Source organism: Lycium ferocissimum, chromosome 10, assembly GCF_029784015.1.
Source record: "Lycium ferocissimum isolate CSIRO_LF1 chromosome 10, AGI_CSIRO_Lferr_CH_V1, whole genome shotgun sequence".
NCBI lineage: Eukaryota > Viridiplantae > Streptophyta > Magnoliopsida > Solanales > Solanaceae > Lycium > Lycium ferocissimum.
In genome coordinates, this window is record NC_081351.1 from 30172401 (window position 1) to 30244489 (window position 72089).

At 32.8% G+C, this 72089-nt stretch overlaps 5 protein-coding genes and 3 long non-coding RNA genes across 13 annotated transcripts; 2 read left to right on the plus strand and 6 right to left on the minus strand.

Moving 5' to 3' along the window:
* Positions 1-554: 554 nt before the first annotated feature.
* Positions 555-4358, plus strand: LOC132033306 (uncharacterized). 5 transcript variants are annotated; one of them, XR_009408698.1, is made up of 6 exons: positions 570-620; positions 903-1036; positions 2392-2451; positions 2779-2903; positions 3689-3837; positions 3957-4358. It is a non-coding gene; the product is annotated as an uncharacterized LOC132033306 (long non-coding RNA). The 5 variants fall into 5 exon arrangements; XR_009408700.1 differs by lacking the exon at positions 570-620 and adding an exon at positions 661-775; XR_009408701.1 differs by lacking the exon at positions 903-1036 and having other exon boundaries at positions 555-620.
* Positions 4359-4831: 473 nt separating this feature from the next.
* LOC132033308 (cytochrome P450 CYP82D47-like) lies at positions 4832-7191 on the minus strand. Its single transcript, XM_059423253.1, has 2 exons — positions 6135-7191; positions 4832-5547 (listed from the first exon to the last, which is right to left on the minus strand). The coding sequence occupies exons 1-2, from the start codon at positions 7119-7121 to the stop codon at positions 4924-4926; spliced, it is 1611 nt and encodes a 536-aa protein (XP_059279236.1). The 5' UTR covers positions 7122-7191; the 3' UTR covers positions 4832-4923.
* A 9622-nt stretch (positions 7192-16813) lies between these two features.
* LOC132033307 (cytochrome P450 CYP82D47-like) lies at positions 16814-19371 on the minus strand. Its single transcript, XM_059423252.1, has 2 exons — positions 18317-19371; positions 16814-17725 (listed from the first exon to the last, which is right to left on the minus strand). The coding sequence occupies exons 1-2, from the start codon at positions 19271-19273 to the stop codon at positions 17102-17104; spliced, it is 1581 nt and encodes a 526-aa protein (XP_059279235.1). The 5' UTR covers positions 19274-19371; the 3' UTR covers positions 16814-17101.
* A 22747-nt stretch (positions 19372-42118) lies between these two features.
* LOC132035439 (uncharacterized) lies at positions 42119-42802 on the plus strand. Its single transcript, XM_059425718.1, has 2 exons — positions 42119-42389; positions 42486-42802. Exons 1-2 carry the CDS (start codon positions 42119-42121, stop codon positions 42800-42802), a joined length of 588 nt encoding a protein of 195 aa, XP_059281701.1.
* Positions 42803-53795: 10993 nt separating this feature from the next.
* On the minus strand, positions 53796-56736 carry LOC132033309 (cytochrome P450 CYP82D47-like). Its single transcript, XM_059423254.1, has 3 exons — positions 56097-56736; positions 55243-55562; positions 53796-54490 (listed from the first exon to the last, which is right to left on the minus strand). The coding sequence occupies exons 1-3, from the start codon at positions 56716-56718 to the stop codon at positions 53867-53869; spliced, it is 1566 nt and encodes a 521-aa protein (XP_059279237.1). The 5' UTR covers positions 56719-56736; the 3' UTR covers positions 53796-53866.
* A 1245-nt stretch (positions 56737-57981) lies between these two features.
* LOC132033311 (uncharacterized) lies at positions 57982-58692 on the minus strand. Its single transcript, XR_009408703.1, has 2 exons — positions 58481-58692; positions 57982-58201 (listed from the first exon to the last, which is right to left on the minus strand). It is a non-coding gene; the product is annotated as an uncharacterized LOC132033311 (long non-coding RNA).
* Positions 58693-61243: 2551 nt separating this feature from the next.
* Positions 61244-65425, minus strand: LOC132033312 (probable transcription factor KAN4). Of its 2 annotated transcripts, none has more exons than XM_059423257.1 (6): positions 64494-65425; positions 64317-64393; positions 63933-63969; positions 63631-63787; positions 61728-61818; positions 61244-61613 (listed from the first exon to the last, which is right to left on the minus strand). In XM_059423257.1, the coding sequence occupies exons 1-6, from the start codon at positions 64954-64956 to the stop codon at positions 61476-61478; spliced, it is 963 nt and encodes a 320-aa protein (XP_059279240.1). In that variant the 5' UTR covers positions 64957-65425; the 3' UTR covers positions 61244-61475. The 2 variants fall into 2 exon arrangements, with proteins under 2 accessions (XP_059279240.1, XP_059279241.1); XM_059423258.1 differs by having other exon boundaries at positions 61728-61815; positions 64494-65421.
* Positions 65426-69716: 4291 nt separating this feature from the next.
* LOC132035307 (uncharacterized) lies at positions 69717-70603 on the minus strand. The gene is made up of 2 exons (XR_009409214.1): positions 70073-70603; positions 69717-69930 (listed from the first exon to the last, which is right to left on the minus strand). It is a non-coding gene; the product is annotated as an uncharacterized LOC132035307 (long non-coding RNA).
* Between the last annotated feature and the right edge of the window lie 1486 nt (positions 70604-72089).

Below are 72089 nucleotides of genomic sequence, written 5' to 3' on the forward strand. Positions count from 1 at the left end.
TTCTAAATAGGGAGCTTGGTTTCTCGTTTGTAACATCAAGAAAAGATAATAATATAATCTCTCTCTCCTCTCTACAAAGTTATTAATTTGCTTCTCTTATTTATTTCCAATTATATATAGTTTTATAACAATTAGTTATTTTTCAAAAGTTAAAAAAAATTAATTTTTCTCCAATTTCCTTGATCAAACATAAATCGTTGTTATAAAGTACATTTTGAATTAATTAATCAAATACGACTTACTATTCTCTAAAATTATTTTTTCCAGAAATAGTTCTTATAAGAAAAAGTTTTACAAGTAAGCCAAATTTAAAAGTTGTATTTCTTTCCCAAAATTAAATAAAGTAACACATAATTCAGATACTACGACGAATATTAGAAGTGAACAAGAGTGCGTACGAACAGTGCAACTATTTATTGTACATGAAGTAGTATTGTTTGTCCCCAATTTTGTCGTATTTCATTAATGAACACGTGGATTCCACTTTTTCTATTAGTAAACCACGTGTAACCATATCTTACAACACTATTTGGGCCTTATATCAATAGTCTCTGTATGTCTCTCTATCCCTACTCCTTACTCTGTGCAATTTGCTCCCCTGGCCGCCATCTCTCTGTTTGGTGAGTTTTTCAAAAGAAAGAAAGAAAGAAAAGGATGTTATTTGCATGGAGCGACATGATTTTTTTGATTTTTTTAATCTTTGAGTCCTGTTGTCACAACAATGTTGCAGAGAGAGAGTGCTTGCGACACGAGACATCTTTAATTCTCATACAAGGTTAGGATGCTAAAATTTGTTGTGTCTATACACACATTCAAGTGCATATAGAACGTTCTATTTTAAGAAAAATTATGTTGTAGACATAAGACATGTATTATAAATGTGTATGTTGCAAAATTTGCAGGGTCTGAACTATGAAAAAAATCATAAACAAAGATGTATATGCCAAGCCGCAAAGTTCAACAGAAGATAGCTTACGCTTGGCCTTGATTAAACTATTTGTGAAAGGAGAGAAGGAAAACATAAGATGCTTTGAAGGTAGAAAAGCTTTAGTTAGATCTTTCCTCTACCTCTTGGTATATAGAATGTAAATAATATGGATCAAATGCTAGGTTCATTCTACCATTCCCAAATGTCGATTATCTTTCAGCTATTTCCACAAATTTGAAATGGTACATGTGCCTAATTTTAGACTTATTAGTGTATATTCAATTTACATGCCCTTTTTCCCTAAATGCACCACATAATTGTATTTGTAGAGAGATTCATTCATTTTCTTTCCTTTGAAAGGAGGCGGTCAATCAAAAAGAGATGTTAATTAATCAAAGGTCCAACTGATCACCACGCCTATATTGTAGATATCTTTTTTTCCGCCTCAGCAAATCGTTTTTTTTTTCCACAAGGAATCATGATGTCTTTCTACGGAATTGCGGGTGTCTTTAGAATTTCAAAAATTGAAAAAAAAATAAAGTCATCAACGAAAAGAGAGGGATTCGAACCCTCGGTACGATTAACTCGTCCAACGGATTAGCAATCCGCCGTGCTAAAGAGAGTGGAGGTTCGAGTCCTCTTCAAGGCATAATATTGAGAATGCTCATTGAATGGTTCTGTTCTCCTCTTCTTAGCTTATGGTCTAATTTTCAGGTATTTGTTTGTAGGTCCTTTCTCTTCGATCTAACTTTAAGAGGGATTTTCTATTTGATCTAATCTAAAATTTTGGAGTTAAGAAAGTAAAGACGCGAAAAAGGAGAGGCTCTTGGAGCTCTTTACCAGAATTAATGGTGAATCTTTTGCTAAGAGTTTGAAAAACAAATTTCTGGCTAAATATTGTTATTTTTCTTTCCCTCAGTCTATCAGGTAATTCGATCCATAGCAGATTTGACCACTAAATGATTATGTATGTTCAAGTAAATTCAATCTATTCCCAATAGGGATAAAGGATAGAGGTTGGGGTGCATGGTGTGAGATTTAGAGTGTTACTGCTCTCTATTCTTTGAATTTTCTGTTGGACTCTTCAATTATCAAGTGCCTCGTCCTCTCTATAATGGGGTCCCGTATTTTTATTTTTCAAAGGTTATCTTTTCTTATCTTGGAGAATTGCTGATTTACTTACCTGTATCACTCTCTCTCTCTCCATATATATTCCTTATGAATCAATTCATTTTTCCTAAAATGAAATTGTGTGATTTTTAATATGAAAATCGACGTTTATGCCCTTCTCCACTTGTGCATCTTCCGAAAGATGTAATATTTTTATTTCTTCTTAGTTTTTCAATTGCATGTCTGTTACTAAATTTTTTGTTTCTATAATTTTCCTTGTCGAGATTTTAGGTGCACTTTTCTATTACTGATATTTTTGTTCCTCTGTTTTGTTTCATCTTTTTTTATTTCAGTTTTTGCTGTGTCGTGATAGTCCATTCATGTGCCTGTTCTGTTCAACATTTCGGAGTCTGGTGAGTATTGCTCTTCTATTGGCATCACAACACACTTTATTATGAATAGATCCAAGTAACGAGGTGTTGTATATTATACAGTAAACCTCATCTATATGACTTCGAAATCTATGAATCGAGAGTATATACACTTACGTTATCATATCTCTTCTAGCTTTATTTTTATCTAGCTAAACCTTTTTATTTTCTTAAAAATATTTCTTTCTCTGTTTGTTATTGATGACTACCGTTATAATCTAAATGCTGAAAAAGGGTGTTCCTGATTGCAAGTTTATTCATTTCCAAATTAAGGAGGACTCTTTCTTATTTTCTGAGCTCCTCTTGTAGATTTCAGGTTTATCTTTCTTTCGGTTGGGGATGTGAAGTTGGCAGAATATGCTTTTCTGGAGTTTGTTTAGAATTAGTACGTTGTCATATTCAGATCTCAACTCAGGAAGACCTCCTATAATGTGGTAAGGGTCCTACCTATTGAATGAACTTTGCACACTTCTCATTTTAGGAACTTTCTATTAGTGGATTTTAAGTGTTAAGTATTTATCGAGGTGAAAATTTCAAGATGAAAAAGATCAATTCTATTCTTTGAAGGGATGAAGTAGGTGTGAAAAAGAAAAGGAATAGTTTGAAGACAGGGGTTGTAATATTCCTACCTTGGAGAAGTTTGATTGGAAATGTTTACCCCTCTATTGTTATTTCTGCATTGTACACGCTGCAGTAAAATATGATGCTTTTGTGGATGCTCGATGTAGAGGAAAAAGAATAGCAAACGCTATCCTCTGAGCAGTATTGATCAATGTGGACTGCACACTGTAGTTATGTGCTTTCTATTTTACCAGACTGTCTTCTGCAATGTTTTCATTATCATTTTCTGCAAGTAATACATCTACTTAGCCAACTATATCTTTATATAACATACTCAAATACATCATGTTTTGTTCTCTGTTATTTTACATTCAACGTTGTCCATAATTGATATTCAACTTTGTATCTGCTTTGTCAAAGTTGTAAAAAATAAGCAAAATATGTGGTTGACTGTTTTAGCTGTTCATATGCCATAACTCTTAGATTGAGCCTTATAATTTCCAAAAAATCCACCCTATGTTGCACCTTACGTACCAAGACCATTTCATTGAAATGACTTCTCATATGCTCCTCTTAGAGCTGTGTTAACAAGCAGGTGCGACTTGGAAGTTCAATGTGTAATTATTTTGGACATCTAATTAACAAAACTTAATCACAGGCGTACGCCCGAAATGAGGAGGCTGTATCTCAAAGTCGATCCTCATTGTTTGGATGGCAGACGCATATATAAATATATATCTCATTTTGCAGAGGTGATCAAATTGAAGAGTGAACATATTGGTGGAGCTTTTCCTAAAAATAATAGATGTAAGCTTTCCCCCAACAATTTCATGGCTATTATCTTTGTTCATTCCTTTTTTGTTAGATTTGTCTGATATTCGGTTTGAACTGTGCTGATGTGCAACTCACAACGAGTATTTATGAAGTATGTGCTGGAAGAAAACCACAATCAAAGAGTTGAAATCCTAGATTTGTACCTTGGGGTAAAGACTGCTCAGGCTCTTCTGGAGTTCCAAGAGCAACGAACAAAGGAGCCATAAGCAAAAACGGGTTGACGGGATTCAGAAGCTTCACTATCGAGGCAGTTCATTTGAAGACACTGACTACTCCATGAGAATGATGAAATTAAAGAGAGCTTTTGACTAGCTTCTTAATCTCTTATTTTCCAAATATGAGGTGATTCGGTATAGTAGACAGTTTTCTTGGTTAATAGCATAACCAATATCTTGCTAGCTTTTTCATACTGTGTTTTTAAATATATAGTGGTTTGACCTTGTTGACAATTCCAATAGGTACTAATGTGATGCTTCTGAACCGTGTTTTGACTACTTCATTGTCTAGCAATCTAAATTCAAATTGTGAGGTGGCTTGGGGAAGTTCAGTGCTTATTAGTTAACAATGTGTTCAAGCCTTATATTGTGAGATAATTGTTGATGTTTTAATATTCATCAAAATTGTTGTAACTGAAATCCAAATCAAATGTGAAATTACTGCAGCGTAGATCAGTTATATGAGTCTTTATAGCTTCCACTTCTTTATAGTTGAGTTGCATCTAAAGTGATGTAGTTACGACAGAGAGAAAGCGACAACAAAAACTCAAGGAAATTTCTTGAGAAGGTAATAAACCATGCATATATACATATATCCCTTCAAGCTGAACGATCCAAAAGTAGTAACTACAGTTGGGAGAGTACTGTAGGCTAATGTCACAGTTACAACCTGAAATTTCCAATGTAGGACTCTAAAAATAATGTCATCTTCAAGATGATGTCAAGAGTTACTTCTACAATCACATTTCAAATGTGGTAATTTTGTTGTTTCTTTATTATTTCACTTCAATAGTACAAACTATAGTTTACAATCGCGGCATCAGGTAAAACCTTCAGACGCATTTTATTCATAAAGATTGGGAGCCAAGCGGGGAGCAAGGAGAACTTCGAGCGGAGTAGCTTTGAGGACTGTCAATCCAAAGCTCTCACTCATATCAATTGGTTCATCCGAAGGCCTCTTCATGTCAAACCCCTGCAGCAACACGGCTGTTACAAAGGGCACAACTTGAAGGGCCAAGGAAATTCCGGGACACATTCTTCTTCCACTACCAAATGGTATCAACTCAAAGTGACTGCCCCTTACATCGACATCCTTGTGTGTCGTCAAGAACCTCTCTGGCTTGAACTCGTGAGGATTTGGCCATATATTAGGATCGTGATGAAACTTCCATATGTTCACTAATAAGCGAGTACCTTTTGGTATATCGTAGCCACTGATAGTACAATCCTCCATCGACTCATGTGGTACAGAGAGTGGTGCAGCTGGATATAAACGTAATGCTTCTTTGACAATCGCTTGAAGATAGACCAAGTTCTTGATATCCGATTCTTGTACCCATTTGTTCTTTCCAACGTGAGTGTCTAGCTCATCTTGGGCCTTTTTTAGTACTTCATAGTTGTTTAGGAGTAAAGACAAAGTCCATGTTAGAGTTACGATCGTGGTGTCAGTACCTGCTGATAGCAGAGCCTACCAAGCCAAATTCAACAAATGCAGCAATTAGCTCCACATAATCAATTGATAATTAATTGATGAAAAACAATTTAGATTATTATATGCTAGCGATGAAAACAATAAGTAAACCCTATTGATATAAGGAAAAATGATCAAAATATGCCCCTGTATTATTCAAAACTGCTTAATCTTGTCCGCACTCAGCCTTCTAAACAAATATTACATTTCGTTAGGAAAAAGTCTCATTCTTGAATCGATCCTTAACAGAGCTCCAAAATAGGGTAAATTTAAGATATAGTTGAAAGTTGTAACATAAATTTAGACTTTTTTTGTCCAAAGAATGTGGACACTTTGGAGTGCACTTATTTCATGCTTGAGATCTGCTAATGGCTAGATAGCCAGGAGGGGCAATTTCATGACGGTAAGGGTAATAGACCAAAATTATAACGTTGGGCAACTTCGAACGTTTTCCCTTGATATAATTCAATTGATCGTGACATTTTTCCTTAATTCTTAGTCAATTCATATAGTTATTGATTTATAAACCAAAAACAGAACAACTTTGGAGTAAATAGTTTGAAGAAGGTAACGACGAAACGTACCATACAAGTAGCTTTGATAGCAGTATCAGCATCAAATCCATGCATAGCTCTATTTTCACAAATGGACAACATGACATCCATGAAATCTTCTTCTTCACCTGATTTAATCCCATCAGTTTCCCTCTTCCTTTTATGCTCTGCTAACCATTTTTCAACAACAAAGTCTATTTCTTTAGCAACCTCCTTCATTGCCTTCTCATGTCCTCCTATATCCAGCCGCCTTAAATAAGGTAAAAAATCAGCCAAAACAAAAGCCCCCATCAGTTCAAAAAACCTTCTAATTGCTTTGTGAGTTCTATTTATTCCTCCTTCTTCATTACCCTTAAATCCTTTTCCAAATAACATTTTCCCTAAACTGTTCGTTATTAAATCTCCAAACCATTCCTTCATCTCCATCTTCACAACACCATTTAAATTACTACTGCTCTTATTCTTCATCCAGTAATTATACGACTCTTTAATAGCTGATTTTACTTCAAATTCCCTGATATGTTTGAGCATTTCGATTCGCCTTGTGGAAAACAACTCAATTGTGGCTATCTTTCTTGTTTCTCGCCAGTAAGGCCCGTAAGGAGCAAGTCCAAACATGGCATCTTTGTAGCCTATGATCTCTGAAGCCATGGATTTGGGCCTGCTTGCAAGGGCCAAATCATTTGTAGTAAAGCATTCTTTAGCTAATTTGGGATCGCTCACAACTACAACCTGATGAACTCCAAGCTTCATTCCAAAAATGGGACCGTATTTTTCTGCCATGCGGCCCAAGATTTTGTGAGGCAGTTGATCGGATTCGGATCCACTGAGAAGGGGGAGATGGCCGATAATTGGCCATGCTCCGGCTGCTTCAGGTACCCTCTTCTTCTGTCCATTGTTACTTTTGGTTGAGAAAATTCGTTTGTGAAGAAAGAAGAGAAAAATAATGGAGGTAGCTAGTGTAATGGCAATCAAAAAGAAATCCATGGTTAATAACATATCGGTGGGCTGTGTCATCTGCTCTAATGTTTTTTTTTTTTTAAAATAATAGGAGAGAAGCTTATATATAGAGATGGATAATAAGTGATACTCTATCAGTCTCAATTTATGTGGCATTGTTTGAATTAGTACAAAGTTTAAAAAAGAATGAAAGATTTTAAAATTTATATAGCTTAATATAAATTTTAAATATTTATGTGGTTATAAATTATATTTATATGCCTATAAAAGGATAACATTTTTTTTTAGAATGAATTAAAAAGATAAAGGCGCCACATAAATTAGACGCAGGGAGTAGGTGATAGGCTCGACCAGCCCAAAAAAACTTCTTGTACTGGTATTCGTCTTTTATTTGTACACTTACCAATAGTCAGTGTTTTCAACCATATCACAGTGTCTTTCAAGATTATAATGGACTACTAATTACTGCTATTACTTAAATTATTCGATCATCAATGAAAGTCCAATGGTGGTTGTATTTAATATACCATGTTATCGTCACCAACTCCACCATCGTATTGATACTTATCATATCCTAGATTAAAAGCGTTGAAAATTTAATCTTTTATTGCGTAGGGAAAAGATGTATTGATCATTTCCATGTCTAGTGGGGTCGGTCTAGCCACTTGCTAGGATACACCTCTCAATACGGAAATATAATATCCAATTTAACGGAGCACCAAATTTGCATTGGGAATAGAAACAGCGATGGCATGTGGAGGTTGACAGGGTAAGATAACAAAAACAAATGCCAAAGGGGGTATGACTTGGTAAACTTATGTAGGCGTAGTTAGGACATGAAGTTGGTGATATGTGAAAAGAAAAATTTGTAGTATTTGAAAAGTTAAAAAGAAAAATTGAGCTTGTGTTTGAATATATTTTCTACTTGAAAAAACATTGGATTTTGTGATAAAAAGTGATGAAAACTAAGTTTTCAAACTTTAAAAAAAGGCAAATGGCGGTTTTAGTCCCTGAGTTATTGTCTAATTATGATTTTAGCCTTTGTGTTAATGCACTAAGCATATTTAATCTTTAATTAAATAAAGTGTCCAATTTTAATCCCTAGACCTAACTTGAAATTAACACCGTTAACTTTAGTTACTTTTTTTAACCAAAAAAGAAGAGAGAAAATGGATTAAGGGTGCAGAGATGAAATAGAAAGGGAAAGCAGCACTAATAGAACTAATTTAGCCCGAAGAAGCTGAAATTCACGCCTAACCTAGCACTATCATAAGTCTTGCGTCATTTGTTTAAATAGAGCAGAGATGTATGTATACATTTACAGTCTAGGAGAGCAACTTGTTCTAATTTCAAAAGCAGAAAGTGCATGTGTACGTACAAATTGTTGTGAAATTCCTTAGTTTTAAAAGGATAGAGAAATGAAGTCACGCAAATGGCAACACCATTGTCCATACGCAAACAGCTAATTATACTATAGGTAATAATGAAGAGGTTATCTGGGAAGGGGGTAAAGGGAAGGGAGAGGGGAGACAACAAAAAGAGATGGAAGCTTGCAAACACTCGTATACCTTTTTTTTGTACCAAGTACAAAAGTTGTTCCGGCAGAATGATCGAAGTGGTTAAGAAAAGTAGTTAAAGTTAACAGTGTTAATTTCAAGTTAGGTCTAGGAATTAAAATTGCACACTTTATTTAATTAAAGGTTAAATGTGGTTAGTGCATTAACACAAGGACTAAAATCATAATTAGACAATAACTCAGGGACTAAAATCGCCATTTGGCCCTAAAAAAAAAAAAACTCAACTCCAAGTTAAAATAAAAAACTGACTACAAACAAAATCGAACAGCGGAATATTTACTGCGACACTAGTTTTACTTTATCATCCCAACTTTACTTAACCTTTCCAAACAAAATTCTTTAAGTTTGTTGTCGTTTTCTCTCTGGCCTAACTACAATGCTTCAAGAATTTTACGAACAAAACATTGATTATTTGATACATCATAATTAGAGGCGGATTCAGGATTTGAACACAACGGGAGCACCATTATCTTTAGTACACCAATTACTAGATACAAAGTTAGGCGTGCGACCATAAAAAAACTTATTGATTACAATAGCAAAGTACAAACTTCAATATTATCAAATATATTTATTTGGTACTACTATAAAAAAAACTACATAATCAACTCATACTTGAACTTGACACGTTTTCATTTGAAAAATAAAAATAAACCTAACTTTTCAAGACCTTAAGTTGATTGTACAAAATCCCAAATTTAAAATTATGATAAGATTTTAGGGCTCAAATTAAATCTATATAATTTTTAATTAAATTAAATCTATAAAGTTATGTATTCCTCAATCCCTAGTAATTAAATATTATTATATACTTATACAATAAATAATTTATATTAATCACTAAAAAAGAAGGGAAAGCTTTATTGTAAGAGAAGTTCGATCGTTAGCTCGAATTTCATTGGGAGAAATTAATGAATATCGACAATAGATTCGATTATGGGTGACGTTCCGAACCTAGTGATTTGTGAGAAACTTGATAATGGAAGAAGGGTTTGAGAATTGATAGAGCCAACGGAGTTTCTTTTTGCTTATTACGTTGAGAAAAGATGAGTGGGAAGTGGGAAAAGATCTTTTGGAATTTGGGGCTTTTGGTGGGAGGGATTTAATGGAAAAGTAAAATGGGAGGGAGACTAAATAATAAAAAGATTAAAAAGAAAATTAAAAATCTGCGTTAAGCGTAGGTTTGTACAATGTGATTCGCACAAATTTAAAAAAATAATTAAAATTGTAGGAGCCGAGATTTGAACTTGGGTCACAACTAGTGAGCATCAACGCAGAGGCAATCCTACCAACTGAACTACTTTAGCAATTATGTTTGAAGGGTCCTCTTAAAATATATGATAATTTTTCAATATATATATATATATAGGGTTTTTTTAAAAGTTACGGGAGGCACGTATCCCCCACCCTTCAAGGTGGGTCCGCCCCTGATCATAATCAATGTAATTTCACGTGGACTGATTAATAAATCTTGCTATATTTCCCATCATATATAAACATACCCTTGTTCCTAATTAGTAATTAGTCTTCTAATTAAGCATTCTTCCTCTTAGTTACAAATAATGGATTTCTCTCTGCCATTACTTGTAGGGGTGGGCATGATATGGTAGATACCGATCATCATATCGAAATCAAAAAAATTTATACCACGGTTTCGGTATTATGGTATTTGGTATGGTGGTATGCATTTTTAAAAAGTTTGGTATTCGGTACGGTATTCAGTATTCATAAAGAAAATACGGAAATACTGAATACCGTACCGAAGTATATAATTACATATATAATTCATATATCTTAGAATTATAATACCAACAAATATATAAACTAGTATTATTAGAAAACTAATTGTTTAAATATTGGAACTTTGACTATTCTATCTTGATTTAAATGTCTTTTTTGTGTAATTGATTTACAAAAGGGATAGCTTGTACTTTCTTTTGAATATTTTTACATGTGTAAGGTGTTTAGTACATAATAATTGAAACGTTTCTTAAGTTGCGGAAGTCCTAATTCTCCACGATATGAGTATATGTAAGTCGAAGTCGGACAAACTATGGTATCGATTTACCGTACCATAAAATACCGAAACCGACCTTTAAAATGCCGAACCATACCGAATTAATTTGGTACGGTATAGTATTTTTGGAAATCGAAAATCGAAATTACCGTACCGAAGTTTTAAATACCGTACCATGTCCACCCTAATTACTTGTGCTATACATTTACTTTTTCTCTGCTTCAATCATTTACATGCTTTTAAGGATTTTCAGTAACTAAAATGACAACGCTAACAACAGAACACCCCTCTAAAGTTGTCCGGTCGTGCCTCTAATAGGCCATCTTCGCCTTTTCAGTGGTTCTGGGCTGCCTCACAGAACATTTGGGCTCATAGCAGACAAACATGGGCCATTATCATTTTTTTTTGCGCGGATTATCTCTCATTTGGGGTGGTCTTTAATTTTTGGCCTTCAAATTGGTGGTCTTTAAGTTTTGTTCTTCGCCTAATACCCCGAGGTTGTGGGTCCGAATCCCAGCTCAGTGAAAAAAAATTGCTTGCTAATCCAAACTCTACCTTGCGATTTTTTTAAATTTTTTTTAACTTGCTAAGGTGGTCAACCCGAAACCAAGCGATCATAATGGGCAAAAAAAAAGAAAACCACCAATTTGAGGGGCAAAAATTAAAGACCATCCCCAGCGAAGGGCCATCCTGCAAATTGCCCGGTTATTATCACACTAAAATTTGGAGCCCATCAAGTGAATGATTGGAAGATAACCCAAGATTGCTTAACCACCAACGACAAGGCCTTGCCGAGCCGACCTAAAGCGCTTGTAATAGAACTCCTGGGCTATAACTATGCCCTTTTTGGGCTAGGCCCATATGGACCATATTGGCGAGAAATGACTCGTAATCGCGCGGTTTGTCTTTCAAACGGATTGGTATTTAATTTTTGCCCTTCAAAATCGAACTTATACCTACGCTTTATATCAGCTTCCTGGCGTGGGCAGATAACTTGTAGACATTATGATGCGTAACTTATGTCCCTCTAGACATAAGTTGGACTTTGAAGGGAAAAATTTAAAGATCAGCCCATTTGAAGGACAAAAATTACAGACCATCACAAAATAGGGACAAAAGTGCAAATGACCCGAGAAATGAAAAAGATAGTGGTACTCGAATTACTCTCCAATAATCATGTATAAATGCTTTGACACATTCGAGAATTCCAAGTGAAAACATTCATCAAACAACGTATAATGAAATGTGGTTGAAGGAAAAGATGAATGATTCTTCAAATATCGTCGAAATAGAAATGAGATATTTCGAGAACTTGATCATGACCATTATCATAATGAAAGGGGTAGTTTTTTTCATCCAAAAAGAAAGGCATAGGTATCAATGGATCCGGCTCCTCTCCATTTTCTCCAAATTCTTACTTGGATAAGAGACGTGTCATAGTTAACAAATAATGGTTAAGATTTAATTAACCAAACTAAGGTTTTGATCATAGTTAGAATAATAAATACACCGAAGATTTCCTTATGAATTTATGAACTTTCCGATAGTTCCTCCTTTTTTCTAGATTTTTGAACTTCAGATTAGTAATTTTGCATTTTGAGTTAATTTAATTGCTAATTTAATTTGATGTGTTCCTCTTTTTCTTTGATGAACGGTACTTTTTTTCTTTTTCTTTTTTAAAATTGACAAGATTCCACTAAAATTTAACATTAGACAGATAATTTTTATTTCTAATATTATTTTTTATTCTTTTAATTTTTTATATCGTACATTAATTTAATTGGGTCTTACTGTATTGACTCCCACGAAGCATTAGGTTGTTCAAAAGAAAAAGTCTATTTAAGAAAAAGAAGAAAAGGAAATGGAAAAGAGAGAAAATCATTAAATGTATATATGGATGAGATTTTCTGTAACTATAATTATGGGATTGCCAAAAGATTTGGAAGTAAATATATGGTATATTTATTATTCTGACTATGATTAAAACCTTATTTTGGTTATAATTAAACCTCACCCATTATTCGTTAACTATGACACAAGTCTCTCATCCAAGTAAAAACTGGGGAAATTGAGGATGCTTCTGATACTGGCCGATACCAACTATATTTGATCTTTTAAAAGCGTGCAAGAATAAAGAGAGAGAAAAACAAAGAGATATAAAAGAAAGAACATAACTCAACTAAACACGGAGCAAGATATTTTTTGAATCAAATCGCATTTCGTGAACATTATTGATCGATCAAAATTTTCATACGTGTTTTTTTTTTTTAAAAAAAAACAAGATGTCGAACTTCCCAGAACCATTGAATTATTCAATTTTCTTATTTGAAAAATTGACTAGACGACGAAAAAAAGAACTAGCCATTAGGGGTGCGCATAGTTTGGATAAACCCGAAATTCGAACATTTTGGACTTATATTTTTAAGTTTTTATATTCTGGATTGGATTTTGGATTTAATTTTTAAGATTTTTGGATTTTAAATCGGATTTCGGAATTGGAACTTCGAATTTTTGAATATCCGAAAGCCGAATTTCTTATACTTTATGTTTAGCCTACCCTACTATACATTAGATATTAACGCATTAGCTATATGTCAAATCTAATAAGTCAAATATGCCCTACTCATTACACATCAACTCATATATCCAAAAATATTACTAAGTTGGATTTATTAATTTTAAAGATGACGACATTTTAGATTTCCTTTTTGTTTCATTATCAGTATATTCTATGTATGGGATAATCTTACTGAATTGGACTTGTTAATTCATAGGACCAGTGCTTCTGTTGCATCCTTGGTAATGATTTTATTGCTTGTATGAATGCTTTCTCTATATGATTCTGATAGCAACGAGGAACTATATGTTCCGGCAATTTGGTATAAATATTTTATTTGGTTGTTCAATTTGTACGAAGAAAAAGAAGAAGCAATTCAACTCATAGGCCGAACCAAAAATCTAAATTATCCAAACCGATTTCTCCGAAAATAGAACTTAAAAAATCCGATCCAATCCGAACGTATTTGGATCGGAGTCGGATTACATTTTACGAAATCCAAAAATCGAAATTATAATCCGATGAGCAGGCCTCATAGACATGCCATTGAAAATGAACTGAATTGGTCCCCCAATGAAAGACAACCAGAAATAGAAAGAAAAAGGTTTCCACGTGCACCAATATATTCCACTAACTAGTGTCCTTTGCCCGTGCTAAGCCCGGTCCCAACCCAACGTTAATAAATTCAATTTGTAGATATTTTTTAAATTTTTTCTGTTGTTACTTCTTTATTTTGTAACATTAATTTGACACTTTCGAAAGACTTCTAAAATATTAAAATACAAAATGTATTTGAAAGTTAAAGGAAAGCTTTTTTCTTAGTTTATATATTAGATTGTTTAAAAAAATCAAACAATTGAAAGTTCATCTGAATTCTATTTTATTTGAATTTTTGAGATTAAAGTCTCTGATAATCCAAATTGAGTCTTTCATATGTTAAGTTAATTTCATATGTTTTTATTGAATTGAACCCATACAGGCTAACTTATTTTTTAACAAAAGATATTATAATACTCAATTAATGCGAAAATATTATTGTATGATGAAATCACTAAAGTTAATTTATAAATAAATGAAAATAACTAAAAACCTTGATATTACGAGATATTTTTGTAGATGTTCTTTCACATTAAATCACAAAAAAATACTGAAAAAACAATAAAATTAAATTGTTCTTACTTTGAGCTTCCTTTTTCCTTCCAAAAGACGCCAGTTAAAAATAACATTTTTTTTCCTTTTTCTTAATTTAAGGAACCATTTATGAAATCCACATTGTAATAACTTTTTCATATTCAATTTAACTATTTTGTCCTAAATTATTTTTAAAAAAAATTAACCAGTATTTTGAAAAATATTTTAATATTAGAAAAAGTAAAAATTTACTTTTTATAATTGTCTTGTATTATTACTGTTTGGAGATCAAATTTGAGAACGATCCAACTGCTAATAAATCAGAAACGTCGTTTCAAGCGACAACCGTAGCTAGTAAAATTTTCGACAAAACGCACTTCTCTCTCACCTAATTTGATCCTATATATAGTGGGCTTTAGGGCAAAGTGGGCTAGGTCCAAAGATGTTTTATTTATCCACATAGGAAAGGAAAAAGCCCAAAACCCAATAGATTACACTTGTGGTAGGGGATTGACGGGGTCTAGGAAATTTGATATTTTTGGATTTGTGGTTAGGATTTTCTGATTGGATTGATTTTTTAAACTTTTCAGAGTTTGGATTGGACTACGAGTTTAGTATTAACCATGGGATATCTATCTATCTATCTATATTTATACTAGTTTTAGCCTACGTGCGTTGCACGCGTCAATAAATTAATTAGAGTCTAGATTAGAATAATAGTTTTATCCAGTTTTGCGAGATATACCCCATCTATGTTTTAGATGGGTAGAGTTTCTTAGATAAAGTATCTAAAAGAATTGGATTCCATCTCCTCGTCAATAAATTAATTTTTTTATACAAAAAGAACAAATTATTTAAAATTGCAAAGATGTTAAAATAAATGCAACAACTCGTCTAATAATAATATTGAGCTTTTCAAATACATCAAATTATCAATTGTGGTTAACAAATTATTATCGTCATTCAAAAGGCTCTAACTTTGGTTTATATTTGAGACCGTCACTTCTCTCACAACCGAAAAAAGTGCTCTTTTTTCCTTTAAAAAAAACACATATTCTTATGAGCTAATTAAATGTGACACCAAATACACCTTCATCCTCTAAATTCGTCTTTCCCCGCTATAACATGAAGGATGTCATTTTGAGTTCGATTGAAAAAATTATTTGAATAAAAGTAATTTTATAAATTATTTAGATAAACTAAAATTATATGAAGCGGTAGAGACTATATTAAAAGAGAAACTAAAACTTTTTATACCTTCAATCTAGAAAGTAAAATAAATAAAAAAAGAAAAAGGCTCTAAACTAGCGGTCAATAGCTGTTATACCATTTTAAAATTGAATTAGTACTTAAAATAGATTATAAATGATTTATTCCTTCTCTATAGTATTAAGTAATTGTTTATGAAATATTGCCGACACTTTACTCACAAGCGAATATACAATTGTGGAAGAAGCGGGGAAATAGCATAGCTAATGATGATCGCCTGAACATCTACGTGCTATTATTAACGTGCGAGGCACGTTCATAGAGAGTGGTACTGTTAAATATGTGTTTAGATACTACAGAACAATTTTTTATTTAGATCTAATAAAGATTAAAATAGATCATATACTCGTCTATGTGTCTGTTTACTTATATGTAAGTCACATTCTATTTTGAACGTGTAGAATGATCCTCTATTTCAGGGACCAGCTCAAAATCTTTTCAACTCCTTTCCTTATCTGAAACTGCTGCCCAAATTGGTAACTGCTGCCCATTTAAATCTGGTCAAATTAACTGTTCTTGATGGTAGAACAATATAAAAAGGGAAGCACCGATTTTGGTCCCTAAGCACAGAAAATACCTCCTTAAAATAAACTACACCATCTAGTGAGAATTCTGAGTGCTTAGAAGGCTCACCGGAGTTGGAGAAAACCGACGACGATTCTGCAACAATGGCTGGAGGTACGACACTCTAATTTTTCCGCTGCGCTATTGCTCTGTAATGTCTTACATTATATAGTAGATGATTTAGTGTATAGAGTTTTATCTTATGCACAGAAGATTAAATTATCGGTTCTTATAAGAATAAAATTTATGTTCACGTACAATTGAAGATGAAACTGGATAACTATCGATATGATTGTCGCACAAAATTAAATATAATTTTTTTTTTATTATGAGAACCGTATTGTTCTAACTTCTTGTGCTAGTAAATTTTTGTATGTACAAAACAAGACTGAGTAGAGATGTAAAAGCGTTTTTATTTAGACAAAACATAATGGTAGATTTCACCATCCACGTCAAGAGGGAAACTAAAGTCATTAAGCTATTGAAATATGTGATTCTTAGCATGCATCTAGAGCTCGGATGAAGTTTCATTGATTTTGATATATCAACTCATTAAATGTTTTGTACTTAGAAATATTAAAGTGATGTAGTTACGACAGAGAGAAAGTGACAACAAAGATGTCGACAAAAACTTAAGAAATTTCTTGAGAAGGTAACAAACCATGCATATACATATCCCTTCAACCTGAACGATCCAAAAGTAGTAACTAAAGTTGGGAGAGTACTGTAGGCTAATGTCACTGTTACAACCTGAAATTTGCAATGTAGGACTCTAAAAATAATGTCATCTCCAAGATGATGTCAAGAGTTACTTCTTCAATCACATTTCAGATGTGAGAATTTTGACGTTTCTTTATTATTTCACTTCAATATTACAAACTAGTTTACAATCGTGACATGAGGTAAAACCTTCAGACGCATTTCATTCATAAAGATTAGGAGCCAAGCGGGGAGAAAGGTGAACTTCGAGCGGAGTAGTTTTGAGGACTGTCAATCCAAAGCTCTCACTCATATCAATTGGTTCATCCGAAGGCCTCTTCATGTCAAACCCCTGCAGCAACATGGCTATTACAAAGGGCACAACTTGAAGGGCCAAGGAAATTCCGGGGCACATTCTTCTTCCACTACCAAATGGTATCAACTCAAAGTGACTGCCCCTTACATCGACATCCTTGTGTGTCGTCAAGAACCTCTCTGGCTTGAACTCATGAGGATTTAACCATATATTAGGATTGAGATGAAACTTCCATATGTTCACTAATAAGCGAGTGCCTTTTGGTATATCGTAGCCACTGATAGTACAATCATCCATCGACTCATGTGGTACAGAGAGTGGTGCAGCTGGATATAAACGTAATGCTTCTTTGACAATCGCTTGAAGATAGACTAAGTTCTTGATATCCGATTCTTGGACCCATCTGTTCTTCCCAACGTGAGTGTCTAGCTCATCTTGGGCGTTTTTTAGTGCTTCATAGTTGTTTAGGAGTAAAGACAAAGTCCATGTTAGAGTTACGATCGTGGTGTCAGTACCTGCCGCTAGCAGACCCTACCAAGCCAAATTCAACAAATTCAGCAATTAGCTCCACACAATCAATTGATAATTAATTGATGAAAAACAATTTAGATTATTATACGCTAGCGATGAAAACAATAAGTAAACCCTATTGATATAAGGAAAAATGATCAAAATATGATATGCCCCTGTATTATTCAAAACTGCTTAATCTTGTCCGCAGTCAGCCTTCTAAACAAATATTACATGTCGTTAGGAAAAAGTCTCATTCTTGAATCGATCTTTAACAGAACTCCAAAATAGGGTAAATTTAAGATATAGTTGAAAGTTTTAACGTAAATTTAGACTTTTTTTTGTCCAAAGAATGTGGACACTTGGGAGTCCACTTATTTCATGCTTGAGATCTACTAATGGCTAGATAGACAGGAGGGGCAATTTTATGACGGTAAGGGTGTAAATAGACCAAAATTATAACGTTGGGCAAAATATTTTCCCTTGATATGATTCAATTGATCGTGACATATTTCCTTAATTCTTAGTGAAGTCATATAGTTGTTGATTTATAAACCAAAAACAGAACAACTTTGGAGTAAATAGTTTGAAGAAGGTAACGACGAAACGTACCATACAAGTAGCTTTCATAGCAGTATCAGCTTCAAATCCATGCATATCTCTATTTTCACAAATGGACAACATGACATCCATGAAATCTTCTTCTTCACCTGATTTAATCCCATCAGTTTCCCTCTTCCTTTTATGCTCTGCTAACCATTCTTCAACAACAAAGTCAATTTCTTTAGCAACCTCCTTCATTGCCTTCTCATGTCCTCCTATATCCAGTCGCCTTAAATAAGGCAAAAAATCAGCCACAACAAAAGCCCCCAACAGTTCAAAAAATCTTCTAATTGCTTTGTGAGTTGTATTTATTCCTCCTTCTTCATTACCCTTAAATCCTTTTCCAAATAACATTTTCCCTAAACTGTTCGTTATTAAATCTCCAAACCATTCCTTCAACTCCATCTTCACAACACCATTTAAATTACTACTACTCTTATTCTTCATCCAGTAATTATACGTCTCTTTAATAGCTGATTTTACTTCAAATTCCCTGATATGTTTGAGCATTTCGATTCGCCTTGTGGAAAACAACTCAATTGTGGCTATCTTTCTTGTTTCTCGCCAGTAAGGCCCGTAAGGAGCAAGTCCAAACATGGCATCTTTGTAGCCTATGATCTCTGAAGCCATGGATTTGGGCCTGCTTGCAAGGGCCAAATCATTTGTAGTAAAGCATTCTTTAGCTAATTTGGGATCGCTCACAACTACAACATGATGAACTCCAAGCTTCATTCCAAAAATGGGACCGTATTTTTCTGCCATGCGGCCCAAGATTTTGTGAGGCAGTTGATCGGATTCGGATCCACTGAGAAGGGGGAGATGGCCGATAATTGGCCATGCTCCGGCTGCTTCAGGTACCCTCTTCTTCTGTCCATTGTTACTTTTGGTTGAGAAAATTTGTTTGTGAAGAAAGAAGAGAAAAATAATGGAGGTAGCTAGTGTAATGGCAATGTAAAAGAAATCCATGGTTAATAATATATCAGTAGGCTATGTCATCTGCTCTAATGTTTTATTTTGAGAAGTAACAGTGGATAAGCTTATATATAGATATGGATAATAAGTGATACTACCTCTGTCTCAATTTATGTTACATTGTTTGACTTAGCACAAAGTTTAAGAAAGAAGGAAACACTTTGAAAGTTATAGTTTAAAACAAATTTTAGATTTTTTGTGCGGTTATAAATGATATTTGTGTACCTATAGAAAGGTAAATTTTTTTAGGATGAATTAAAAAGAGAAAAGCGCCACATAAATTACACGAGGGAGTAGCTGATAGGCTCGACCAGCCCAAAAATACTTTTTGTACTAGTATTCGTCTTTTATTTGTACACTTAACATTAATAGTCAGTGTTTTCAACCATATCACAGTGTCTTTCAAGATTATAATGGACTACTAATTACTGCTATTACTTAAAATATTCGATTATCAATGAAAGTCCAATGACGGTTTGTATTTAATATACCATGTTATCGTCACCAACTCCACCATCGTATTGATGCTTATCATATCCTAGACTAGAATAAAAGCGTTAAAATTTTGATCTTTTATTGCGTGGAAAAGATGTATTGATCATTTTCCATTTCTGGGACTAGTAGGGTCGGTCTAGCCACTTGCTAGGATACACCTCTTCAACACGGAAATATAATATTTTTATATTTTTTTTTGGAAAAATTATCCCGGCTATTATTTTTATTTGAAAAAAAAAATTCGGTCCAATTTAACGAAGGACCAAATTTGCATTGGGAATAAACGAAGGCATTGAATCAACTAAGTTTTCTCGGCCCTTTTCCGTATCCACAGCGATGGCATAGAAACAGCGATGTTGACAGGTAACAAAAACAAATGCCAAAGTGTACAAGACTTGGTAAACTTATGTAGGCGTCTTTGCTGTCGTTTTCTCTCTAGCCTAACCACAATGCTTCAAAAAATTTACGTACAAAACATTGATTAGTTGATACATCATAATCAATGTAATTTCACGTGGACTGATTAATGAATCTTGCTATATTTCCCATCATGTATAAACATACCCTTGATCCTAATTAGTAATTAAGCATTCTTCCTCTCAGTTGCAAATAATGGATTTCTCTCTTGCCATTATTTGTGCTATTAAATTTAGCTTTTAAGGATTTTCAGTAACAAAAAGGATGAGAAGAAAAAAAAAAAAAAAAAAAAGTAACAAAAAAGATCACGTTAATAGCAGGACACCCCCCTAAAGTTGCTGGGTCGTGCCTCGAACTGGCCGTCTTAGCCTTTTCAGTAGCTCTGGGCTGCCTCACAAAGCATTTGGGCTCATGGCAGACAAATATGGGTCAATCTTCACACTAAAATTTTGAGCCCATCAAGTTGTAGTGGTGAATGATCGGAAGATAGCCTAAGGTTGCTTAACCACCAACGACAAGGCCTTGCCGAGCCGACCTAAAGCGCTTCTAGTAGAGCTCCTGGGCTATAACTACGCCCTTTTTGGGCTAGGCCCATATGGACCATATTGGCGAGAAATGACTCGTAATCGCGCGGTTTGTCCTTCAAATGGATTGGTATTTAATTTTTTTCCTTCAAAATCAAACTTATACCTAGTGGGACATCAGTTCCTTAAGGGTGCTGGCATAACTTGTAGATATTATGATGCGTAACTTATGTCCCTTTAGACATAAGTTCGACTTTGAAGGTCAAAATTTAAAGGACGAAAATTAAAGACCATCACAAAATAGGGACAAAACTGCAAATGACCCGAGAAATGAAAAAGATAGTGGTACTCGAATTACTCTCCAATAATCATGTATAAATGCTTCGACACATTCGAGAATTCCAAGTGAAAGTATTCATCAAACAAACGTATAATGAAATGTGGTTGAAGGAAAAGATGAATGATTCTTCAAATATCGTCGAATTAGAAATGAGATAGTACTGGTTAGAGAACTTGATCATGACCATTATCATAATGAAACGCGTATTTTTTTTTTCCCCATCTTTTTCATCCAAAAAGAAAGGCATAGGTTGATATCGGATCCGGCTCCTCTCCATTTTCTCCAAATTCTTACTTGGATGAGAGACGTGTCAAAGTTAACAAATAATGGTTGAGATTTAATTAACCAAACTAAGGTTTTAATTATAGTTAGAATAATAAATATACCAAAGATTTCCTTATGAATTTCCGAACTTTCCGATAGTTCCTCCTTTTTCTAGATTTTCCAACTTCTGATTAGTAATTTTGTATTTTGAGTTAATTTACTTGCTAATTTAATTTGATGTGTTCCTCTTTTTCTTTGATGAACGGTACTTCTTTTCTTTTTCTTTTTTAACAATTGACAAGATTCCACAGAAATTTAACATTAGACAGATAATTTTTATTTTATAATATTATTTTTTATACTTTTAATTTTTGATATCGTACATTATTTAATTGGCTCTTACTGTATTTACTCCGACGAAGCATTAGGCTGTTCAAAAGAAAAAGTCTATTTAAGAAAAAGAAGAAGAGGAACTCGTAACAAAATTAGAGAAGAGGGAAAGTCATTAAATGTATATATGGATGAGATTTTCTGAAACTATAAGTCTATAATTATGGGATTGCCAAAAGATTTGGAAGTAAATATATGGTATATTTATTATTCTAACTATGATTAAAATCTTAGTTTGGTTAATTAAACCTCAACCATTATTTGTTAAAGATGACACGTCTCTCATCCAAGTAAAAACTTGGGGAAAATGGAGAGAAGAAAAATGGGGAGGAGTCGGATCCGGTTGATACCAACTATATTTGATCTTTTAACAAGCGTGCAGTAACAGTAGGAAATAAAAAAACGAAGAGATATAAAAGAAAGAACGTAATGAAACGAAACACGGAGCAAGATATTTTTTGAATCAAATCGCATTTCGTGAACATTATTGATCGATCAAAATTTTCACACGTGTTTTAAAAAAAAAAAAAAAACAAGATTTCGAACTTCCTACAACAATTGAATTATTCAATTTTCTTATTTGAAAAACAGGCTAGATGATGAAAAAAATGAACTAGCCATTAGGGGTGTGCATAGTTTGAATAAACCCGAAATCTGAACATTTTGGACTTATATTTTTAAGTTTTCATATTCTGGACTGGATTTCGGATTTACACATCAACTCATATATCCAAAAATATTACTAAGTTCAATATGTTTGGATTTGTTAATTTAAAGATGACGACATTTTAGATTTCCTTTTTGTTTCATTATCAGTATATTCTATGTATGGGATAATCTTACTGAATTGGACTTGTCAATTCACTGAATTGGACTTGTTAATTCATAGGACCAGTGCTTCTGTTGCATGCTTGGTAATGATTTTATTGCTTATAATGCTTCCTCTATATGAATCTGATAGCAACGAGGCAATATATGTTAAGGCAATTTGGTATGAATATTTTATTTGGTTGTTTATTTTGTAAGAAGAAAAAGAAGAAGCAATTCAACTCATAGGCCGAACCGATAATCTGAATTACCCAAACCCATTCTCCGAAACCCAAACTTAAAAAATATAATCCAATCCGAACGTATTTGGATCGGATTCGAATTACATTTTGCGAAATCCGAAAACCGTAATTATAATCCGAGATGTCCTAAACTCAATCCGATCCATCCGATGAACAGGCATACTAGCCATGCCATTGAAAATGAATTGAACTGGACCCCCAATGAAAGACATCCAGAAATAGAAAGAAAAAGGTTTCCACATGCACCAATATATTCCACTAACTAGTGTCATTAGGCCCGTGCTAAGCCCGGGTCCAACGCAACGTTAATAAATTCAATTTGTAGATATTTTTTAAATTTTTTCTGCTGTTGCTTCTTTGTTTTGTAACATTAATTTGAAAAGTCGCTAATAATTCAAATTGAGCTTTTCATATGTTAAGTTAATTTCATTTGTTTTTATTGAATTGAACCCATACAGGCTAACTTATTTTTTTAGATATTATAATACTCAATTAATGCGAAAATATTGTTGTATGATTAAATCAATAAAGTTAACTTATAAATAAATGAAAATAACTAAAAGCCTTGATATTACGAGATATTTTTGTAGATGTTCATTCACATTAAATCACAAAAAAGATACTGAAAAATCAATAAAATTAAATTGTTCTTACTTTGAGCTTTCTTTTTCCTTCCATAAGACACCTGTTAGAAAATAACATTTTTTTTTTTTTTTAGCTTTTTCTTAATTTAATGAACCATTTATGAAATGCACTCTTGTGCTATAAAAATAAGACCTAAGTTGATCCTATATATAGTGGGCTTTAGGGAAAAGTGGGCTAGATCCAAAAAGTGTTTTATTTATCCACATAGGAAGGAAAAAAAACCCAAAAATCCAGCAGATTCCACTTGTGGTAGGGGATTGGCGGGGTCTAGGGAATCTGATATGTTTGGATTTGTGGTTAGGATTTTCTGATTGTATTGATTTTTTAAACTTTTCAGAGTTTGGATTGGACTACGGATTTAGTATTAACCATGGGATATATATCTATCTATTTATATATATACTAGTTTTAGCGTACGTGCATTGCGCGTGTCAATAAATTAATTTTTTTTATACAACAAGAACAAAATATTTAAAATAGCAACGACGTTAAAATAAATGCAACAAGAACAAATTATGTAAAATGTAAGCGCTAATGATAGTAACATTTAGAAACAAATTTAAACATTGTAGATATTTTCAAAGAAAAAGGCATAATCCGCTAACCTAAATAACCTTGAATATAAAATAAGTTTATCAATGGTTGTAGAGGACTTCATCTACTGTATGGTTACACATTCCATATAGCAATCAAGACAACTGACTGTTCGATGCCTTCTACGCCCCAATTAGTAGAACCAGATGCCAATAGTTTATCGTATTTTCTAATTTCCCCTTGCTGAAGTTTTCTGCTACCTTATGCGCCTAAGCAACTACAAAAACAAAAACAACACATAGTCGGAGAAAGGGTGTGTCTCAGTTACTACTTTGGATGGAAAAACATGCTTGCAGAGCATCATCTACCGATAAAATATAGTTATTTAAATTGATAAATTAATGAAATTAAATTACCTTTAAACAGATTGTTTGATCATATTTTTTGCGTGCGATAACCATTAGAGCCTGTGCCCAAAAAAAAAAAAAAAAAAAAAAAAAAAAAAAGATCAACTTCTTGGATAAGAAAAGTAAACTTTAAGAGAAGAAACAGAATTCGTTGTCACTAAGAACACAGAGATTTTGGGTAGTGTCCGTGATCAGACTTCCATGGACATATAGGTTTTTGAGTGAGATCAAATAAGAGAACAGAAAAATTATATACACTATTAGGTTTAATATGCATGTAACATGTTTCAAGAAGGAACTAAAATTCCCTATTTATTGACTGAAAAGGACAAATATTCCTGTAAATAAGGTAAGAATTTATACAAGGTAAATTTGAATCGATTTTAAAGTTCTAAATTTTAGGACTTAGTATATAGTTCAAATAAGAGAAAATTTAATAAATAAATTTTATTTATTTTAAAATCCTAAATATTAGGAAATAATTAAATAATTATTTCGTTTAGTGTGAAATCTACTTTTAAAGAGTAAAAAAGGCGAACAATAATGTTATATTAATAAGGTTATGTCATCACGTCTAATGAAAAAAATTATTAGAACATTTTTGTTTTCAATTTTGTGAGAGTACAGCCGCATACAAGAGGAATCACTCCATACATTATCATATTTTTAGTTCTTTTACTAATTTCAATGTTAAATTAAGGAACTTAGTTAACTTTTGTTAAAGCAAATTTATTTTTGATCTATGAACAAATTAACTTGTCCTTTGGCATAGTAAACTCTACTAAATCAAATAAAAAATGGAATGTGGCTCGAGCTATTTGTCCAAAATTAAAAGAATACCAAAATATTAGGATTCGTACCTAGTTGAAATAAGAAAGTATTTAGTATATAATATTTTAGTTGATTTCAAAGTACTAAATATAGAAACATAATTAAATGACTTATGTCTTGTGTGAAATCTATTTATATAATAATTAAATGACAGAAAATAATAAATGACAATTTTGTCTATTGTAGAATCTTTTAATGAACGGTAAAAAATTCAATCAACATTTCTAAGGTTCTTCGTGCTTTTAATATAGTATAGATAGATAATTATTTTAAAAGCGTAAATATAAATGTTGGTTGACTAAAATAGCCTTAACATATCGAAGGACTTTTATACCCTTATTAAGCTTTAATATCCTATTTCTTTTGGACACACTTCTTAAACCTAAATCACGTTAGTACTGATTAATACACCAAACACATGGTAAGAAGCCACTGGAAAACATACAACGAGTTTTGCTCCAGAAAAGAGGATTGTACGGATCCAACTTCATCTTCTTGACTAGCAGCAGGACTCCCATCTAATGAAAGTGGAAAAACCAAGACAACATGTTAAAAGTAAAAACTGTTTCATTGTAAGTTGATTATGCTTAGTTTTTATTAGATTTCATCCGAAACTGATTTTCTTTGCTTTTTCTTATTCTAAAATTTGTCTTTTTTAATCTTTCTTTAGTTCTAATGGTTATTGTGTTGTTTTTTTAGATATCACTTTGATTTTTATAGGGAGTGTTTGTGGGACTCAATATGCAATTTTAAGAGTTGCTTTTGATTTGGATTCAATATATTTTAGCTATAAAATTGTTGTACTATTTTTTTCTCTTTACCGTCACTAGCAAATTACGTTGAGAAGAAAGGTTGGGGATGCTGATGTAAATATTGAAGAGGACATAACTGGTACTGGTAATTGCTAAGACCAAATTGGCCAAAGTTTTCCTTTTTCATGTCTTCTTTTATTTTTATTGTATTATTTTGGTTGACCAAAATATCCTTAAAATATTAATCGGCTTTTATACCTCTGAAAAATAAAGTATTTTTCAGGAAAGATTATTCTATATTGGATAGTATTGTTAATGTTTTAAGATTACGGTCATGAAAGCTATTGACTGCTAGGTTTTAACTATTAAAGGTTACCTTGAACAAGGTCAGCTAAACTATTTAGATACATTAATAAATTCTAATCAGTATTTTTTAAATTTTAATCAATATATTAAGTTAGCTGTTTAATTAAAAATAAAGAACGTTAAAAAGGAATTATGATGAGCTAATTAAATGTGACACCAGATACACCTTTATCCTGCAAATTCGTCTTTCCCCGCTAAAAGATGAAGGGTGTCATTTTGAGTTCGATTGAAAGAATTATTTGAATAAAAGAAATTTTATAATTTATTTAGATAAACTAAAATTATATGAAGCGGTATACACTATATTAAAAGAGAAACTAAAACCTTTTATACCTTCAATCAAGAAAGTAAAATAAATAAAAAAGAAAAAGACACAAAACTAGCAGTCAATAGCTATTATATCATTTTAAAATTGAATTATTACTTAAAATAGATTATAAATGAATTATTCGTTCTCTATGGTATTAAGTAATTGGTTATGAAATATTGCCAACACTTTACTCGCAAACGATATACAATTGTGGAAGAATCAAGGAAATAGCATAGCTAATGTTGATCGCCTGAACATCTACCTGCTACTATTAACGTGCGAGGCACGTTCTGATATGATCCTAAAGGGCATGATTGATTCTAGTGGCTCAAGGGCATGGAAGAGGACGTTGGAGACACTTGTTGACCCATGTAAGAGAGTAAATGATGTTTGGAAGATAGCTTGGCATTGGAAGAGTTACAAAGTGGCTATGCATTGCAAAATGGCTAGATGCGCAATATGGCTAAAAGTGAAACTATGGGGCTAAGATTGCAATTGGAGGTCATACTGGCAAGTTATGAGGTTAGAATGAAAATTGGAGGTCATAATTGCAAGTTATGAGACGTTGGATGCAATTGAAGACCCATGTGAGTATTTTTGCAAAATAGCCACTTTAGAACCATTTATGTAATAGATCAGATAGATAAATAGTTGTTTTCATCCATTTGGAAGACCTAGCTTGCATATTGATGGTAAACTCAAATTGAGAGATTTTACTATAGTTTGTTTGGTTATTGTTAAAGTGTGATTTCCAAGTCGTGCATTGAATTGCTTATCCATTGAATTCATCTAGATTGCTCACTTCTTTGAATTCAAATTACTTAGGCTCTTTGGTTGAAATCCAACTAGGAGGATTTAGGTTTTATATACCTAAGTTTGCCTTTAGATTTCATTACCAATTGAGTCTAGTAACTATCCTTCTATCTTCTCATCCCCAATTTCCCATATCCTTTTTATTTCCTTTTGATTTTGTCTAATTCTAAGAGTTTCCCTAGGTCGTTTGTTATCATATTCATAGAGACTAGTACTGTTAAATATGCGTTTAGATACTATAGAACAATTTTTTATTTAGTTTTAATAAAGATTAAAATAGATCATATACTCGTCTATGTGTCCGTTTACTTATATAGTAGATGATTTTGTGTATTTCCTTGTGAATTTTTGAACTTTCCGATAGTTCCTCCTTTTTTCTAGATTTTTGAACTTCTAATTAGTAAGTTTGTATTTTGAGTTAATTTAATTGCTAATTTAATTTGATGTGTTCCTTTTTTTCTTTGATGAACGGTACTTCTTTTCTTTTTCTTTTTTAACAATTGACAAGATTCCACTAAAATTTAACATTAGACAGATAATTTTTATTTTATAATATTATTTTTTATGCTTTTAATTTTTTTATATCATACATTAATTTAATTGGGTCTTACTGTATTTACTCCCACGAAGCATTAGGTTGTTCAAAAGAAAAAGTCTATTTAAGAAAAAGAAGAAGAGGAACTGGAAAAAAGAGAAAATCATTAAATGTATATATGGATGATATTTTCTGTAACTATAATTAGGGGATTGCCTAAAGATTTGGAAGTAAATATATGGTATATTTATTATTCTGACTATGATTAAAACCTTATTTTGGTTATAATTAAACCTCAACCATTATTCGTTAACTATGACACAAGTCTCTCATCCAAGTAAAAACTTGGAAAAATGGAGAGGAGTCGGATCCGGTTGATACCAACTATATTTGATCTTTTAACAAGCGTGCAGTAACAGTAGAAAAAAAAAACAAACAGATATAAAAGAAAGAACATAACTCAACTAAACACGGAGCAAGATATTTTTTGAATCAAATCGCATTTCGTGAACATTATTGATTGATCAAAATTTTCATATGTGTTTAAAAAAAAAAAGATGTCGAACTTTCTAGAACCATTGAATTATTCAAGTAGAACCATTGAATTATTCAATTTTCTTATTTGAAAAACTGGCTAGACGACGAAAAAATGAACTAGCCATTAGGGGTGTGCATAGTTTGGATAAACCCGAAATCCGAACATTTTGGACTTATATTTTTAAGTTTTCATATTCTGGATTGGATTTTGGAGTTGATTTTTAAGATTTTTGGATTTTAAATCGAATTTCAGAATTGGAACTTCGGATTTTTGGATATCCGAAAGCCGAATTTCTTATACGTATGTTTAGCCTACCCTACTATCCATTAGATATTAGCGCATTAGCTATATGTCAAATCCAATAAGTCAAATATACCATACTCATTACACATCAACTCACATATCCAAAAATATTACTAAGTTCAACATGTTTGGATTTGTTAATTTTAAAGATGACGACATTTTAGATTTCCCTTTTGTTTCATTATCAGTATATTCTATGTATCGGATAATCTTACTGAATTGGACTTGTTAAGTCATTGGACCATTGCTTTTGTTGCATCCTTGGTAATAATTTTATTGCTTTTATGAATGCTTTCTCTATATGATTCTAATAGCAACGAGGAACTATATGTTAAGGTAATTTGGTATGATTATTTTATTTGGTGGTTCATTTTGTAAGAAGAAAAAGAAGAAGCAATTCAACTCATAGGCCTAACTGAAAATCTGAATTATCCAAACCGATTTCACCGAAAACAGAACTTAAAAAATCCAATCCGAACGTATTTGGATCGGATTCGGATTACATTTTGCGAAATTCAAAAATCGAAATTATAATCCGAAATGTGCTAAACCCTATCCGATCCATCCGATGAACAGGCCTACTATCATCACAGTGCACCGGGACACAAACCCGATATCTTACCCCCTTGATGCGATGGGACTTGAATTATACTATCATCACACGGATTTATGTTGGTCCGAGGGGTGTCACGTGACACTGCTTCGTCGAATTTTTTACTCTCTCTCTCTATATATATATATAAATGGAATGAAAGTAGGTAAAAAGAATAATGTGACATTGCTTCAGCACAAAGGCTGCGTTGGTCTGTTGGTAAAGAGCTTCATTTTAAAGGTAAGGTCGCGGTTTCAAACCCGCCTGGCCTCATTTTTTTGCTTATACTATAATTTAAATTCTAAATCAATAAAACAACTAAAATATAAATGGAACAAAACGGCAGTGGGTCCTAAAACCAGTAAATATAGTCCAAAAACCAGTAAAATAACTTAGCTGTTTCCTACTCTAATTCTATACCAAATTGGTCAAGTAACTTAAAAGCTAAAACCCTACAAAGAACTCATAAGTTATAACCTTAAAAATTCTTTTATCAATTAGAATATAATTGATGGCTGCCCACCTTTCAAATTAGAATATAAGTTCTTTTCGTTTTTTATCCCGAATTTCCGATTGCCACATCAGGTTAGCACTTTCTTCACCATAATATTTTATTAAGTGCTTGCAATTTTTTCATGACAATAGTTTACTTTCTTTCTAATTTCTACAATGAAATTATTTAGTGTTCATTATATTGCTATGTTTTATTGTTTCTTTACCTATGTTAATATGATTTGAGTTGTCTTTTTATAATATGATATCATTATAATGATTTATTTACACACGTTCACACACACACACACACACTTACGTGGTGATGCTATACTTGTCATGAAAAATGCTTTTTTTATACAAAAAGAACAAATTATTTACACCAAAGCGATAATAAATGCCACAACGCAACATGAATCACCCTTGAGCCTTTTACAACTTTGTGATTGTAAGCGCAAGTAAATTAAATTTCAACAAGACATATGAAATATAACCTTTTTTAAGGGACTTTATGTAAGTCTTTAGTCTTAGGTATAACAAGACTATTATTGCTAATTATGTATCAGCGAATCATTTTCCATAACTTTGCAGAAAGAATTAGTGGACCACTGAATACTAATTTTGTATGGTCTCTACCACGAGGAGTCCAGCGAATCTGTACAAAATATGTTAGTAACAAAGAAAAATATAAAGGAAAAACCACAAGAGAACCAGACCTTTGGAGTCTTGGTGAATTTTGTTCAAATATCATTTGACTGCTAATTTGTCGATTCACATATGGTCGGCACTTAATTTCTCTTGCCAAGGAGATTCGTCTTCGGGATTAGATTATCGGATCCATTATCTTTTGAGTGTTGTTCTCACGGTTTGTGAGCACTTAATCCACAGAAAATAATGTGATTATCCATGGAGAACATTACTACACAGATGGTAACATATCGTCCATGATGCATCACGCTCTGTTGCTTCATTAATATTAAGTAAAAATAATATGAACTATTACGGTGATAGATAACACTTAGTACATCTTTCAAGAGTCTCTGCATACCTTCTAACAATCTGAAACCAAATCTCCAAATAGCAAAGATCATAGCATTTAAAGAAGCAAATTATAATTGTATAAAATAATTAATGAAAAAAAAAACCGCAACTTTGTATCTTCTCCCATTAAGGGGTTTTATGGGCAGAGAACAGTCAACCATAACATGTCTTGGATTGAAAACTTCCCAATTCCTTATAAATTTCAAGTTTATCTTGGATTAAGAAATATGGCATGGGTTAGAATTAATGGCTAAGATTTAATTGACTAAAATAAGGCCCTAACCATGATTACATAATTAATAATTTTTCCATAATTATATTAGAATAATTTTTCTCTCTTCCTATTTTAATATTCCATCTTTTTTTATAATCATGACAAATCTTTAATGGTGGTATTTTAATATGAATATAGACAACTCTTTCGAAAATATACAATTACCAATTGAATAATGGGGTGGGTCTATATTATGTAAATTAGTAAGCATCATAATTGAAAAAATGGAAAATATCACCAATTGAATATTGGGTCTATTAGGGGAAAAAATTAAGTGGCAAAAAATAATCGGATAAATCAGAAAAGATATTTTACTGGGTAGGAAAATTAAATAGGAAGAGAGAGAAAATTATTCTAATATAATTATGGATAAGTTATTAATTATGTAATCATGGTTAGGGTCTTGTTTTAGTCAATTAAATCTTAGCCATTAATTCTAACCCATGCCATGTGTCTCTAATCCACGATAGAACTTGGGGAAAATGGAGAGAAGGGAAATGGAGAGGAGCCCAATCCGCATGTACTAATAGCATGTACACCAATAGCCGTACAGTGCATATGTGTAAGGGTTAAATAGTAGTAGTACTATGTAAACAGGATCTCACCGTATAAGAATTCTTAGTAAGCATACTTCGCGATAGAAGAAATTGAAACTTGTATATATATAGAGTTTCGTCTTTGATAACGTGTTGTAAAATCAAGTTAAAAGAGTAACAATATAAAAGGATGAAAGCAATAAAAATAGAGAGACAAGAGATGAGAACTTTCTTATTCATCCAAATGTATTCAAGTGTAAGTACATCACCTATTATATCTCTATATATACTACTATATAGAGGATAGTCAAAAGGTGGCAATAAACAAGATAATAACTATGAAGGTTACAGGGGAAGATCATGGAGGTGTGGGAATTAATATTTACATAATGAAGATAGGAGGTGGGAGATTTAATAGCTACATCATCGAGAAAGTAGTGGGAGTAACTTCTTAGAAGTTATGGACATCCACCACAATAGACATAATATTTCATAACACATTGAGCTTTTCAAATACATCAAATTATCAATTGTGGTTAACAAATTATTATCGTCATTCAAAAAAGGCTCTAACTTTGGTTTATATTTGAGATCATCACTTCTCTCTCAACCAAAATAAGTGCTCTTTTTTCCTTTCAAAAAACACAGATTCTGGTGAGCTAATTAAATGTGACACCAAATACACCTTCATCCTCTAAATTCGTATTTCGTCTTTCCCCGCTAAAACATGAAGGATGTCATTTTGAGTTCGATTGAAAAAATTATTTGAATAAACATAATTTTATAATTTATTTAGATAAACTAAAATTATATGAAGCGGTAGAGACTATATTAAAAGAGAAACTAAAACTTTTTATACCTTCAATCTAGAAAGTAAAATAAATAAAAAAGAAAAAGGATCTAAACTAGCAGTCAATAGCTGTCATACCATTTTAAAATTAAATTACTACTTAAATAGATTATAAATGAATTATTCGTTCTCTATAGTATTAAGTAATTGGTTATGAAATATTGTCAACACTTTACTGACAAACGAATATACAATTGTGGAAGAAGCAGGGAAATAGCATAGCTAATGTTGATACTTTGAACATCTACGTCTTTATTACAAAGGTGTAGGCGTTAATCAAGAGGCAAGTTCATAGAAGCACGATCTGATTAAATATGTGTTTAGATACTATAGAACAATTTTTTATTTAGATTTAATTAAGATTAAAATAGATCATATACTCATATATGTGTCTGTTTACTTATATAGTAGATGATTTAGTGTATAGAGTTTTATCATATGCACAGAAAATTAAATTATCGATTCTTATAAGAATAAAATTTATGTTCACAATCGAAGATGAAATTGGATAACTATTGGTATGATTGTCGCACAAAATTAAATATAATTTATCTTGATTATGAGAACTGTATTGTTCTGACTTCTAGTGCTAGTAAATTTTTGTATGTAGAAAACAAGACTGAGTAGAGATTTAAAAGCGTTTTTATTTAGACAAAACATAATGGTAGATTTCACCATCCACGTGAAGAGGGAAACTAAGGTCACTAAGCTATTGAAATATGTCATTATTAGCATGCATCTAGAGCTCGGATGAAGTTTCATTGATTTTGATATATCAACTCATTAAATGTTTTGTACTTAGAAAAATTAAAGTGATGTAGTTACGACAGAGAGAAAATGACAACAAAGATGTCGACCAAAACTTAAGGAAATTTCTTGAGAAGGTAACAAACCATGCATATATATATATATATATCCCTTCAACCTGAACGATCCAAAAGTAGTAACTAAAGTTGGGAGAGTACTGTAGGCTAATATCACCGTTACAACCTGAAATTTCCAATGTAGGACTCTAAAAATAATGTCATCTTCAAGATGAAGTCAAGAGTTTCTTCTACAATCACATTTCGAATGTGGGAATTTTGACGTTTCTTTATTATTTCACTTCAATAGTACAAACTAGTTTACAATCCTGGCATGAGGTCAAACCTTCAGACGCATTTCATTCATAAAGATTGGGAGCCAAGCGGGGAGCAAGGAGAACGTCGAGCGGAGTAGCTTTGAGGACTGTCAATCCAAAGCTCTCACTCATATCAATAATCAATTGATTCATCCGAAGGCCTCTTCATGTCAAACCCCTGCAGCAACACGGCTGTTACGAAGGGCACAACTTGAAGGGTCAAGGTGTTGGAAATACGAGCGCATACGCGTAAGGGTTAAGCGAGTATAGTAAACGGGATCGAAAGAATTCTTAGCGTACGTAATATAGACAACACATAATCAAGATATTAATCAAACATAAAATTGATACTTATCTCTTTGAAGCGCGTGACCGCGACCAAGAATCGAATCTTCAACCACGAGCACACGCCATCCAGGTGATCGTCATCCTTCGGTTCCTATATATCTTCTTTAGAGGATAGTCAAAAGGTGGCAATCCCGAATAATACCGAGAATTTATGAAATTCGTGTGGGCGAATTTCTATGGAAAAAGAGTAGAACCTTGTCAAACCCTTAGCCTCCACCACAATGTTATGGAATGAGACACTATTTTATAATACTAAATTTTAGGGTTTTTCCAAAAACCTATTGGGTCTTTATTTTCCACTTCTCTCAAATGATATTCCATTTAATTCTTTATTATTCGGGCACGAAATACACCTTCACCACGATAATTTAATTAACGAGGCTTCATTATTATGGAATTAATTCAAGAAATAAACTAATTAATCCTACCATAATAAATTACGAATTATTCCACTAAAAAATCGTAAAAAAGAAAAAGGCTCCTGAGTTCAATTTCGAAATCATACATTAAAACTTATTTGACTCCCCATGTTAAGATTACGAATACCAATCAATTAAATTAAATTACGAAATTTAATTCATTGACTAATTAAATAAACCTTTATATTTTACGCTTAACTTACATCATATGACGGATACAAAATCCACTAAATGTGGTTTTCACATTTAGACTTATAAGCATTAAAATAAATATACTCATATCATCAATCTCAAAGTCGAGACATGGATTCTATCAACTAATTATTATTTCACAAATGTATTTTTCCATTATCCAATTTACTGATTGGAATACATAGACACTTAATTGAGTCGTACCTTTTAATAAATCAAAATAATGAACAAATCACATTGATCATAATAATTATATCAAGATTAAGAGTATAAGTACATTTAATGAACTAGAGAATTTATTTTATATATTCGGTACAAAAACACTTATCTCTACTTGGTCCGTTCAATACATACAAAATGTCTTACGACAAGAAAAAATGACGGAAAGATGTCGATCTTAAGGAAATTCCCATAATGAAGATATATATATATTAATCTTGAACTACAATCATACCAATGGCTTTGTCCAATTTCCATCTTAGATTGTGAACATAAATTTTATACTTATAGGCAAGATGATTTAATCTTCCGTGTATAAGTTAAACTCTATACACTAAATCATCTACTATATAAGTAAAGGACACACATACTAGTGCATGATCTATTTAATTTTTTATTAAACAATGAATAAATAATTGTTCTATAATAAATACTATATCCAAACACATGGTTAATAGTATATATATCCCAACACAAGGAACTTCCGGGGCACATTCTTCTTCCACTACCAAATGGTATCAACTCAAGGTGACTGCCCCTTACATCGACATCCTTGTGTGTCGTCAAGAACCTCTCTGGCTTGAACTCGTGAGGATTTGGCGATATATTAGGATCGTGATGAAACTTCCATATGTTCACCAATAAGCGAGTGCCTTTTGGTATCTAATAAATAATATTATAGTGGAAGAAGAAAAGCTGAATAGCTACATTTAAAGACGTTTAGGCTCTTTGAAATAAGGTACACCCAAAAAAAAAATGTCCATAAATATTAAGAGTATTAATTACTTATAGTAAATGATATTGATAATTAATAACGATAAATAATACTCCTATATAGTGATAATTCTGTAACAACTACAGTGGAAGAGAAAATGTTTAAGTAGGTGTATATTGGAATGTACTATAGTAGAAGAGGAAAAGTTAAGTAGGTATATTTAAAGACTAATAATTAAATTGTGTAAAATATTCGTGGCTATGTATTTAGAGACTTTTCCAATAAAATTGAACAACCAAAAGTGAGAGGCTTTTACAAAAATACATTTCTTGTTTTATTATATATATATATTCTTTTTATATTTGTTTTTGACATTATTAAAACTTTATCTTTTGCTCGACTAAATTTAATAGAAAATTGATTTATGATTTTTTTAATTTCTAACTGCACGAAGCGCCGATAAATTGACTAGTATTCGATTAATTCAAGGATTCAATAGAGCGTTGCAGACTTGCAGCTCACTCTAGATAAAACAACTCTACAAAATGCCAGGTATACCCCTGTGAGGACGACCAAAAGCCCTCATTCTAGGCAAGGGTAGTTATTTTACTTTATGTGGGTAGTTATGTACTTTTTTCCCAAAAAGAAGAAGAGAAATTGATAAAAATAGTAACCCACTTAAATATATATTTCTCATATATTAATGTATAATATACATTAAAAATACATTTTGAGACATAATAATATATATTTTTTGATATATTTTTGACTAGAGAATTTAACTATTTTTTTGGCCGGCCGACCAAGTGTGTATCTTGCCCAAAAAAGAAAACATTATAATCCTTAGCTTCGGCTGCAACAAGCGCATATACCGTACACTTGTCTTTAGAATGACCGAGTCCATAACAAATCAAATAAGCCAACCTTTATCTTAGTTTTCGTCAAATCTAATTGGAGAGTACTTGCTTGTCTAGCTTTCCCAAAATGAAGTGGTAGTATCTGTTCTATCCTTGCTAAATTCATTACATATGGTCAGAGTGATAAAATTAATCAATGAAAATATATACTTCGTTCAAACTTGAAAGGGTTAGACTATCGGTGGACATAAAATCTGAAAAAATCGAAAGAATGATCAAAGCCGACTTCGATTAGTTCGGTTTTTTTATTTCAATTTTTCAGTTCTTCGGTTGAGTTTTGGTTTTAAATTTTTAGAAAGTTCACTTTCGGTTTTAGTATATTGGTTCATCAAGAACTATTACCCTTACGCAATTATACTCACTCTTTGCAAAGTTTCAAGGAAACGAGAGGTGCGGTTTTGTTTCATTCTTTTCGGCTTATGTTGCACTTCAATACTTTGATTTTCACTCATCGAGTTAGAAATATTTAGCGTCGTGGAGAGTTAGAGACATAGATATCTTCCATTTTTATCTATTATTTCTTATTCTTTTCATCTTGTGTTAGGTTCATGTGCACTAAATTTTACTATTTCATAGAGCAAGATCTATGTCACCTCTCTGGTGTGCATGGACATATTTGCAGGAAAACATAATATTGAGCACCAATTAACATGTAAATCAAGATATATTCAAGAAAGTAGGAGTATTAATTCAAAATGAACACTAAAAATAGAATTTACCTCTGTCTTTTTATTTTTTATTTTTTATTATTTATCTTGTTATCCTAACACCCGAGCAATGTTAATCAGTTGGAAAAAGTTTATTGGCATGAAATTCGTTTTTACTCAGAAAATAGCTCAGTATACCAGTCCCAATAGTGTAGAATCAAAATCGAAATGAACAAGAAAAATTGAACCGAATCTGAAAATAGCTCAGTATACCAGTCCCAATAGTGTAGAATCAAAATCGAAATGAACAAGAAAAATTGAACCGAATCTAACTAACTTTGATTGGGTATTCGGTATATACAATTGAGAAATCAAAGACCGAAATATCAAACCGAGATTCGTAAAAACCAAACCGAAGAATCGAAGCCATCCATAAATTAAACAGATCATATTTCATGACTGACAATTTGACACAGCCCAAATTAGTCTATTTAATAGTTGGGGTAATTTAACTAAATATGTAGCCTAAATTGATTCATTATAAAGTTTGTCAATATATTTTTTTTTTTTTAAAAACTTTTTTTTGTTTGATGCTACATATAACGATAATAAAGAAAATTATTAATTTTATTTGGTAACTAAATAAAATTAAGAAAGTTTGATAAGAAAAATTAAAAGTTGTTTGTCGTAGGCCAAATATTTTTTATTGATTCAATCTATTTTAACCTGCACAAATTCAATCACATCTGTCCATTAGGCATCCTTATATATGTTTCATCTTGGTATCTTGAGATTGTCTGTTGAACCCGCACTCATATTAATTTGCACTGAACCCATCAATACATCAATAATTAAGTCTTCACTCAACTGGTGAAATGTTACATCATACGTGTTTCTAATTTTCAGTACCCATTTCACTATTGTCTAACTTTGTTAACTCTCCCTTCTCCCTTCTCACTTCGTATCTTGTTCGCTCTAAAAATAGTCTTCCTATTCAATTTTAATCATTCTAAGGTTAGTGGGATTTAAGATGCCACAAGTGTAAAATGGAAGCCTACCAGAGCTTGTAACGGCACTTAACGTGTGAGATGATACCAGTGGAGATCAATCAATTAATTTTTCTTTTGTTATTGAAGATAGCTTTTACTTTTTCTCGACAGATTTATAATCTATTTGGTCAAGCTTTTAAAATCAGCTTATTATGAAAAGTATTTTTTAAACAGTGTTGTTTTAAAAAAGTACTTTTAGTCATAACAGTTTGTGTTTGGCCAGTTAATTTTAAAAATATTTTTGAGCAGCAATTAGTGTTTGATTAAACTTTTAAATTTTAAGTGTATTTTCTCAAAAATGCTTTTCAAACAATTCAAAAATTCTTTTTTAGAATTCTAAAAATACCAAACCTTCGCTTCTTCAAAGACTTTTTGGTCTCTCTAATTTATAGTTTATTACACATGTTATGTCAAGAATAACATAAATTTTTTTTATAAAGTTATTTCTTTTATTAATTGTACTCCCTCTGTCCCAAAAAGATTGTTCTCCTTTCCTTTTTAATCTATCCCAAAAAGATTGTCCCCTTTCTATATTTAGAAATAATTTAACTTTATGAGATGATTTACAGCCACACAAATATCTACGGCTTGTTTTGGATCACACTTTTCAAAAGTTTTTTTTTATTTCTTAAACTTTATGCCAAGTTAAAAGAGAATAATTTTTTTGGGACGGAGGGAGTAATAGATATAAAAATTATTTCCCCCCTTTTATTTTGATTAGTTGTCAAAGAAAGAATTGGCTCTGCCTGGGAAAGATACAACTGCACCGACTGTCCCTATTGATTTAGCAAAACATCACGTGGCTCAACAGGATAGTGGAGCACGTCTTCGGACACTTGGAAAAATATCTTTCCAATTTCATTTCTTTAAATCATTCAAAAACCTGCAGATTTGAAAAAAAAAAAAAAATTAGTTTGAATATCTTTAATAACTAATTTCATGAGCCCCGGGCTTACAAACTTAAGATATAAAAATAAATATTTTAATTAAAGAGATATAATTTATGTTAGTAATAATTAAATTTATTACTAATATTTGACAAGCAGACTGGTTACTTTTCTACTCGATATTAAAGTGGCTTCCCTATGTCTACTTGAATTTAGACGACACGCGTGAGTCATTATTCCAACAAGACAACTTTTGCACCATTATCGAGTAAAATCAACACCGTCGTCTCCTCGTGGATTAAGTGGCTAATTAAATTGTCTTGAGGCTATTTAAATTGTGCCAACTCAATTAAATTGTACCAACTCATTTTAATTGTAAATTCACTAATTTGTAAATCGGTAGGTTTGACCATTAAAAATGGGAGCTTTTGGGATGGTTGGATGTGCAATGAGGTGGCGCCCTTTTGGTGTTGGTTTTGCCCTGATAACGGTGCAAAAAATGTGTAAGTGGAATAGGAATGACTCACCTGAAGTGTTTAAATGGGAACGAAGGTCACTTTAGGTCTTCGAGTGAAAAGTTTTACATGGCGTGTCTGTCGATGGGTTTGGCCATTAAATTTTAAATAAGTATATTTTTATATATAAAAGGAAAACTTTCATTTCACTCTTTTAATATCTTAACCTTCATTTTGATGAAATTATTTACTTCAAATCAGATGTGGAATTAGAATTTGAAGGTTATGAGTTCTAAATCCTAATTTGTTAAGTTATTTAGTTTTAAATTATTAATCTATACATATTTAATGAACTTTTAAGACAAATACAGAATTTGAACCAAAGCATTACCGAATCCGATCGAACCCATAGTTGTTACTCTAATCCGCCCTGCTTCAGCCTCATTTTGTGTTTAGAAGATTAATTTTAGTTAACCAAATAAGAGATTTAAAGATAATCCGATCTTGACTAATAACATTATCTTCATTTTCAACACTATATGACATCGTTTAATAATTTTTAAAACACACACACACACACACACACACACACACGGGGGGGGGGGGGGTTGTGTGTGTGTGTGTGTGTGTGTGTGTGTGTGTAATATCATATATGGGGGGGAAAAACTTTCACACTTTTGTGCCTATTTGTGCTGGTCATTAATTTTTGTCCTTCAAATCGAATGGTCTTTAATTTTTTCCTTCAAAATTGAACTTATGTCTAGAAAGGCATAAGTCACGCATCATAATATCCATAAAATATGTCAGTTACATTAAAGAATTTATGCCCCGCTAGGCATAAATTCGATTTTAAAGGATAAAAATTAAAGACCAGCCCATTTGTAGGCCAAACCGTGCAACTACTTCATGTTGATTGAGGGGCAATTTGCAGGATTGTCTTTCGCTGGGGGTGGTCTTTAATTTTTGTCCCTCAAATTGGTGGTCTTTAACTTTGCCGCCCATGCATTATTATATATATAATATATATAGTTTCGGGTTCGAACCTTCGCTCAGTCAAAAAAATTAAAAATTCACAGGGCAGAGTTTTGCAAATTCTGCCTTGCGGTTTTTTTTTTTTTTTTTTTTTTTACTGTGCTAAGGTTCAAACCCACAACCTCAGGGTATTAGGTGAAGGACAAAAATTTAAAGACTACCGATTTGAAGGATAAAAATTAAAGACCACCCCAAATGAAGGCCAATCCGCGCAAAAAAATGTTTTTTGCTGATTGAGACTTATTAGTCTTTACATGTGAGCTTGATGGGCCCACTTTTGCTGTCTCGTTAGGCCGCGATTTGAGGCCTAAATGGCCCACTACAAGTACTATAAACAGTTATACGGGTCCACCATTTTGATATTTTCTCATTCTTTAATTATTGAAATATATACCGTAGAACGTCTCCAAATTAATATTGTCGGGATCATGAAATATTATTGTTTTATAGAGGTATTATTTAATCGATAAATTAATATTTATTAATTTAAAGAGTGTTTTCGAGATTCAATGAAGGTTAATCTTGATTACATCAAAACCATTGAATCTTAATAATTTGTGTATCATATTTATTGAATTAATATTGAAAATAAATTCATTATACATAAAGTACAATGTATGATGTATGATTCATTGTAATGTTTTTTTTTATTAAATGATTCATTGTAATGTTCATTGTTTCTTAATAATCAAATATTATTCATTGTATTTTTACTGAAAACATTCAATGTATGATGGTGAGAGAATAAACTATATAAACAACATAGAAAATTTCTTCAAATCGTACCCAACAATGGCTTCTCATCTAAAAGATGTCACAAAATCAACAATGACAGATCAAATACGTAAAGCATTATGTGAGTACAAAAGAGATCATTCCACATGCATTCAAAACGATTTGCAGTTGTGGCTTGATGAAAATTTTCATTTGAAAGTTCATCAAGGTACAATATCAAACACACTCAAATGATCAACTGAGTATCTTTCGGCTAAGTTAGAAAAAGGAAGGGATATCAAGCGGCACAAGCCAGCAAAATTTCCAGGCATGGAGAAGGTTGTTTATGAGTGGTTTCTCCAATACCAAGACTGCGAATATAACTCGGAGAGTTAATTTTGGAGAAGAAAGAGAGATACAATGGAACTTTTATACCCTCAACAAGATTTTGAGCACAACTTTTATCAAGGTTGGCTTGAGAAATTCAAGCTAAGACATAGTATCAAGTCATTTCGTCATTTGGGAGAGGGTGGTTCGGTTGATATACAAGACATGGAGACGAAATTGGAGTCCATAAGGGAAAAAATAGACCAGTTCCCTATGAAGACATTTTTAATATGGATGAAACTGGTTTATTTTACAGGTTACAAGCTGATCATTCTCTTGCTACGAAACAACTTGAAGGAAGAAAGCAGGACAAAGAAAGGCTCACGGTTGTTATTTGTTGCAATGAGGATGGATCTGAAAAAACTCCTTTATGGATTATTGGAAAATATGCAAAGCAACGTTGCTTTGAGAATGTCAACATGAACAACTTGAATTGTCACTATCATTCAAACAAAAGAGTATGGATGACAAGTGTGATTTTTGATGAATATATTCGTTGGTTTGACCACAAAACACATGGTAGACGAATTTTGCTTGTGGTAGATAATTGTCCAGCACATCCAAGAAATATGGAAGGACTACAAAATGTTCAATTGCTTTTCTTGCCACCCAACATGACATCAAAAATTCAGCCTTGTGATGCTGGGATAATAAGAGCTTTCAAGATGCATTATCGCAATAGATTTTACCGTAGGATATAGGAAGGCTATGAGCTGGGACAAACTGATCCAGGAAAGATTAATGTTTTGGATGCTATCAATCTTGCGATCGCGGCTTGAACGACAAATGTTCAGCAAGAGACAATAGCAAATTATTTTCGACACTGCAAAATTTGTTCGGGGGATGAAGCCTTAGGGAATTTAAATGAACCCACTTGTGAAAACGACATTCATGAACTTGAGGTCATGATTAATGATCTCGGTTACCTCAATAAAATGGATGTCAATAGCCTGTTGGATTACCCAGGTGAAAATGATACATGTTCAGAGGTCCAGAGCTTAGAAGAAATTGTGGATACCATTGGAGAAAACAATGTTGATGATGAAGTTGAAGACGATACAATACCTTTGGAACCAGTTAAGCGTAAGGAAACACGCGTCTAACTCTTCACAATTTTTTGGTGCAGTTCGAGAAGACAACACCGGAACTTTTGGATGCAATAAGAAAAGTTAGAGATGAGCTTCAACTAGATTTAAATTTTAACAAAAAATAAAAAACATTAAAATCATATCTCACTAAATTGTCTTAGATATTTTTGTAACTTTAAAGAATTATTAATTTATAATATTAATGGGACCATATATTTATATAGGGGCCTTCCAAAAATATATTATCTTATCGAAATCGGTGATTTTTTCCACTGGCCCAAGTCGGGACCAGAGAAAAATATTATCTTAGAGAGTTTATTAATTTATCAAGTATTAATTTAGAGATGTTCTACTGTATTCAATTTCCAGTTGTTGTGCATATTGAATTTGTTGGGATCGAAATAATCATGGTATCATGCGGAAGCTAATCATTCTGAAACCTTGAACACGATAAATCGGACAACAAAGAAAAACATGTTAAAAAAGACATAATATTCTAATACGGTTTGATCAATTGATCTACATATGAAAAACTAATCTAAAGGAATAAAAACTATTTGAGAGAAAAATCTCCTCATAAAAAAAACTCTTTAAATGACTACATTGTGGATGCTATTGTGTTATTGTACGAGAAGAAAGATCTCCTATTTATAGAAGTCTAAAACTTCTCCTCCAACAAAAGGATAGACATGGTAGAATCCTTTTTCACAAAGAAAACCTTTTTCCACCAAGAAACCTTTATGAAGTAAAACACAATTATGGTAAATTCCAAATAAGGTAAGAAATTCAGGGCAAACCCTAACAAATCTCCTCTTGGCCTAAATTTTCTGGCAAAATTATCTTGACTCATATTCTTCACATAATCTTCATCATTGCTGCTTGCCATGATTAAAAATAAGGTTAAAAATATTATGGTTAAAAATTATTAAAAAATATTTTTCTTTACTTTTAAAGATGCAGCAGCAGGGATGTTAAAAATATGGTTGAAAATTCATCTCCATATGTAGTACTCCGAACAAAATCTTCATTATCGTGAAATTAGTTGCAGCTTGATTTAAATCTGCCTTGAACCTATCTTCTACCCCTTTGAACCATCGGCTCAGATACCACTTGTTGGGATCGAAATAATCAGGGCGTCATGCGAAAGCTAATCATTGAAAACCTTGAACACGATAAATCGGACAACAAAGAAAAACATGCTGAAAAAAGATATTCTAATACAGTTTGATCAATTGATCTACATATGAAAAACTAACCTAATGGAATAAAAACGATTTGAGAGAAAAATCTCCTCTTAAACAAAACTTTTTAAATGACTACATCATGGATCTTTATTGTGTTGTTTATTCTCCTTGAGAAGTAAGATCTCCTATTTATAGAAAACCTAAAAACTTAAAATACAATCTCCTCCAACAAGATAGGAAATTCGAAAATGACCCTAAGGGGTCGTTTGGTGCATGAATCCTTTTTTGTATCATAAAGAAAATTTATACCTTTTTCCCATCCAAGAGATGGATATCCCTTCTTAAATAAAATACCATCTTTTAGAAGATCCGAAATAAGATATAAATTAATTATAATTGAAACCAAACCCGAATTAGTACTCATTATTTTGGGAAAGAGGATAATCCACTTGTTTATACTAATTATTTATACATTCTTTTCATACTTTCTGACCTTTTAATATTAAAAACAATATTATATATGTGTAGGTGATTCATGAAAAGGTTTAAACATGGTCGGCCGGTCGGCTGTGTCAGGATCAAATCATTTTTCAATAGTGGAAAATCGTCAGTTGAATGGGCATATTTTAAACGAAGGATAATAGTGAGGCCTCCTATGATCCGATAGGTAACACAAAAGACATAAGACACATTGCAATTGTTAGGGGCAATTTTGGCCGTTTTCCCTTTCATTCTTCAAATTTTGTGAATTATATATTCGAATTCCAGTAATTTTCAATTTTAGATTTAGTATAATTTTGAGAGAGGATAATCCACTCGTTTCAATTTTAGTTAAAGAATCATTACGTTTATATCCACCTGGACCACTCTCAGCACCCCTTGAATCCATGGAAGATTGCGTCGTTGGTGGCTACAATATCCCGAAAGGTAATCGAGTACTGCTCAACTTGTGAAAGATTCAACAGGATCCGACTATTTGGTAGAAATCGATTTATTCAAGTCTGAGAGGTTCTTGATGACTCATAAAGAAGTAGATGTTAGGGGAATCATTTCGAGTTTGATTCCATTTGGTCCTGGAAAAACGATTTGCCCTGGGATTTCCTCGTCACTTGTGTTGTTGCACTTGACTTTGGCTAACGTGCTACGTGCATTTGAAATTACAAAGCCATCTGATGAACCAATTGACATGACTGAGAGCTTTGGCATGAGTAACCTTAAAACTACGCCACTCGAGGTTCTCGTTGGTCCACGATTGTCCCCATATTTGTACCATTATTATGAATCATTTATTACTAACTCTAAATTCAGAAATATGTAATTCTCCCATGTACACTATTTAAGTGCACACTTTCAATTTTATTCGAGTTAATCGCTTGAATAATCATTCAAATCATAAAACTAATTTAATAAAGTAATTTTTACTCCGTCCGTTCACTTTTACTTGTCTACTTTGGACTTTTCACGTTGTTTAAGAAATAATAAATGAAGTGCATAATTTACCAATATGCCCATATTAATTAGTGCATATTTTTATTGGATTTGAAAAATGATTTGAAGTGAGTAATTAATACTATGGGTAAAACAGGAAAAATAAAATTGTCTTATCTTGATATGCTAAAAGTGACAAGTAAAAGTGAAAATCTATTTTTGGGATACTGGACAAGTAAAAGTGAACGGAAGGAGTATATTTTTTGTGACACTAAAGTCATCCAATTATTTTATATCTCCTATAAATTTTCTCATAATTGAAGTCAAAACTCCATCAGTTGGCACCCAACACTTTTCCTTGAAAATGTTAGATAAAACTAAGTTATTCGGACTTCGGTGCAGGTGTCCGATACAGGTGCGGGTCGGATCCTTTATGATCTAAATTTTAAGATTCGGCAGTATGAATCCAAGTACGGATACATGTGCGTGGATTCAAATAAAATAATTCCAATATCTAATGTAGCACCGCCTTTGGGAGGATGCCACTTAACAGAGCTAATCAAACTTACTAAGTTAAAAATAGTTTGTAATAGATAAAGAGTTCAAGTATATTAAAAAGTTTGTAAGAAACTAATTCAAAACATAGTATTTATAACTCATTAGTGGAAGACCCATATGAATAAAGTTCAAAATACAACATCTCAACATAGTAGAATCTCATATAAAAACCCCTTAAAGTGTAGATATTCAATTATGACAAAATGGACAACACCTATTTTGAGTTAAATCAACACTTTGGAATTCATCAAATACGTAGTAGAGAAATATTTTTTCATGCTACAACATTCAAGGCTCATACCAAGCATGAAATTCAATTCCCAATCCCAATTACAAACTAGTTAAGTTTCCCAAGTTCAACATAAGTACTGAATTTAAAATATTACAAGACTTGGACATGGACACTCCCAAAATAGTCAAGTCAGCAAAATCAAGTTAATGACCCAAATTTCATTCAAAAGTGCATATCTGAGTGTATCACATGGATCATGTACAAGTCCCCAAAAGTATTCAAAATGAACATACTCATGCAAATGTGATCTTCATTTAAGCTTCCAAATAGTTTACTTCAAATGGCCATCCTTAAGTCTTCCTCGAAACATCACCTACGATAGTAACAAACTATCGCTAAGCATAAAGTTTAGTAGCACATAAACTTAACTAACATTTCATATAAAAAAGTATGCTATGTAAGGAGTACAAAAATAAATTCTAGAAATGAGCAAACCAAAATCATGACCAAGCACTTAATGAAGGTACAATTGTTTCAAGAGAATCAAATATCAAATAATAAAATAGTTCAATGTATAAATATTCAAAATCTCAAATGTCAAGAAGCTTTCCAAAGCTAATTCAGAAAGGTCCGCCGATTAGTTAATTGAATAGCGAGCTATGTATCAAATGTGAGTGCAAGAAGTAAATTCAAGTCATAGACTTATCAAAGCAAGCTATATAAGATATTCAAGAGAAGCAAATATCAACCCAAGAAGTAGTTCCAAATAACAATATCCATATCTCTAGTGTCAAGAAAGCTTCCCAAGATAATTCGAGAAAGTCATTCAGTTAGCTAATTTCGCCCAACGCATACGTCATGCCATCACATCAAGCATAATCAAATAACAAGAAGGACCGAAGCCCAAATCAAGAAGGGTCATCACCCAATAATCAAGAGAATCGTGAACCATGTTGAAAGTGGCTTTCCACTCATACTCGAAAATGGACAGAAGTCCATCATCAAGACGAAATGTAAATCCAAAGTCAAGATGGGCAAGATCTAAAATCGAGAAGAATGGTCGTCACACCATAATCAGAGAATTAAGAGCCATGTTGAAAGTGGCTTTCCACTCATACTCGAAAATGGACAAAAGTCCATCGTCAAGATGAAATGTAAATCCAAAGTCAAGATGGGCAAGATCTGAACAATACCATTAGGTATGTCATTATAAGTGACAAGGTCACTGTTATACCCTATTTTAACCTAAGTCAAAATAGTTTATAACATCCCGGTAATTCCGGGGTTAATTAAAGTTAAGAGTCGCCACCTAATTATTTATGGTGAATTAGGGCACCTAAAGGTAATTAAAGTTATTATCTAAAGTTGATTTTATTTTTAAGTCTACGAAACAAAAATTCTGGGTAAGGGTTCAACTAACCTAGAGGGAAGGTATTAGGCATCCTCTAAGTTCCATTAACAATGGTTAACCGACCGGACTTAAATTTAATTAGGCTAAGTGTTAATGTAATATTCTAAACGTTTAGGGAAATAATTGTTAAATATTGCTAAAATTTTAAAGGAAAACGTAATAATGTTATTAAGATAAGATTTGTAAAAAGTAATAATTTGTATAAAAGAGTTAGTTATAAATTGAAGAAACGTGGGATATGTAACGTTTAAATAAATATTTGACATAATTCGAGTGGCGAGGTATTAATTGGTTTTTGCATTTCTAGTAGTATAAACAAAATAGCTGATGAGAGTTTTCATTATTTTTATTAACTATTCTTCAAGAATATGCATAATTGATTCAAAACTTAGAGAGTTATTTATAAAATATATTTGATTTTATGTTTGCATATTAGTGATGTTTCGACATTTCTAAGATAGTAATAAATAGGACATAACTCCTTTAATTCAAAATATGCTATTTAAAGATCAATTATTTTGAAAATAAATATTAAGACATTATAAATAACTCTAATATGTTAAAGGAAGAAGATGAAACTTATGGAATTAATTGTTAGTTCTTCCTACCCATTTACTAAACTAAAACCCTTAATGTCACTAAGGTTTATCTAAGTTAACAAAACAAAAGAATGTTAGTCATACACATTAAATACATACAAAAATAAATATAAAATAAGATGGAGGAGTGGATATAATGAAATGGGCTCAGCCCACTTTCTTGGACTGCTGCGACCTGTCACTGTTTATTGGGCTTAGCCCAGATTTTTTGTTTTCTATTATGCTGCGGACGAAGTTGAAAGAAGATGGCCCGTGGACATTATGTTGGGCTTTTAGCCCAACGTCGAATGCGAGAGATGAGCGAGTCCCTCGGACTCGTATGCGGTAGTCATGCATAAAATAGAAAAAAAAAAGGATTAGTATATAATAATGTGAAATATATAAAAATGTAAACTCAAAATAAATCAGTAGACTATGTATATACTGTGTATATTTAATGTATATCTCCTAAATGCACTCATAGGATACATAGAAGGAAGAAGTGGACAGCAAGGGGGGGCTTAGAATGCAATGATAATATCAGCAAAAGTGAGCAGCTTGCAACAGAATCTTGCTGAAAGAACAAGCCAAGGAATGTTTTCAGGAAAAGATAAGTGCTTGAAGGTTTCACTTTGGGAGTTTTTTTTTTAAAACTGTTTCGACTTTAAAAAAAAAAAAAAAAAAAAGGTTTCAGCAGTGCACAAATAGCGGATTCAGGTTTAGCTCAACAAACATTATACTCGATCATGTTTCTAAGTAAATAAAGATGCTCAACGCGAAGCCGTATTTAAATAGATTTCGTCACACAATGAATAAAATTGACGCAGGGAAGGAAAAGAAGGCAGGGGTAAAACCAAACACACCTGTTAAACATGTTTACATTATTCATACTCGTTAACAACTTAGAGTGATAAAACAAGCAACACACGTAGACAAAAAGGCATAGCAGTCTAGAAGAGGGCTTAATTCTCAATTAACTGAATTATTATTTTTTATTGGGAATGTCCTGGAGTGATATTATCATGTAAGACCAAACAAGTATAGAAAGCATGACAAGAACACAATGATTATAGTAAGGTGTTACAATACTGAATTAACATTTCAATTTTCAATTTCGTAAAACCTGCATCAAAAGCTTGCCAACAAGTAACTAATATTTTACAAGCCTAGTATCATCAACTGATTTCAAAGAATGGAGGATACTCTGATAAAATATAATAAACGAGAAAAAAAACAAAAGGAAGCCACTGCCTTAGCAGAAAAGAGAGAAGGTGTTATGGAAGTATGACATGAAAGATCAACATTTAGGATGTTACAGCTACTAATGTGCACATATAGTCAAGCATGAGTCAAGGTAAAATTGACAAGCGTGATCTGTGATAGGTAAACTGAATCAAGCTAGCATATGGGGCAGGTCTAATCAAGATTAATCACACCATGGGAACCAAAATTTACATGTATAACATACTTTGACTTATACTGAACCAAACTAATCTAAACACACCAAGAAAGAGTAAGGGCAATACTGATTTGTCTGGCCTGCTTGGCAACTGACCAAATCACATAATCTTGTTCACTTGTAACTAAGACTAAGCACAAACATAACCTACACATAAGAACAGACTAGTTTGCACATAGGCATTTCAAACTTCATAGAACCTTAAGTAAACTTATATGCATTTTTCTTTTACTCCTATTAATGGTGATATACAAGCGGTTTTGAGTCATGAAAGCTGTAGACATGTATTGCACTCAATAGAACAAGAATCGAACAGGACATTTCAGATCAAGTAGGGACTGTCACGAGGTTTAAGTGACATATTTATTACAAATTTGCAGCTAACACACATAAACATCAAGTCGAGTGAGTTGAATTAACATGAGATTGGTTCGAGGGGTCTACTGATTTTAAACACGAAGTCGTCTCGACATAGAACTAGCTGATGGCTAAACTAACCGAACAGGCCTCACTAGTGAGAACATGCCAAACTAGAAACCAAACACCTTCGACTAAACTAATCAAACGTGAACTTATACGAATCTCTAAATACTAACAGAACTGAAATTTAGCTAAGACGTGCGTATATATACTACCAGCCATCAAATTGCGCAACCCGAGCCCAATTAAAACATGAGCATACCAACATTAACAGAGAACCAATTCGAAACTAAAATTACCCATACAAACAAAGAACCACAAATACAGGTCAAAGTCAAAACGAAGCCACAAGAGAGAAAGGGGATGGCATTGACCTATTTTGTGTACAGTGAAATGGGGCGTCGAGGGTCTCGAATCTAGCTCGAACTCGAACGAACCCGAACCCGATTAAAGTAACTAGAGTTTCAAATCGAAGAATGAAAATAGAGTAATGTGTGGCTGTTCTTAGAACAAGGCTATATTTTCGATGATAATTTCAGTCTCACCAACTTATATTTTCACAGAAGTACTGATTTCAAAGAAAACCCAGACCAAAAAACCTAGGACTTCATGACCAAAAAAACAAAAAACCTCTCCTCGGCAGAGGACTTGAGGTCGTATTTATAGGGGTAAAAGCTAGGGTTTTGTTTGGGCGGGATTTGAAATTGAAATCCTTTCAAATCCGAATGTTAGAATTCGTACGAAATCGTTTGTTTGTGATCCTTTTCCGTGACCTTCTGAAAAGCAACAGATTTCATGGAAATGGAAAGGCACGATCTGAGAGGGTGAAAGAGGGGTTTGTTCCTTTGCTGGAAAAGTGAGGAAGACGACAGAGCACAGCAGATATAGGGACGTTGTTATGCGGAAATGGGGAGGCACAAATCTGGAACGGTAAAAGGGGACTAAACTTTTAGCTAAAAACGGATGAAGGAGAGAGGAGATGAGCGTGAAGAGAGAGAGAGTGAAAGGGTGCGGCTGGAGAGAAAAAAAGAAAGAGATTAGGGTAGGATGAGAATTTTGTTTGAGGAAGTGGGCTGGACCGGGTCGGGTAGAGAGGTGTGGGCTGGAGCGGGTGAGTTGTGAGATGTGGGCTGGTCCGTTTGGGCCATTCATTTTGGCTGAAATATGTGGGTCTTTCTTCCTCTATTTAATTATTGATTTGGGCTTCTAATTTAACAACTAGTACAGTATATGTATTGTGTGAAGATAAATAATAATTAGTATGTAGAAGGTAAAGGATTTAATAAAGTAAAATTAATTTAACGAGTACAAATCTTAGAAATGAAACGATGACGAACCATTAAAATTTGTGATAAAGTAACGAAAGTAATGTTGATAGTAGCATAGTGAAAATGAAAGTAACGATATTAATAGCAGTAAAAAAAATAAAAATAAAAAATAGTAGCGAAAATAAAATATTTAGATTTAATTAGTTTAAAAACCCAAGGAAATAAATTTGAATAAAGGAGGGACAAAATTGGGTGTCAACAGTCACTATCACAAGAAGGACAATGTCCCGACAAGAATGCAGTAATGCTCAAGCAATCTATATGTGTGGGCGAATTAAGTCGTCTTACAAAAATACTTCACATAACACCAATGTGATTTTAACATACTCATAACTCAATTACTAAATTATACCCTCAATGATAACATTGTCATATTGAAGTGTCTCAAGATACTCTTTCTCAACCAACAAAGCAAGTAAACTATTAAAGTAGCAACAAAATTATTATGACGACAATTTAAAGTAGATACTATTTCACCAAAATTCAAGCTTCTCACAATATTTCAAACAAAATAAATTGAAAGAAAAGTTTAAGTTTAGGTGCAAACCTTGGAGCTTTAGTGCTTCTAGAGCTCAAACAAACATCAAGAAGTTATAAATCCCCAAAGCAACGATCAAATAAATATGTCGACTTCCTTAGCCAATTTCCCTTAGCTTGTACAAGAGTATATATACACCTTAAATACATAATCAAATATCTATTTAAGTTCAGTGGTTTCAGCATGTCGAAACTAAACATTATATCAGTGAAAATCACCCTAAACTATCAAAACAGAAATTCTGGACAGTATTACTGTCTTGTATTGTGACTCAGTTTCAAAGGGGTAAACGGCAAAAATAGACTTTGTGGTCTTAATAAAAGTTGTAGATATATGTCGTGGAGTTGTAGATATATGTCTTGGAGTTTCAGAGAAATTTAAATCACTCCTATAATAGTTTTGTACAAAAAGATATGCTCAAAATACTAATAGTAGTACATGGAGGGTTTATAAAACAGAAATCTGGGCAGCACTTTCCCTGTACTTCATCACCCCTTTTCGAGTAAATACAAGAAAAATTAGGGTTTGGAGCCTGAACGAAAGTTGTAGATCTATGAAATAGCTTTCTAGAACAGCTTGGATAACTTAAAACTAAATTTTATACAAAGAAATATGCTGAAAACACTAACAATACATCCGGTTCAAAAAACGGGTTTGTAAACTTACCTCAATAGTGTGGAGTAGCTTGTGCCTCACCCAAAACAAGTCTTGTTGGTGATTTAGTGGGAGAATTTGATGAGAGGAGAGGATTTTTGGGGTCTCCTTTTTCTAGAGAAAACAAAATTTGAGGAGGTGGAGAGATATGAGCCCCAAAAGGTATTATATATTCCTTGGATAAGGATTGAAAGAAAAGGTGGTTCTTGACTTTTATGTTTGGATAAATATGAAAGGATGGCTACCCAAAATATTAGATATCTATTTCATTCTTAATTCTACCAAGATAATAATAGTAGGAGTAGTTTACATAAGCTACCATAACAAAACAAGTTCAAATATCATCGAAATTCACGTTCAGGAAGTGCGAAGTAAAATATACCCTTACTATCAAGATATGGTCAATCGAAAATTCAAGAGTTAGTTTAAAAAAAAAATCGGGGTGTTACATCTAAAAATTAGACTTATATGTCTAAATTATGAGACATTATGTGGGAAACATATAAGGTATTCCGAGGAGAAAATATTGATCAAGCGAAGAATCCCGGAAGGAGATATAAGAAAAAGGACTGACATAGAAATTTCTATATACAAGATATTCTATTTTCTTAAATTTTACCTTAGGTTTTATTTTGATTACAAAAATCATTGTAGACATTATAACCTAATTTATAAAACGGAAAAGATACCAAATTTCTCCGTCAACTCAAATACAACGATTATATTTTGGTACCAAAATTGATTGTGACGTGGCATATCCGCCTGTACGAAATCACGATCCATACCCATTCAAAATTTTAGATCATTGGGTCGACATGGGTATGGCACAAAAATGATTCGGTGTAGAAAGTGCTTCTGTAGCCTCAACTCTTCTTCAACTTAGAGATGAACTATGATTTAGTAGACATAGATATAACCTAATTTTCATAAAATTATACCAATGTTCCGAGAATGCCAATACGAATTAACACTTGAATCTTGTTGTAGAATTTGATGGAGGAAATGGTACATGCGTGGTGTCAGCATATAAAGTAATCCTTACAATTTAAATGAGGGTAATTTGGACGAAAGAAGGGTTATTTGAGCTCTCCAAAAGACTTTTATATATTTGACCCTTTTGTTCAAGTCCCTAATGCTTAAAACTAAAAATATATCTCCAAAAGACTTTTATATATTATTTTCAGGCTTAAAACTAAAAATATATCTCCGGTGAAACACAACATTGTAATTGCTGAAAAATTATAGCATAATTATGACCTTTATTTACTAGAAATTAAAAGATCAACATTTCATTCGTAAAGATTAGAATCCAAGCGTGGAGTAAGTTGCACATCGAGTGGAGAAGCTTTGAGAACTGTCAATCCAAAGCTCTCACTCATATCAATTGGTTCATCTGAAGGTCTCTTAATTTCAAACCCTTGCAGCAGCACAGCCAACACATATTGCACAACTTGAAGGCCCAAAGAAACTCCGGGGCACATTCTTCTTCCGCTACCAAATGGTATCAACTCGAAGTGATTCCCTCTTACATCGACATCTTTGTGTGTCGTCAAGAACCTCTCTGGCTTAAACTCTTGCGGATTTGGCCATGTGTTTGGATCATAATGAAGCTTCAATATGTTCACTAATAAGCGAGTGCCTTTTGGTATATCGTAGCCACCAACAACGCAATCCTCTCTGGACTCGTGCACTAGCAATAGTGGTGCGGCTGGATATAAACGTAACGATTCGTTAACAATAGCATGAAGATAAACCAAGTTCTTGATATCCGATTCTTGGACCCATCTGTTCTTGCCAACGTGAGTGTCAAGCTCATCTTGGGCCTTTTTTAGTGTTTCATAGTTGTTTATGAGTAAAGATAACGTCCATGTCAGCGTTACGATCGTGGTATCGGTACTTGCCGATTGCAGACCCTGTTGAAGACGAAGTTAAGTTAACTAGTTTGTAAATGAGGTAGTTACACATTTTAATATGATATAATGAGCAGGTAGAGGTCCTAGATCTGATAAAGTATATAATTAAAAGTGAATTCTCTCTAGTTTAAATGAGATAGTCACACACTTCAATGGAGTCTACAAAACCTTTAGCGGTTAGCTCTACATTCCACAATTGTAAATCTAAGCTATATACAGTGATTTTATAAATCAACGGTGGATATATAGTTTATTGTACGCATTCGGCAGAATTCAATAGTTTTATCTCAAATTATGCATATGTGTTGAGAAATCTACTAAATTATGTATACATATAATAAGCGGTGAACCCAGTAACATAAAAGGGTGAGGGGTACGTTGCAAGCGAGGGTAGAGTTCACAAATAGTTATTTTTCAATCGGTGTAGCCGAAAAATAATAATTATCATGAAATTTAATAGGTGAAACTCCAAGATATTGTGGTGGAATTTCACCTTTGGAATTTTTAACTCCATGATAGTTTATGTTTTTCAAAGACAGAGTCGAAAAATAGCTAGTGTATTTCTACGACAAATATGGATCGTCGAAACCCATAAAACTTCAAATCTTGAATTCACCTATATTGTAAGCAAGTTATATAAGATCAGAAAAAATAACGATCACGTTATTATAAGCAATATCTTATAAAATCTGATTTTTAAGTAGGAAACAGAACAAATTTGGAGCAAATTAGATGTATAACTTAGAACGTACCACACAAGTAGATTTGATAATGGTATCAACATCAAAGCCATGTAGATCTTTGTCTTCACAAATGGACAACATGACATCCATGAAATCTTCTTCATCCCCAGATTTATTTCCTCTTAATTTCCTCTTTCTTTTGTGCTCTGCTAACCATTCTTCAACAAGACAGTCCATTTCTTTAGCAGTCTCTTTCATGGCCTTCTCATGGCCTCCAATATCCAACCATCTTAGATAAGGTAAAAAATCAGCCACAACAAAAGCCCCCAACAATTCAAAAAATCTTCTAATTGCTTTGTGAGCCTTACGTCTTTCTTCATCTTCTTTACCTGTAAGAGAGGCGGATTTAAGATTTAATCTTTATGATTTAGTATTCAAAATTTTCAAAAAAATTAAAAACATAATACTAATATTCTCTTTGGCTCAATATGACACTTGTTGCTTCTCGATATTCAAACTATGTGAACTTTGACCAACAATTTAAAATATTTTTTTCAAATCATATCAACGTGAGAAAAGTTGCAACTTACCGAACTTTTATTATGGTTGTGAATATCTAAATTATAGTATTGAGTTGATCTAATCATATTTAACTTTCAAAAGTTAATCAAACTTACTCTCGAAAAGCGAAATGGGCCACATAAAATGAGACGCAGGAGTACTAATTTGCAGGGATTTTTACATATATCTCTGTTGACTATATAGTCCTTGAATAAAAAATTTGTGAGTTTAACTGAACTCATGGCATCCACCACTAAGATCAAAGACTTCAAGTTCTACTATTATAGGTATAACAAACGATTAGTCACCTGCCTTAAATTACAGTTATGATCAAAAAATAATTTAAATTCAAAATTAAATACCTGTGTATTGTACTCCAAATAGCATCTTCACCATAGTATTCATAATTAAATTCCCAAACCATTCCTTCATCTCTATCTTCACAGCACCATTTAAATTATTACTACTCTTATTCTTCACCCAGTAATTATAAATCTCCTTAATAGCTGATTTTACTTCAAATTCTCTGATGTGGCTAAACTTCTCAATTTTCTTAGCGGAAAGGAACTCAATTATGGCTATTTTCCTAATATCTCGCCAGTAAGGCCCATATGGGCTAAGCCCAAACAAGGCGTAATTGTAGCCTAAGATCTCTGAAACTATGGATTTTGGCCTGTTGGCAAAGGCCATGTCATTTGTGGTGAAACATTCTTTGGCTATTTTGGAATCACTCACAATTACTAGCTGATTTACACCAAGCTTTAATCGGAAAATGGGCCCATATTTTTCAGCCATATGGCCTATAATTTTGTGAGGCATTTGAGGTCCATTGAGGAGGTGGATATGGCCGATAATGGGCCATGCTCCGGCAGCTACAGGTACCATTTTATTATGGGATTTAGCTGAGAAAAATTGTTTGTGAAGAAAGAAGAAAAAAAGAAAGGAGATAGTTAGTGGCATAAGGGCAATTAGAGAGAAATCCATTGATAAAGTTAATTGGTTATGTAGTCAGTGTTCAAAAGTGAGGATTTTATAGATACCCAGCTGGGGTGTCTAATATGCCCAACAGATGACCTCGTTCAAAATTTTATGGGTTGGGTTCGAGATAAATTTCATATTGGGCAGATTTTAGCTCACTTCTAAGATTTACTTTAATTTAGATTTATTGTTTGAGATTTACTTTATTTTATTTTTATGTATTCACTTTTTTAGTATCATGTATCTTATAAGTTTGACGTATGTTTTATATTAAGGAAAATATTTTCCACGAAAAATGTTTTTCTCGGAAATAGTTTTTACGGAAAATATTTTCCTAGAAAAGATTTTCTGCGAAATATGTTTTCCTAATTTTTTTTATAGGAAAATATTTTCTATGGACTCTCGCCCCCTACTCAGACCCGAAGGCTCGAACCTCAATGGACGGTAAGGGAGGGTGGGCCTGCGCTGAGGGTGGGGGTAGGGGAAAGTGGACCCTTAAAAAAAACTGGGTCAAGTTTGGTGGGTCGTGACCCAACTCATTTTTAGCCCATTTCGGCCCAGACAAAATTTGGGTCAATCTTGGCGCCGTTTATTATTCGGTCAATTTTGATTTACGTCTCCATTTCAACCCGCCTTTTTTGACATCTCTCTAATAACGGTATATCTTCAAGAATTACAGTGTCTTAAAGATTACTACTATATCCAATTTACAAAGAAAGAAAATTGGTTGGCTCGAAGTTTCAGTTATTCTTGAAACTTTCACGTTGTTAGTGAGGTTTGAATCACGTTGTAATCCATCACAATTTCTCCTTCCCCTATGTAATAAAAAAAATTATAAAATTAAAAAAAGAAAGAAAATTGCATTACGGGAGTGTTATAGCCTATTTAGCCAAACTTTTAAAATCTGCTTATTTTGAAAAGTACTTTTTTTAGAAGTGCCTTTTAAAAAAGTGCTTTTGGTAAGAAGCAGTTTGTGTTTGGCCCAATCAATCTAAAAAACACTTTTGTACAGTAATTTGTGTTTGGCCAAGATGTTCAAAAAGTACTTTTAAATGTCAAATTACGAATAAGGACATGAATATATTTACTTAATAATAGTATTATTAAGTTGATAAATACGTTAAATATTTACTATGAAAGGCTATGATTAAACTTTCATTTTTATTTAAGTAAACTATGAAAATAAAATTTAAAATTACTTGATTCATTCAACGTAATTAAATATATCAAACGTCAGTCCACAAATATATGGGAAAAAAAATCGCTCCAAAAATCAAATATTATGAGTCTACCCTAAAATAAGAAGAAATACATATACATGAGAAGAGTTGGTAATGATATCATCCCTAATTTTATCATGCAACAACTTCATAGCATTAGTAGACGTGCCTTGCATTTCTGAATGCATGCCTGAATGCCCTCCTTCTTCCTCAAGATCTGGTATAATGTTTTTCCAGACCCAAAAGTTCTTTCAATTGTACATCTCAAACTAGAGTGAAAAAAAATTGAAAATCTCATTTGGATTAGTTAAAGCTTTTTGTTTACCAAAACATAGCAGGAGATAGAGATAAACAAAGAAAAGAAGAGCATATAAACCAAAACTCGAAAGAGATAGAAGAACAAAGACGTACGGGTATTTATAATAATATACCACACAATACGTAACAATGATCCAAACAAAAAAAGTTAAGAAATTGGGAAAAACACAAAGCACAAAAAACCTTTATATGCAGAATAAATAAAAAAGAACATATTCAAGAAATTAGACCTTGTGAAAAATGAATTGTTGTTGATGTTCAAGGCTTGGTTGAAGGGTATTAATGCCGTCGAACCATTTGGGAACGAATAAGTTGTAGAATATCATATTTATTACTGGATTTAATTAAGTAGGGTTATTAAGGTATATAACTTCTTTTACTAAGGGTATTATTGCCAAGAAAAAAAATTAAAAACTGCTTCTGCTTTTGGAAAAGTTATTTTTTGTAGGCTTACGAAAAGCTAACCTAACTTTCAAAAGAAAATCTTATTTTTATAGAAAACGTGACAACCGTTTTTTTTTGAATAAACACTCATTAAAAAAAAAAAATTGAAGGAAATAAGCTTGACCAAACAGGCTATTAGACTCAATTGACTGTGTATCACACTATATGGACAGGAGTGGTACTAGGTAGACATGCATTATTTTCAAAATTTTCACACACGCATAGACGTGTTTGGATATGAAATCGGTGGTTCCAATTGAACCTCACCTCATATTTTGACTAGTCGGCAAAAATAAAGATCCACTTTAGGATGAAGAAATTTCCACCCTACGTTCCAGTAATGGTGAAAGACAAAGACCTAAAAAAGGAAGAAAAATATCGACCATACGTTCCAGTAATGGATAAAGTCAGAGACCAGCCTGCAAAGACTTTAAAAACTTTTTATTGATGAATACAATATTGTAAGGAAAAAATATTTTTGTGGTCCCTCAGTTATTCTGATATTTTGTTTTTCATTTATTTATATTTTTGATTAAATATATTTAACCTTTATTTACTTGAAATGTGCAATTTTGATTTTTTTGCTTGTTAATATTCACAAATTTTTAAAATTATTAACCATTCCACCATTTAGTCATCCATGTGTTAAGTACACGCCTGTATTGTTACTTCATATGTGAGAATCATATACTTTCAAAAGTCCAAATATATGATCTTATTTCCTATCTAATGAACCAAAATATATATTTCAATTGATTAAAAATTAAATGAAGTCTACTGTTAATTCGCCTCTATGTAACTAGAACGTCTTTACCCAAATGAGAAACATTTAACAGAGGTATTGGCATAAAAACCAGGAAAAATCCTCCTAGTCCAACACCAACAAAAAAAGGATTAAACCACATCCACGAAATATTTCCCATCTTCGGATGTCACCTCTTCACCGTTGATCCATTAACCAGCCATCAAGAATATTTTTGCTCCACTTTTAGTGTGAATCTTCACATTAGTTATTTAGTTCTCTTGAAATACGGCTTACAAATCTAGAAAATTCGGTAAAAGTAGCACAAACATCAGTACTTTAAGATTAAAAGTAATTAGGAAACGTTTGAAAAAAAATAAAATATAGTCAAGAAATTTTTTAGTAATTCTTTAAGTACTGTCATATTAAAACTTCAGAGCAATGCCATGACCCATGAGTCCAATAGGTAATGGATTTGGGTCATTTTGGCGAAGGCGTTGTCATATTCATAAAGAGGACTCTTGAGTTGCTTAACACAGACTGGATCCAGACCATTCTTATCCTAAAAATTGGCCCGGGTTATTTCATTATTTGCAGAAGTTGATACGGTGCTTTCCATAATTTATGCACCTGAACAATCACTGAATTAAATTTTCATTGCCAGAAGAACCCGGCAATATTCTACAAAAAATGTATTTTATGGTACATATATGTTATTTCTTAATGATAGTATGCTGATTGACTAGGGTGTCCACCATAAATGGAGAAAGTGGAATCTCAGTTTAACAAGTTATACATAAAATCAAATCTGAAAGTTGAAATGGAGAAAGTGCAAGGGGGTATTATTTGATAGAAGAATGTCTACCATAGCGAAAGATAGGTTCTACAGGGACATTAATATTATATGAGAGTGAATGTTGGATCGCTAAAGTCCAATACATTCACAAAACTTGTATCACACAGATACAAATATTAAGATGGATGACGATCACACAAGGCTAGACAAAATTAGAAATGACCACTTCCCTGAAAAAGTTCAAGTAGCACATATCGAGGATATATAAAATGAGAGAAGGTCGATTGAGATTGTTTGATCATATATTACGTTGACCACCAAATGAATCGCTCCACATGCAGATACGAAATCATAGTTACATGAAAGTGCTAAAAGGGTACGAGATAAATCTAAAATCAATTGAAAAAAAATCGTCTCGAAAGTCCTATAATCTCTTGAGATCCATGCAAAATTTTAGTTAATCATGTTAGCACTTTAACTTGACGTCCTATACTTTTTTAGGAGTCGTAGAAAATATGATGAACTACTAATACATTTTATTTTATTTTTACTGTTATATATTATTTTTATTTTGTATGATATTGATTTGAGATAATTTTTTATGGAGTAACGTGATTGTGAGATTTTATATAGCCGATCTCAATCTGTTTGAGATTGAGATATAATTGATTTTATAGAGTTTCTAATTATCGGTGCGGTAGAATATATTAGCTTTGACCAAAATTTTGTACTATATATTTGTGTTATAAAATTCACTTAATATATATAAATAATTTATGCAAACCTGGTAGGTTATCTTTTATAGAATTCAAAACTTTGAATCCACCTTCACTCTACTTTATCTAATTGATAGTAGTTGTTAGCACTATTGCCATTTTATGCTAATGGCTATCTTGCTTATTATTGTTTTGTGTTTCTAGATATTTTCTTAAAACTATTTCTACTCATTAATTTTTGAGCCTGGAAACTTTCAAACATGGTCAAATTCATAGTAGTGGAGCCTTTCCCATTAGAGAAAATCTTCTAGAAAAAAAAAATGATACATACTCAATGGAAGAGAATCATTAGCCACATCAAATTTGTGACCTAACCTTAAAATGATTTAGCAAAATCAACTAAAAGCTTTTCTCTTTTTTCGTGGTCAAGACAAAATTGAACCATACTCCTGCAGTCACACAGAAAACTATAACTAATAACTACGTTAACTTAATTAATTAGTTTAAACTCTACATAATCCAGTATTTTAGCACTTGAGAAGAGTCGAATCATTTGAGGATGATCCACCATATCCCATTTTCCAGCTTGGTCTTCCTAGTGTAAATTCAAGATTAACCAATGTATCATTAGAAGATTTGTTATCGGCTGTCTCAACTCCACCCATCTGCATAAATCCAATTACATAAAATTAATTAACATTCTTATATAGATCTAGGTCCTCAAAGTTAAAAATAGGAGAAAATGGAACCTCTATATTCCAATAATTAATGTAACTTACATTTGAGTAGATGTGAGGATAAGCAAATGTTTCTCTATTTGAGTGGCTCCATGCATTTGTCTCTTCAGGCATGAATGACAACGGATCCCTGCTAATTTGATTAAGATGATTAAACAAGTTAGTAAGACAAGAAGATCATTTTGAAAGGGCTCACATAGAGATCTAGATGGTGGCAATCAAGACTAATAGTGGGCTACATATATATCTAACCTACTAACGTGCATTTTTTGTCTGGATATGCTAGGTATATGGACCATTATTGAGCAATGTAAAAAGTGAACATCAAAATGAAGACATAAATGACATGTTAGAATTAGAAACAAAGTTATGGCATTAATATAATTAAAGTTCAATTATTAAGGACCTCAGAACATTTAAGCATATGTTTTAGATGATGGATTTAAATTATATATACTGATAATATAAAAATCTTGTAACACTACTAATGAATTTTATCATGTGATGTGATAGCATGTTAGATTTATATGTACTTAATAAGTTACTTGATTATTATGTAAATAACTTTTTTACTATTATTAGTGCATAGAACTTAAATTCTTTAGATTATTTAGGGAGGGTACATATTAGATCTAACAACAACAGTGTTAATGCTCCAATGGGTATTTAACTATGATTCGTACTATGGTATTTCCCATGGCCGTCTCATGAATGAAGTCAACAAAGTCCATCCAAAAAGAAGATTGAATTGTCGCATAATTATACATGGGATAAATACAGGACCCCTACCAATCCAAATTGAAATACACCCAAGTGGCACCCTAGACTGTGTACAATTTGGAGATTTCAGCCAAGCGGACCCCTTGACTTTTTAGAAACAAAAAATTCTCACATATAGAGATCGGTGCTCAAATTAACCCCTCTTCACCAACAAAAACAAGTGCTTTACCTTTCAAATAATGAAAGTACCCTTGATCCATATGATTTGGGATTTTAACATATTATGCTTTTGGTTCTTGTGATATAATATGTTGATTTCTATATCTAGATAATATGTAATATCTTTAAAATTCTATTACCGTCAAATATGAAGTAACAATACAAACTTAACTTATCAACTTGGTAATTAAGTAATGAAGCAATTAATAATTATCGTAAATTTGTGAATACTTACGAGCAAAGAAATCAAAGCATACAATTTCAATTAGTTAGAGGATAAATGTGCCTAGTCAAAATATAAAAGTCCCTAATTGCTAGTACTAGATTTTGAGTTCCCAACTTTACAGCAATAAGATAGGATTTCACACGTTTATTATACCTAGAAGACCTTATTCATTAATTCACCAAGCTCAAGGTACTTGGAGCTATTGAGTATTTAATCGCATTTATCTCTTTACACTATTAACAAAGAGAGACACCATCATGTACAGGAAAATATAAATTCCACGGTCAAGGCATTTTTGTGTGTGTATGTCTGCCTCCTCCTCCAATTGATTATTTATTTATTTATTTATCCACATGATGCTATTAATTCTTCGCATCTATAACTACATATGCCTCCTTAATACCAGTTGTCTACAACTATACTTCGTACTTATTACGATACATGTTTAAGAATTCGTTAAATAGGAATTAGCGACAGATTACCATAGGCCAACGCATTTCGTAACTAATTCATGTTGTGTTTATAGGGATATACATTTTTTTTTTTTTTTTTGACTGAGAAACACCATAATGTAGTATAAAATTACTTCTAATCTGGAGAAACTGTATAGTATAGTTTGGTGCTTATCTATTTCATATGCGTACATGTCAGTAACCCATTAATATATAGTTGCTTGTTTTCCAATTTGCAATGATGGAAGAAATGAAAATGCGGCATATTAATTTCAAACAAAGTCAGAAGATGATAAAATGTAGCTGATGTAGTTGCAGATGCACTCACCTGATATGAGCCATATTTTGTGGTATGGTGCTTGATAGTGATACTGAAGGGCCAGTTATATTAATGGTATCAATCTCCTCACAAGATTTTTCATATTCATCACCAATATTAATCCCTTTGTTTGGGTTCATAAATATATTCGCTGTCTGCCCTTTAGCTGCAAATTAATAAGCAAATAATAAATGAATATTTATGCATGATTTAATTATGAGAATAATAATTTTTAAGCTTGCAAACAAAAAGAATGATGGGAGTGAAAAGTACTGGGCTCCCTTTAGGATATGAAAATTCCAAATATTTACCTGTGGATTTGTCAGTGCTCTTCACTGTTCTATACATCTGCATGAAAACCCACACAAAAAGTATAAGACGAAAAGTCTATATTTCTAAGATTACTCCCACACAAAAAGTATTAGACGAAAAGTCTATATTTCTAAGATTACTTCTCTAGATGCCTTTTTGTCCTAACCCCTTTGTACTCCAAATTTTCCAACACCCCCCCACACACACACCCACTCAACACTGGGTCTTCACATGAATACTTGCAGTGTAAAATACAAAATACAAAGGAGGAAAAAAAAGGGACAAAAAATATCCATAGCAATCAAATAGAGAGATCCATTGTCTTCATACATTCAAAAGAATATTGATTAGAAGGGAAAAAAAAAAGAAGTTATGTCACATACCTGTAAGTGACTCTTCACATGAGCTAAGGTTAGATCCTTCACATTCATTAACTCTAGCACGGATTTTGGTGTTGCTCCTATTTTTTGTTCAATGGAAAAAAGAAATATAAATTAAAATATAGGATCATTTAGACAACAGTTGAAGTCAGCTATATGAATTCCCACTGTTCAACTTACGTTCATGTCCACCGAGAAGCTGAACAGCATGAACAAAATGGGCATGAAGAGTTGAAGTCCATCTCATTCTAGGAGCTCTAACACTTCTTTTCACTCCACTAATCAATCTCGAACTTCTCTTGAAATCACGGCCGTATATTTGTGGCTGATAATGCTGGTGATGCTGATGCTGATGATGATGATGATGATGAACAACGTTTCTATTTATTGGTAGTTGCGCGAACCCTAGACTTAGGGTTGGCTCAAAAGATGGAATTAATGGAAGATTAAACGCTTTATTTTTATCTGGGTGAAAAAATCCGTTATTTTCGTGGCTCAAATCGCTTCCCCCACTAGCACTGCTACCGGAATCCGTTGTTGAATCAAAGCCAACAACTTCTTTGAACTGATCACTTTTTGAAATACATGACGGTAAGCTGATCTGTAAAGAAAGATCAGGCACCGTTGAAACTCCGTCCCTCATATTAATTTTTAGCTGGAAAAAATGAAGGGCCTTTTAAAAAGGGGTCTCTTGAAAAGAGAGAAAATGAAGTTTAAAGGATTGAGTTTGTGATTATCTCATGAGTGCCTTATGATTTGCATGTTATGTGTATAAGGGGAGAGAGAGCAAAAGGAGGAGGGTTCATAATAGGCTTTTTGCTAAAGAAGCTATATAGGGGATAGGGATTTTTGATAAAAGAACTAAAAGTCGAAACGTGCAGATGGTCGAGGAGAAGTATAGCAGAGACTATTAGTAAGCTCTAGTCAACATAAACAAGGCTTTTCTTGGGAGTTTGGATCTGAAAAGCAAAGGAATTGCTGTAAAAAGGTTTGTGTAAAGAGGGAACTGTATTTAAGGATACAGATGGATCAAATTGCACCTTTAAGTTTTCCTCTGTGAGAGTAAATGTTTGTTTGGACTTTGGGAACAAAGAGTTAAGGGGTGGGGGGCCAGGGGCGAATGTAGCCTTTTGGCCACGAGGAGCCAGAACCAGAATTTAAAGTTACTCTCTCCATTTCAAAGATTGTCTTGGTTTGAATTTACACATAATTTAAGGAATAAAAGAAAGCTTTTAAAATGTGTCGTCCAAAACAAGAATTAAATATTTATGTGACTGTAAATTATCTCATAAAGTTAAATTATTTTTAAATATAGATATGTGTCAATCTTTTTGGGACAAACTAATAAGAAAAGTAAGACAATCTTTTGGGACGGAGGGAGTATTGAGTTTTAAATTATTCCCTCCATTTCAATTTGTTTGTCTGATTTTAACTTGACACGAAGTTTAAGAAAATAGAGAATACTTTTGAATCTCGTGGTTGTTAACTAACGATATATCGAATGTACCAAAATGTCATTTAATCTTGCGGTTTTAAACATGTCATGTAAAAAGTTGGAATTAAAAAATTGCTAAATAGGGAAAAATCATTCTTTTTGAAACAAAAGTAAGACAAACAATTTGAAATGGAGGGAATAATAATTTGTATATATTCAATGAATTTCTTAAGATAAATAAAGTGTTTGGACCAATATTCTTTGAGTTCGTAGGGCTAAATACTGCCAGGCTGTAACTCCTCGCAGTACTAGGGAAACATCTAAACCAATAACTTTCAACATATATATATATATATATATATATATATATATACCTTGGGCTGTAGCTCCTCGCAGGGCTAGGGAAACATCTAAACCAATAACTTTCAACATATATATATATATATATATATATATAATAAGTTTCAAATCTTAACTCATAATCTTAACAATAAAATGAGTTTAATGCTGAGAATTTTAAATGTTACTACTCCCTCTTTCACTTTTACTTATACAAGATATTTTAAAAATAGATTAACTTTTACTTCTCACTTTTAGCATATCAAGAGAAGATAATTTCTTTTACACTGTTTTACCCATAGTATTATTACCCATTTCAAATCACTTTTCAAATTCATTAAAAACATGCAGCAATTAATATGGATATCATGGTAAATTATGTACTTCATTTATTATTTCTTAAGGGGTGTGCAAAATTGATAAGTAAAAGTGAACAGAGGAGTATTAAATTTAAGTTCTGATCCGTGTGTGGGGTCACTTTTGCTGTTAGCTTTACAATTGGGAAAATGGTGCGTAATAAGAGGTGCAGAGATATAATGGATGTATTCTTGAAGGGAATGGTTGGAATTCGAGAAAACAAATTAGTGTAGTGTTCAATGGAATATTGGGAAAGGAATTGCTCTCTCTCATATACACACATTCTCTTGTTCTCTCTCAAGTGTCCTAGATAGCGATTTAGTACTATTATTAAAATTCTCTTCACTCTGCTGTTTTTATTTCATTTGACGTTTATTTTTGGTGTTTTAAGTTGTTTTTCTGAAGTACTAGTATATTCCAACCAATAATTTTGTGAAAGAGGCTTGAGTGACTCTCGCAGGCCAAAATATCCATTACCCTCCAATAAGTTTTAATTTCTGTAATTTGGAAAAATGAATAGCTATGTCATTGTCAGCCCAATTACTAGCTTACTTAATTCTGGAAATTGAACTGGTTAAAAGAGAGTACTTTTTGTAGAAAGAAAATTGTCCTGAAAATTGACCAAACCTCCTCATAACTAATTCAGCTATATATACAATTTTGAATTTAGGTTTTGTTCTAATAAAATGAGAGAGATAACATAGAAATGACCAAGTTTGAGTAAGAAATGTAACACTCCGTAAATCCGGATTAGGTGTGAATGTGTTAAATGAGTGTTAACGTGACATTTTAACCATATAAAGTCCCATCGGGATGAGTTTGGGTGGAAATAGTTGTTTTGGAATCAAGATGGATAGTAAGGTGCATAAGATTCGATAGAATCGACTAAGTTTATGGAAGGTCTATCTTCCTATCCTGATTTCGTAAAAATCTATTAGTAATTTGAGAAAACTTAAAACATGAAATTTGTAGCCCTTTGAAATACCTTTCCAACGATATATCCTGGATCCTAGAGGGAGCTCTATAAAAAAAGTTATACCCATTTTACTGAAGCGCGCTCGACAAGCGCCAAAGAGAGCTGGCAGCTCGCTGAGCGAGGGCCAAAGAGAGGTTTGAGCTCACACTGGAGCTCGCTCAGCGAGGTCCAGAGCAAGGGGTGAGCTTGCTTTGGAGCTCGCTCAGCGATCGAAGGGGTACTTCGCCCAAGGCCTATAAAAGCGACCCTTGACGATTTTATGTCATTTTTGACGTTCCAACTTCGTTCTAAAGCCCTAAGCAACCATTTCTCTCCTCTCCTCATTCTCCAACATCAAGGTAAGATCGCTCTAACAATTCCAAAGCAATTCTAACATTAATTCATGATTAGTAACATGATTCTTCAACCAAAATATAGGATTTCAAAGGTAAATCCTTCTCAAGCGATTCAAAGCTAGAGTGTTGGTGTTCTTCGTCAGGGAAGCAATTTAGTTCGTTAGATTGGAGTGATTACATGTATGTAAGGCTAACTATCTACGTGTGGGAACGTTACTGATCTTCCCCACGCCTCGTTCTTCATGATTATTATGAGTTGCATCAGAAATAGAGATTATGCCCAAGTTCATGAAAAGTTCAGAACTTCTATCCTTTGAGAATATAGTTTCGTAGTTGTTCATGATTATCATTCTGGATATTGTGAACTCAGTATATAATCAGTATAGACTCGTGTTTGACATCCCATGAGTCTCAGTCATGAAAAGTCAGTATGTGTATAAACAATTAATTCTTTAAACTCCATAATCAGTTCATGAAGTATATGTCTCATCATAGAATGTTCAGTATTCTAGTGTTATGCATTACAGTATGATTCTCAGTTCCTTAATATAAGTTGATGAATGTTGAGCACCTGTATCTTTGCCCGAGGGCACAGTCTTATGTATATGTATATTTGGCCAAGACCACCGACTGACGCACATACTTGGCCGAGGCCACATACTTGTGCATTTATACTTGACCGAAGCAATAGCTGGATGCCCTTACTTGGGCCGAGCCATATATTTGTGCACTTATTCTTGGCTATTCTTGGCCAAGGCCATAGATTATAAATCCAGTAAAACAGGTGATTCATATTCAGAACAGGGAGTACCTATTACTTTACTTCTTTTGTTCAGTTAAGTTATCAGTTTCAGTTTCAGATTATATATACATGTTTATTGATTTGGGCTGCCCTTTCTCGAGCACCCCACTTATATTTCTTTCATTTAGTTATATTACATACCTGTATAGTTCAAATGTATTGACGTCCCCTTTGCCTAGGGCCTGCATTTCACGATGCAGGTATTGATTTACAGGACGTCAGATTGGCTTGCTAGGATTCTCGTATCAACTGCTTGGTGAGCCTCAGTTCTTTTGGGGCGTTATCCTTATTACAATTAATCATGTTTTCAGTATTTCAGAGATAGGTATGATGGGGCCTTGTCCCGGTAAACAGTCAGTATTTTCAGTACTCTTCAGAGGCTTCATGGACTATAGTAGTAGACAGCCAGAGTCGCATGCTTTTTATGTTAGCCATGATTGGCAAATTTGTTATGTTCAAACTTTGCTCAGTATTTTCGCATTCAGTGATTTATACAGTCAGACTTTTAGTATATCAGCATGTGTTAGTTTTATTTCCGCATTCAGTATGTTTTGTTATCACATGTTGATTCAGCCAGCCAGTTGGTTTGCTCGGTCACATGTAGTCAAGCACCGGATGTCGTGTTACGTCCTGGCCCAAGTTCGGGGCGTGACAAGAAAGAAGACGTTTCCTCCATTTTAATTTATGTAAATATTTCATTAAATATCGAGTTTTAAAAGGAAACGTAAATATTTGAAACTTGTGATCTTAAATTTGTCATAATATGTATATGGTCATAAGACTTCTAAAACTTGTGGGATTAAACATGTCACAACGTTTGTGTAGCTATGGAAGCTTTTCATTAAGGGTAAAATAAAAAAAAACTTTATGTTAAATTGTTTTCAAATGTAGAAAGATGTCATACTGAGAAGAGTACTGCTTGTCAAATAATGGTTTTTATAGCTTTTCCCTTTACTCATACTTTAAAATAATTTTAGATACATCGTCCATTTGTGTCATATTTTTTACCTATTCTACAAGTTCTATAACAAAATTCGAGTATTTATGCTCATTTATTTTTAAGACTACTATTTTTATATATAGCCATAACGCAAAATGTAACTAAGGACTAATTAACATTCCCGCTATGAATTTCGACCATATGCTACAAATTCAAAGGGGAGCAGAAAATCATGGTTATTAATTAGGCAAGAGTTTCAAGTTGACACAGTGAAATATTGCTACATACTAAAGAATTCCATGACATGGCTAGTCAATGCATAAAGCCAGGTTAAAATTGGAGTCCTTAGTCTCCTGTGAACAAGGCACAAGCGCATTTAATTTCTTGATTTCTTCCATGCCTCAATGGCTCAATCCTATTTGCAATGTTGTCTCTGGACAAGCAACATTATGACATTCATCAGAAATTACTACTAGTACTCTGCAATGCATAGAGACCTCCTTACAAATATTCATCTCTCCATCATTATCACACTGCAATTTACCCAAGGAAAAGAATAGTAGCGACATTAATACCTCTCTTTTTCCACACTGGATAAAACTATTGGTGCACATTCATATACTCCATTAGTATTTTAACTAATATTCCCCATAGTCTCTTCCTCTCACAAAATTGTAGGGTTGAAATCTTATTAATGTCTTCTGATATTTTCTCTCAGGTCTGTTCCTCTCATAAAATAAAAAGGAAAGAATAATTTCATTAAAATGCTGTCTTGAGCATATATACCTACTAGAAATTTCAAAGCTGTCTATTGGCAGAGATCTAATCTAAATCCGGCCACGGGATATATAAGTTTAGACTAAGACTAGTCTTAATTGGTCTGGCAAAGAAGGGATTTAGTGGAAAAGACGATGAATACAAGATATATTTTGTGTAAATATCAAATATACTATATCTACGTGCGAATCTATATTTGGTATTTAGAGTAGAAACATTAAAGAGTGTTGGTGTACACGTGGGAAGTTGCCACAAATAACGGGGTTTAGTCGTGGCTAATTGGGAGAAAACGGGAAAAAGCGTAGACGTAGAGAAGGAAATGAATAGGCTGGAAGTGTCAGAGGGTGGCTAGGACTTTCGGCGACACCGGCGCCTCAGTCCCACATGTATCCGACTCATTTTTCATATTTTCTTAAATAACCTTTTAGACTAAGACATCAATTCACCATTTTCTTTTATGAGTAAAAATCAAGACAAAAAAGTCTAGCCTATTCCTGAGGGAACTCGTAGTGGGGAAATTAGATTGATTGAGAAGGCATGTAGTCCAACAATGTACCTTTCATATGCCACGATATAGAGACTATGTGAATTTTGTTTAATCCTCATGAAACCACTATTAATTTTCTAGAGCTCTATTTTCCCCCTACCGAGTAATACACAATCAAAATGACTAGGCTTCAATGGCTGATAAATATCTAGATTTATTCCTTTAGACTTTCTTCATGTTCGAGTCGACTCTTCAAGGTGCTAACTGAGTGTCTAAAGGTCAGATTATCAACATAAGGGTAGCAAGGAAATGCGTCGCCCTCTTGGTCTTTACACGAACCTATGTGCAAAAATTATTTGTTGAATTAATGCAATAAAAAATATTAGATAAATAAGTTAAGTTAATGCATTATTTTACGATAATCATTCAAGGTTATACTCTTGTCCTAGAGCTATATATAAGTTCCTAGGGACGACTTTGTTTATGTTAAATTCATTTTAGCACATTTCATAAATTTGTTGGAACAAAAAAACATCGTAATGAAATGACTTTTCTTTTTATCTTTTTATTTTTATTTATCTTAAAAAAAGAAAAAGAAAAAAAAGCATACAGAAATGGAGCGTGAGGACAGGAGCGTAGAAGTAGTTATGTGCAAATATAGGGAGGTCCAAAAAGGCAACGGCACTTGCCTTTAAAGGACTACAAATACAAAAATGATGGGAGTATATTGTGAAATGGAGTAATGTTTTTAGTAGGAACACCAATATTCCCTCTCCGTGTCCAAATATTCCTCAGTATTGGACTCACCTTCTCATCTTGTCATTGTCAAGCCCTTCTTCTTGGCCACTCTCCCAACAACATTAAAATATTCAAGCTAAGTGTATGGGTATTACCGAGAGAGAAAGCCAACCATATTCCTCGGCGTCAACCCACGTGACTTGTGGCCGTGACTCTGTCCTCTACCTTATAGCCAGTTGACATACTCCCTCTCTATGAGTACTTGTTTCTTTTGACCTATGACTTATTTTAATTTAGGCTTTTTAAGAATATCAGATATGATCTCCCTAACAAGTGTTTTATTAACACAACATTAGCTATCTTTTGAACAATTTCCTTTAGACAGAAAATAAAGATAGCTTAGTGCACGTACGAAACATTCCGTGTTCATAGAAAATTCAGAGTAGAGGCACACCTCAAGGGGAGCAATGTAGGCAGTCGACCTTAACGGTACTATCATTAGTGATTGATTTGGTGGTTTGAACCCGTTATCTGTAGGTCACACAAAAATAATTTTATCGTTACTCTAAGACGTCCACTACAAGAAAGTA

What these genes read in the sequence shown, in the direction of transcription:
- LOC132033307 (XM_059423252.1), bottom strand. Translation starts at nt 19,273, where the DNA reads ATGGATTTCTTTTACATTGCCATTACACTAGCTACCTCCATTATTTTT. An exon ending in CTATGAAAGCTACTTGTATG is followed by an intron (nt 17,726 to 18,316) that starts GTACGTTTCGTC and finishes TTGGCTTGGTAG; the next exon opens with GGTCTGCTAGCGGCAGGTAC.
- LOC132033308 (XM_059423253.1), bottom strand. Translation starts at nt 7,121, where the DNA reads ATGACACAGCCCACCGATATGTTATTAACCATGGATTTCTTTTTGATT. An exon ending in CTATCAAAGCTACTTGTATG is followed by an intron (nt 5,548 to 6,134) that starts GTACGTTTCGTC and finishes TTGGCTTGGTAG; the next exon opens with GCTCTGCTATCAGCAGGTAC.
- LOC132035439 (XM_059425718.1), top strand. Translation starts at nt 42,119, where the DNA reads ATGAACAACTTGAATTGTCACTATCATTCAAACAAAAGAGTATGGATG. An exon ending in TTATCGCAATAGATTTTACC is followed by an intron (nt 42,390 to 42,485) that starts GTAGGATATAGG and finishes CTTGAACGACAA; the next exon opens with ATGTTCAGCAAGAGACAATA.
- LOC132033312 (XM_059423257.1), bottom strand. Translation starts at nt 64,956, where the DNA reads ATGAGGGACGGAGTTTCAACGGTGCCTGATCTTTCTTTACAGATCAGC. An exon ending in CAAAATATGGCTCATATCAG is followed by an intron (nt 61,819 to 63,630) that starts GTGAGTGCATCT and finishes TAATCAAATTAG; the next exon opens with CAGGGATCCGTTGTCATTCA. An exon ending in ATCCTCACATCTACTCAAAT is followed by an intron (nt 61,614 to 61,727) that starts GTAAGTTACATT and finishes GGATTTATGCAG; the next exon opens with ATGGGTGGAGTTGAGACAGC.
- LOC132033309 (XM_059423254.1), bottom strand. Translation starts at nt 56,718, where the DNA reads ATGGATTTCTCTCTAATTGCCCTTATGCCACTAACTATCTCCTTTCTT. An exon ending in ATTTGGAGTACAATACACAG is followed by an intron (nt 55,563 to 56,096) that starts GTATTTAATTTT and finishes CCTCTCTTACAG; the next exon opens with GTAAAGAAGATGAAGAAAGA. An exon ending in TTATCAAATCTACTTGTGTG is followed by an intron (nt 54,491 to 55,242) that starts GTACGTTCTAAG and finishes CGTCTTCAACAG; the next exon opens with GGTCTGCAATCGGCAAGTAC.